Source organism: Phascolarctos cinereus, unplaced genomic scaffold, assembly GCF_003287225.1.
Source record: "Phascolarctos cinereus isolate Bilbo 61053 unplaced genomic scaffold, phaCin_HiC Scaffold_4;HRSCAF=312, whole genome shotgun sequence".
NCBI lineage: Eukaryota > Metazoa > Chordata > Mammalia > Diprotodontia > Phascolarctidae > Phascolarctos > Phascolarctos cinereus.
In genome coordinates, this window is record NW_027555847.1 from 537,623,719 (window position 1) to 537,695,807 (window position 72,089).

Sequence of the window (72,089 nt, forward strand, 5' to 3'; positions counted from 1 at the left end):
CTCTCTGGGTTTTTGAGACACTTCTCTCTCTTGATTCTCCTCTTACTTTTCTGAATGTTCCTTGTCCCTTTTGATAGATTTTCATTTATGTCATGCCCATAATGATGAGGTCCCGCAGAGTTCTTTCTTGGACCTTCTTCTCTTCACCCTCTATACTATTTAGCTTGGTGATCTTTTTAGCCCCCATGGATTCAATTATCATCTCTACACAGAAGATTCTCAGAGTAATTTAGTCTCTCCTGACCTCTAGTCTTTCATCTCCAGCTGCCTGTTGGACATCTTGAACTAGATGTTTTGTAGATACCTTAAGTTCAGCTTGTCCAAAACTCATTATCTTGCCCCTAAACTTCCCTCCCTTCCTTCCAAATTTCCCTTTTATCAAGAGCACCATCATCTTTCCAGTCCCCTAAGCCTACAACCTAAGTGTCATCTTCAACTCCTCTTTCTCTCACCCCATATCCAATCTGTTGCCAAGTCCTATTGATTTTACCTTCATAATATCTCTCTTATATGCCCCTTCTCTCCTCTGACTCTGCTACCACCTGGTTCAGGCCCTTATCATCCCATGGCTAGACTATTACAATAGCCTTTCAATTGGTCTCCTTGCTTCATTTTTCCCCACTGCACTCCATCCTTCACTCAGCTGTCATATTAATCTTCCAAAAATTCAAGTCTTACAATATTATCCTCCTTTCATTCAGTAAACTCCTGTGGCTCCCTCTCATTTCCAGGATCAAATATAAATTATTCTGTTTCATATTCAAAGTCTTTCATAACCCATCCCCTTCTTACCTTTCCAGTCTTCTTACACCTCACTCTCCCTACATACTGTGTGACACTGACCCCCTTGCACAAGATCCTCCATTTCCAGGCTATGAGCATTTTCAGTTGCTATCCCCCATGCTTGGAACTCTCCCCTTTCTCCACTACACCTCCTAGATTCCCTGACTTCCTTTCCAGATTGATGATTATCTTCAATTTATCCTGTGTATATCTAGCTTAGATGTAGTTATTTCCATTGTTGTCGCCCTCATTAGATTATGAGCTCCTTGAGATCAGGAACTGTCCTTTTTCCTTTCTTTGCATCCCCAGTGCTTAGCATAGTGCCTGGCACATGTTGACACAATAAATACTTGTTGACTCACAGACTGACTGAAGTCAACAATGAATTTTTATACCAAATTATTTTTACCATCAAGGACAGTTAAGGCTATCACACTTAAACTCTAATAGCTCAGTTTCAGATGAACTTGTAGAGAAGATAGAAATACATTTTTAAAAAGATAGGAAAAGCAGGTAGATTGCATGTGTGTGTGTGTGTGTGTGTGTGTGTGTGTGTGTGTCGGTGTAGAGGAGATCTGTACAGAAGGTGATTTGCAAAACTGAATAACAGATTTGCAAAACTTTGAGGGAAGGAAAGATATCAAAGGTGTGGGAAAAAATTTCAGATTGTATTAATACCCTCAAAATGGCAACTGAGAGAATGTTGACAAAGGCTGACCTATTTTCCCAACTATATGAAAGTTTTATCAGAATCATCTCCACATACATCAGAGGCATCCTTTTTGAGGTATTAACAGGGAAAAGGCAGGTTTTCATCAGGGATATTGTACAGTAGACTGCAGCTTTACCATTTACCATTTACAGTTGGCTGGAAGATAAGGAAAATATAAGATCCTACTATACTTATTGCTTGTTGGTTATAAAAAAAAGTTTTCAATTCAGTGTAACAAACCCTAACCTTAAAGGCTTTCTCCCAATAAGATGCCTCCCATCAATACATTGAAACCACTCAGTATCCCCTGAAATATATGACAAATATGCTTGTTCAATGATATTCTGATCATGAACATCATGTGAGACATAAAACATGGAGACATTGTTCAAAAAGATGTTCATCCCTTTCGGAGGAGATCCAGTACAGAGTTCAAGTTGTAAAAGCCTTCTCTCCGCATGGTGAAGTTGTCCAAATGAACCTGTCTTCAGAGGACATTGTGCTGGTTTAGTCAAGCCCTGAAATAATGCATGATGTCCTAGAAGAGACTTTTACTTGCTCAGAGCAGGTTTAACTGACTATTCACACAGAAAAAACTTAGTGGATAATTGCCTAGATTGTGACAAGCAGTTAGATGAATAACCCATAGAACTTACCTATCGGTGTATATGTATGTATGTATGTATCTCTCTTTCCATATATACAAATATAAACATATATCAGTGTGTGTATATGTATGGGCACCTATAAATACATTGTATTATATATATATATATATATATATATATATATATGTTATACATATATAGTAGACAGAACAAATAGACAACTAGTTGGGTACAAAATTAAACTAAATGTAGAGAGAGGACTAGAATTCCTTTAGGAAGTTGTGAAGCTCTTTTAATGACCTCAAACTACTCCCAGAAACCCATCCTTTTAATGTCAATATTCTGTAAGTATTTGTAATATAGCTATAAGAAATGAAAAGTAACAATCTCTAAAGAACTGACAATGAACATGACACAGAGGACAATGGAGAGATGTACGGTGGATGTGAGCAGGCTGCAACATGCAACAAATGAGGAACTTCAGAGAAGGTCATGTGTGAAGTGTAAGATAGAAAAAGAAGATGAGTTGGTCACGTAGCAGGATATGGGAGTTGGATAGCTTCAGTATCCCACTGGTATCTTCTCAATGTCAGGAGAAGGTAAGGAAGGCCTCTGGCACCCTGGGTGAACATATGTGGCAAATGTCAGTCAGTGAGTCAATAAACATTTATTAAATACCTTCTACATCCCAGGCACTGTACTAAATACTGGAGATAAACAGAAATATAAAAACAAAGTCCCTGCCCTCAAGGAGCTAAAAACTCTAATATATGAGAGAAATTGTTCAAAAATCATTGGGTTATTAGGGTTTGGATGGGCTACAATCTGCATTGTTAGAAAGAACATCAAACTGGTCAGATCATAGATCTATTTGAGTGAAGTATATAGCACTTGTGATTAAAAACTCAAGTACACAGTTGTGATGTGGCCTTTCTAGTTCTTGAGAAGACTATCTAGGGAGTTTATGGGATTGTAGACTCAGTATGAACTATCAGTGTGATGCAGCAACCGAAAGATGTCTTGTGATCTTGAGCTGCATTAATGGAAATATCATGTCCAGAACAAGGGAGGCGAAAGTCACAGGATCATTGACTTATAAGGTAGAGGAGCTCTCAGAGATCCTCTTGTTCAGTTCCTTCATTTTAGAGGTTGAGGAAACTGAGGCCAGAGAAGTGAATGACCAACCCACAAGGGGTCCTCGGCAGAATTAGGATCTGAGCCCAAAGGTTCTCCAAATCCAGTGCTCCTCTAATCGTGCTTCCTCTTCTGGACTGAAATGAAGCATCTGATTTTGATCCAGGGACCTCTTTCATCTTCAGTAAAGTGTTTTCCCATTGCGGTGGTTGGAATATATCTGAAGTATCGTGTCCAGCTCTATACATATTTTAATGAAGGACACTGACAAGCTGAAACATTTCTGGAGCAAACTGACCAGAATGGTGAGAAGATCGAATACAACATATGAGGATTAATCAGAGAAGATGACATACGGGGAGTAGAGCGAATGTGGCAGGGCCAGCTACATTATGACTATTTCAATTGATTTCATGTGTGGTTTGAAGCTATAATAAGAAATATGAGGAAATATCTGCTTTCAGGATTTTTTAAGCTGTAAGTGCTAGATTTCCTTTGTGAATATATTGAAGTGACATCACTAGCTAGAAAACATACACGTTTGTGATTACCTGTTGGTTCATCTCACATAAGCAAGAGACATATAAAAGTATATACATGTTTGTATGTATATATATATATATATACACACATGTGTGTACATATACATATATACACATATATATGTATGCGTGTGTGTATATCTATATCTATATATCTATATCTATGTATCTACACACACACACACACACACATATATATATATACACATACACACATATGCACATCTGTATAAAGTATTGAGAAAAGGCCCTGAGTGAATGCTAACCTGTTTTCTGTACCTATAACTTGCTTTAGAGCAAAGGTTCTTAACCTGAGGTTTGTGAACTTTAAACAAAATGATAATTATCTTTCAACATAATTTGTTTCCTTTATAATCTTGTTTTTTACTTGATGCATTTATAAACATTATTCTAAGAAGGGACCTGTAGGCTTCAGCAGAGCTATGGGCCCATAATCCAAGAAAAGTTAAGAGCCCTCTTCTTTAAAGTCTAGAGATCAGTTCAGAATAGCTTAATGTTAAATCTGAAATTCAAATCATGAACAAAATTAATGGCACCTTTCTTCTTTATTTTGCCATAAGGCCCCTTATGAGCTAGTGACTACCTGTGCAGAGGCGTGACCCTTTAGGTCCTGGGAAATTTACAGATTAATGTTTCACAGCATCCAGCCAAGGCCATGAGAGCAAGCTCCTATCTCTATGAGAACACTTCCAAAAAATTTACAAAGTTATCCATGGAGTGAGCCAAGCTCTCTCCCCTTGAAACTAGAAATACTTGAACTAGAAATAGCCGTGCTTTTCCATCACATACTGTCTACTTGTTTTTTTCAACTCAAGTGCTAGACTTGACTCAAATTGATCTATCATTTTATTAATTTCAATATTCCTCTCTTCATTAGCCAATTATAATGCTAAAGTACCCAAAGCATAGCTCTGGGAACAAAGATAACATCTTGCTTCCCCACCAATAATGGCTCCAGGAGAAGTGGGGGAAACTGGTGAAGCGTCACTGATGTTAAGTTAGAGATGGGACCTTTTCCACATAAAAAGGGAAATATGACCCACATGTACAAAAATAGTTATAGCAGCTCTTTCTGTGGGGGCAAAGAATCGGAAATTGAGGAGATGCCCATCAATTGGGGAATGGCTGAACAAATTGTGGTATATGAATGTAATGGAATACTATTGTACTGCAATAATTGATGAGCAAGAGGACTTCAGAAAAACATGGAAAGACTTGCATGGACTGATGCTGAGTGAAGTGAGCAGAACCAGGAGAACATTGTACACAGTAACAGCTACTTTGTGTGATGACTAACTTTGATAGAGTTAGCTCTTCTCAGCAATGCAAAGATCTAAGACTTCTCCAAAAGTCTCATGATGGAAAATGCTATCCACATCCAGAGAAAGAATTATGGACTTTGAATGCAGATCAAAGCATACTATTTGCTCTTTTTTTTCCGTTCTGTTGTTTCCTCTTTCTTATGGTTCCTCCTATTCTAATTCTTCCTTACAACATGACTAATGTGAAAATATGTTTAATAGGAATGTATATGTAGAGCCTATATTAGAATACGTGGCGTCTTGGGGAGGGTGGTGGGGAGGGAGAAGAAGGAAAATTTAAAACTTAAAAGCTTATGGAAGTGATTATTGAAAACTAAAAATAAATATTAAAAAAGGGAAATCTGGAAAGTCATCTTTGTCACTACATGCCTTGAAAACATGCAGCAACTTCAATTTCCAGACCTCTTAAGGCCTTAAGCAAGTATTAAAATATCCTTTAATAAGTACTATTTAGATGTATAACATTTGTCTCTAGTTTTCCTTTTAGTAATGTGGGTGTGTATTTACCACAAAAATTATTTGTTTAGAAATGTTTTTGCTACAAAATGTAGCAAATAACATAAGCAGAAGAGAATGATTATCTCCTCTTCCCAATTTAAGAAAAATCCTGTGGCCTTAGAAAATAGCACTTACTCAGGGAGATATCTGCAGATCAATAGCAAAGTAGAAAGATGTAGACAGCTCTAATTAGAAAACTAGATTCTTAGAAAATGGCTTCTAAGTGCTTTTATATGCTTGCATGTAGTGTCTTGTATTTGCTGTATACTAAATAAATTTAGTTTTATTGCTCTTCTCCTCACCCTGACAAGCACACACAGAGACAGAGAAACTGTACAAAGAGCTATCCAGAAATCAGTGGCCAGGTGGAACAAGATAAATTGATCTAATTAGACATTTGGCTTTTCTTTGCATTAGGGCATGGCCAGAATGTGCTAACTACCAATTAAAGATAACTGAAAAGACTGAATTGTCCTATTGGAAAAAAAAAGCCAAGAATCGTGTCTTAAATTCTGGCTCATTTAGGAGTTCTTATCCCCTAATCCCTGAGAGCAATAAACAGTCATCTCAAATAGCAATTCACCCCAGCAAATGGCAACAAGGATTGACCAAAGGAGGCACCAAGAAGAAAACAAAAAGCTATGGATCTTGCTTTCAAATGTATGTGGAGAGAATTTGGCAGTGATTTACACAGAATATGCTGTTTGTGTTTCCACCAATACCAAGTAGCATGTGTACAAAGTACGTATTAGTTTCTGTCCTTTAGGAGGAAATTAAAGGGCTAGTTGGACAACCCTTTAGTAATCTAGTAGGGCAGATTTCTCCTCTCCAGATTAGCCAGGCAAATGAAGTGCTCCTTAAAAGAAAGGGAGAAACATTTCAAGGAGGAAATAAAGAAGAGAAAGAATATGAAAATGCAAATGGAAATACTCACGTGGGAAAATAGGTCATGGACGAGGAAGGAAGCATCAAAGGCTGTTGACCATTTGTAATTAAATAGTAGAAATGAGGGTGTTCTTTTAGCAGGAAACTAGACCACCTTTAGAAAAAACAGCTTTCTCTCTCTCTCTCTCTCTCTCTCTCTCTCTCTCTCTCACACACACACACACACACACACACACACACACACACACACACACACTGTCTCTCTCATAAATGAAGATATAGCTTCATAGGTCCTATCAAGTATCTTATAATCCTGCTCAGAGAAAAAAAGAGACAAGTAGTGGTGGTTGGTAACTCCCTGCTGAGAGGTTCTGAAATAATTATTTGTCAACTTAATATAAATAACAGACAGATCTATTGTCTTCCACAGGCATCTGGCTTGGATGTAGTGGATAAGAGCTATCCAAATTATGAATGATTACTACCAATTTCTGGTGACTGATGTGGAGTCAAGTGATACAGCCAGAAGGAATCTAAAAAGTATTAAAAGTCATGGATTTTTAAAAAATAAAAGCACCTTGAAGACTTCTAGCACACATTTACTACTTTGAACACTATTGCTGCTTGAAAGCAAAAAATTCAAAGGACAATGATGGATTTTGGAAATGAATATCTTGGCTAAAAAGATATTATTTGAGGATAGAATTCGGATTTCAGGATGACCACTTAAAATTTAAGAATGACCGTCTCTTGGCCAGGGATAGCCAAGGGTTTAAGGGTTAAAATTCACACTTTCACACACACACACACACACACACACACACTATTTGGGCTGGAAAGAGGAGAAGAAAACAGTCTAAATTGTTCATACAAGCCTCTTGCCACATAAAGTATAACATAGAACACAGAAGAATAATAGAAGAGAGGATTGGTAATTTGCAAGAAATAATGTCCAAGAAGAAAGTTAGCAATCAAATTCATGGTCTCAGGTATTTATGTACAAATGAACAATGTATAGGTAATAAATAGTGTGAACAAAGAAAAATCTTTGTACTGTATTAAAAAATACAAGGAGCCATATTTGACTTCATAATTATCACTGAAACTTGAGGAAAATAGAAGGGTATAGCTTACTCAAAAAGAACAGTATAAATAAAAAGAATGTTGGTATCACATCACACATTAAAAAGACACATATAGGTGAATAAATTTGGGAACCACAGGGGAAAAATTATATAAATCATTTGAGTAATGTAGAAAGAAGCAGAAGAAATACTGTCATGGGAATCTACTATAGACAATTAGGATAGAAGGAAGAATTAGATAAGGAGTTGGCATCAAAGCATAGTATTATTGGGATGAAAGATTTCAGTTCTCTAGACTTCTGCTGGAACTCTTTCTCTGCCAAAAACTGATAGACTAGGTACTAGATCTGTTTACTAGTATAGGTAAATCCTAGGTAACTGTCTCTGCTGTCTCTGCTCATGCAAGTTGGCCCCTTCTCTGCAACTTACAATCTTAGAAATTTGTTTAGCTCAGTGAGAGAAGTGAACTTCCCAGTGTTCCATAGCCAGTATGTGTCAATGGTAGCTAGCCTATGAACCCAGTTTTTCTTGACTTTGAGGCCAGTTCTTTATCCATTGTGCCACACTACCTCTTATGGCAAACGCAAAGCAGCTGATATGTTTGTGACTTACTTTAATGACAATTTTGTCCTTCAAAAGGTTGAGGAAGGAACAAGAGGAAAGGCTATTTTGAACCCAGTTCTGATCAACCTAAGGATGCTGCTTGTGGCAATAGAAACAATAGGAAATGTAGGAGCAAGACTACATTCCATTATAGAATGTTTGAAAAAGGAAAGAAAAGCTTGTGCCCTGGGCTTTGAAATAGCAGATTTCATAAAGTTCGGAGAAAGCATTGTTAAGATCCAATGGCCTAATGTCTTACAGGAGAAATTTGCCCAAGAGGAAGTTCTCCTGAAAGAAATTCTGAAGATTCAAGAAGAAATGGATTTGATGAGGAGTATAAAAGGCAAGGCTGAGGTGATGCATTTTAAAATTTTAAAATTTAAATTTAATTACTTTAATTTAATTTTTAAAATTGAATTTAATTAAACAAATTTAGATTTAAATAAAATTTAAATTTCCAATTTTTTAAAGGTATGCTCCTTAAGGTCAGGAGCTATTTCATGTTTTAAATATCTCCAGCACCTTGCATAGTGTCTGACACATAGTAAGCATTTAAGTGTTTGTTGAATGGATCTTGAATGTTGTTAGATGGATAGATGAAAACAGAAGCAAAGGAAAGTAACTGCTCTTGGATGAATATAAAGAGTAATATGGTTCCAAAGAAATAGTGTCAGGAATGATAAAACCCCAAGTGAGCCAAAACTAGTGATGAATGCTAATGATAACAATAAGGTTTACCAAAAAAAAATTGTGTTGGAAGCAAGAGAAAGATCAAGGAAAGCATAGGGCTTGTATAAGATGATGATAAATGGCCTATAGCATTAGACTGATGGCCGAATTATTAAATTCCTTTTGCTTTTGCTTCTTCTTCCAAAAAGTATGACCTTTGAACTGGGAATGATAGAACAAAAAATGGTTATCAAGGAGTAGAAATTCAAGATTAGCAAAGAGACAATAAGACAATAAAATGCCTTTTCATTCATTCACTCATGGTAGACTAATTCACAAAATGAAAGACACTGTAGAATGATATGATAGATTATTTCTTCTCCAACACAATCTCAATTGTTTGAAGGTACCACATTTTTTTCCCAAGTTTAGGTAAAACTTTTCACTCCAGCACAAATTTATTCCCTTTGCTGGCTCAGTTGATCACTTAGCAATGAGCACTAAATAAGGTTGGCAAACTCTGCAAATATACCCAACACCTTTTTTTTGTGCTATTGCTTTTTACTATAAATGACCACACAGAGTTAAAGTTCCTCCTTGTGGGGTATCAGAGAAAACCAAAGGGTATCTACCATTCTCTTCAGAGACAGATTTTGGCTGTTTACCAACTGAGTGCCCCCCTCAATTATCTTTGTGTCCACTCTTCCACACTTCCTTTCTGACCCCAGAGCCAGTGTTTATATGTATCACCCTGTTCTTCAAACAGCTTAGGTAAATCAAACCAGGCAAGAGACAGAATGGAGGGAAGTACAAATCAAAAAGGCTAAAGCTGGGACTGAAATAACATAAGGCAATTTCACACTTCAAAGAGCCATGGTAATATCCATAGCATCTTCATGGATGTTTCATTTGCATAGTAAAAAACAAAAACAAAAATCAAAACATACTGCTGGACAACTTGCAACAAAGAAATGCAGTGGAAACAGCACAGAGTCATTGGAAAAAGCTAATCCTCTGATTTCTGAAGTTCCCTTTGAGTAGCTTGAAGCAATCGGTATAGTTCAGAGAAAGAGTCTGGAGACACTCTCTGGTGGTGGGGCGTTTCTGGGATTCCAGGATCTGCACATTCATGCACAGCCTTTTGTAACTGCTCCTGGAGCTGTAAAGTGACAGCAGAGCTTCTGAAATTGGAAGGAAACCAGTGTCGGAATATTTTGTCACAGATCACCTAAGGAAAGAGAGGAGGGAGTTAACTCTATGGGCTGAAAATAATATCTAATTTTTGCAGCACCTTTCTAATGTATGTATCTTTAAGAATCCTGAGATTTTAATGAGGGTCTTTCTGTTTGGAACTCAAAGAACTGTACACACAATAGAATAAGCTATGCCTCAGAGATAGTTCCATATATGTAAAGTAGGAAATTCAGGTTCCCCCCTCCTTATGGATGAGTAAATGGAAATTGGCATTTCATAGAGGAGAGAAAGGAACAAAGAGGTCCTCATTGCATAGGTATAGCTATTGTCCAAACAGCTTAGAGATCCCACGAAAGAAGGTAGGGCTGGGTGGGAAAGGCATTTAGGGAAACCCTGGTCTAAAGAAAGGTTGTTGGAAGAGCCAGAAATGTAATTGATGACACTATCACACAGTGGTCAGAGTCTTTACTGACAGCATAGAGTATTAAATTATCAGTTAGAAAAATGGCCCATGCTTTTCTTTTTATGATTTATTACAAACTTAATATTAAATACTAGTAAAATCAACTGAACTTTCTTATGACAATTTGCAATTGAACAAATGAATTTCAACACAGAACTATTCATAACAAAACATCTGTTCCTCCTTCTGAATTTCCATCAGATTCTTCTTTCCATTCATTCTTATTCACTTTTTCTTTTATCTAATCATAGTGTATATTTTGTTCTTTAAGGTCCTACCTACTCGATTTTTGCAAATTTTATATGCTTCTTTCATATTCCATATCCTTCATGTTTATTAGTCTTTATTGCAAGATGGGATTTCATTGTATTAATGCACCACAATTTATTTAACCATTACTCTGTTGTTGGGCATTTAGGTTATTTCTAATTTTTTGTAATTACAAATAATGTTAAAATAGATCTCTGAAAAATATTTCTTTTAAAAAAACAGAATTTTTAAATAGTTTTTTCATGGTATATTCCCAATGGTAAAATTTTTAGATCAAAATTTTATGATCCTTTATGTAATGTTTGCTTGTGCTATCAGATTGCTTTCCAAAAAGATTCTATCAATTTGTAACTTCACCAGCAAAGAACAGGTGTAACTATTTCCCTACAATCTCACCAGCATTAAATTTCATTGCTTTTTATTATTTTTTAAAATTTGAAACTTCTTCTAATTTCTTCCATTATTAATAAGGTTGAACATTTTTAATAGATTCTTTAATTTTTATGCAAACACATTTCTCTTGTCCTAGATAATTTCTTCTATTTCTTTAACAGATAAAAAGTCACCTTTTCTCCACAACTGAGTAACTACATTGTTCTACTTTCTTCCATCTTTTTATCATTGATTTTTTTGAAAGTTTAACTATGACCCACATGGAATTAACTGTGGCATGAGATGAGGGTTTAAATTTGTTTCCCACCATATTATTAGCCAGCTTTTCCAAATATATTTATTAAATAATGAATCCTTTCTCCAGTTTTCCATAGGTTAATCAAATGTTTATATTTGTATGTGTCTGGCTCCATGTTGGATTATGCTTTTCTTAATTCTTCCTTTTTTTGGGAAAACTAGACAAGGAATTATAAAACCTAATAAATGACTAGGCTTTCTTTCTGTTCACAGATCACTGCTCTTTCAAGGTTTGCCAAGCATTTTACAAGGGGTATTACACTATGTGATAGTAATGCCTTAGATTTGTAGGACATCTTTAATACATAGGACACAAAGAACTTTCACTTCTGTTGTCTCATTTTTTCCATAATAAAATTACAAGTTGACAAATGCCCAAGGGAAGCATCATCTTAGTCCCCAAACTCTGTTCCAGTGTCATTTGGCTCTGGACCAAGGAGGTCAGCCATATAGTATCTTCAAGAGATCCAAAGTCAGCCATTTAAGGTTCCCCTTAAGTGGGAAGCCACTTTCTGGGTTCCTGGGGACAACCCAGAAGCTTGTGTACATTCTAGGGTAGGTTCAGACGTGTCTTCTAGTTCAGAGCCACAAGGTCCCCTCTAGCATCACCCCACAGAGTGGTTAGATTCGGTTCAGGTTCAGCAAATATTTGTTAAGCATATACTTTTTGCATGGCATTGTGTTAGACACTGGAGACACAAAGATTTTTAAAACATAATGATTTCTGCCCTCAAAGATCTTATTCTACCAAGAGAGCTCTAGGATAGCTCCAGACCAAGGATCCTTCAGTGTCAAGCTGATCCTCCATCCTCTATCACCTCTATCATCAGGTCTGAGTCTGAGTAATATTAGCTTCTAAAGGATGGATGGAAGGTTTGAAGTAAGCAAGGGTTGAAAGGTGATAATAGCAGTGCCATTTGCTCTCTCATTGTGAGTTAAACCTTACCTTTCTTTTTCCCTTTTCAATTAACAAACATTATTGTCTCTCCCTTCCCCTCCACTCTCTCTCCCACCCCTCCCTTTATCACAAAAAGAGAGAGAGAGAAAGAGAGAGATAAAATCCTTATAATGAATATGCATAGTCAAGCAAAACAAATGTGTACATTTCTGGCTTATTCTGCATTTGAGTCCATCATCTCTCTCCGGAGGTAAGGAGTGTGGCATCATCAGTCCCCTGGAATCATGATTGGTCATTGCACTGATCAGAATTCTTAAGTTTTTTAAAGTTATTTTGTCATCACAAGTATTATTAGTGTATAATACTTCTCCGTTTTTTTTATTTATCCATAAATAGGATGTACCTGAAGGCCTCCAACATCTTTCTGATCACAATCAACACCCAGAGCTTCCAGAGACCACCTTATATAAAAAGCACAAAAATGGGTCAAAAAAGCAAAAAGTGTCTCCTCTGGGATTAGAAGTCACAACTTTTGCTCATTAGTGCTACTGTTGTCTATCTATTTGCTCCTTCTTTCTCATAGTATCAGCATAGTCCCCTTTTCCTTTGCTAAACTCTAAACACTACCTTCTTACATATGTCTCGGTTAATTCTCTTGTTCTTTCCAATATTAACTGGCTGTATGGCCTTACCTCTTTACCTGCCAAGACCTATAATATTCATTAGAATTCTATGGTTTAGCTAAATATCAGGTCATAGGTCTCCTGGCCTGCTTTGTCCTATTGCCACCTAAGAAAATAGGGTAGGGGAAGGATCGTTGGACTTGGAGTTAGAAAACTTCGATCAGTTCCAAAGAAAATAGCACTAGCTCTGTGGCCCTGAGTAAAGGACTTAACCATTCTGAGTCTCAGAGATTCTGTGATTCTCTGAGAGGGGCCCAGAGAACCTCCCCTATGATGTCATCCAGCCTTTCCTTGAAACCCTCCAATGAAGAACACACTATCTTCTAATGCATGAAATTCTATTTCAATAAGCTTTTCCTCTTATTAAATTTTCCGTTTTGCCACTTCTACCTATTACTCCAAATACTCTCAGAGACAGCTATCATGCCCTCTCTCCAAATTTTCTCTTCTCCAATGTAATTTAAACATCTAAACATCTCTGGTTCCTTCACCTGCTGCTCATATGGCATGATCACGAATCCCTTCATCCATTCTGCTTATCCTTTTCTGGATACTCCTCAACTTTGCAACATCCTTCCTAAAATGTGGTACCCAGAATTGTACAGACTACTTTAGATATGGTCTGCCTTGGGGGTAAGGGGGATAGCAGGACCTTCCAAGTCCTCTTTTAATGTGGCATAAGATTAGATTAGCATTGTCGGCTGTCACATAACACTGCCAACTCACATTGATCTTAAAGTTCACTAAAACCATCAGATCTTTCTCAGATGAACTGCTACCTAGACAACTCTTCCCTACCCCACCCCATGTGGTATCTGTGAAATTGACTTTTTTTAATCCAAATGTAAGATTTTACTTTTATTCCTATTGTGTTTCATCTTATTAGATTTGGCTCAAACGTCTAGCCTGCTAAGATCTTTTTGGATTCTGACTCCAACACCATTGTGTTAGCTATGCTTCCCAGATTTGTGTCTCCTACCAATTTATAAGGGTACCATCTATGCTTTTATCTAAATTAGTCATAAAAATATTTAATAGTACAGAGCCAAGCACAGATCCCCATGGCCTTTCACTTGTGTGCCTTCCAAGTTGACATCAAGTCACTAATGTCTATTCTAGGCTTTCAATAAGTTCTGAAACTAACTGTCAAGCCCACATCCCTCCATCTCTTCCACAATAATAGTAAGAGATTGTCTACTGCTTTGCTAATATCTTTCTAAAAATTAACAGTATATTCTCCTGACCTACTACTAGTATAACAACCTTCAATTTCCTCATCCACAAAATGAAGACAATAATATCGCACCATCTCTCTCAGTGCTGCTATATGGAAAGCCCTTTGCAAATAGTAAAATGCTACAAAAATGTGAGCTAGTAACAGCAGTGGTGGTAGTAATCATTGTCATCATACCAAGCTGGCTACTGTCATTTACACAGCATACATTCATTTTACTATCTGTCCATCATTTAGCAGGTGGAGAAAATGAGACACAAAAAAGAAATTGACTTCCTCATGCCATCTAGATGGATAGTCATTGAGTGAGCTACAATTAGAATCTAGTCTAGCTCACTATCCAATATTCTATTCACCACATCACACTGAGCTTCAACACTCTGAGACAGGTAACAAAGGATGGTGGATCACCCATGTCTACCATCGTTTCTATTTTTATTTAGTATGGAGATCAAGATGGGTGAAAGGAATTACCTTCAATGTGATTTAACTTGTATAGCTGGAAATGGTAAATAAGAGGTAGAAGCTTCCAGGGAAAATCCTGATTTCTCAATTCCCAGAACAGTACATAAGCCAATGGACCACACCTCATTCACGTAAGGGTTGCTGACTACTTACCTGCAGGTTGTTATTGACTCGCTGGGCCCCACATTTATTGACTCTGAGATCACACTTTGAAAAACAGTCAAAAAAGTTGCAGTCTTCATCTCCTGTGCAGTTTTGTTCAAGGATATCCCTCATCTTAGGTTCAAAAAAGGCCATGTCCACATCAATAGCCACCACCTGTAATGAAAACAAGATATCCCGCCCCCCAAAAAAATAACATACATGTAGCCAATACAGAGCAGAACCACTGAAGTTATTCTCCTATTACTGCCTGCCTATAAGCCCCATAGTTCCTAGGAGCATAGATTTAGAGCTAGAAGTGAATTCAGAAGTCATCTGGTCTAATAGCACCTATTTTACAAATAAGAAAACTAAGGCCTGGAGAATTTAGGTTACTTGACTAAAGTCATGAAGAAAGTTAAGTGGCAGAGGTAGACCTTGAACCTGGGTCCTCTAACTCCAAATCAAGGATTCTCTCCAGTGTGTGTTACACTTGTCAGCCAAGTTGTAAATGGTCAGAAAACTAAGAGTCTAAAGAAAATACTTCCTTTTATTCACTAAGGCATAAATTGGTCCAAAAATAGATTGGGGGGAGGGGGAGGAAGGGAGGGAAGGAGCAAGAGAGAGAGAGAGAAAGAGGGAGGGAAGAAGGGCGAGAGGGAGAGGGAAAGAGACTGGGAAAAGAAGAAGAGGAGAAGAGAGGAAAAGAAAGGAGAGAGAACAAAGTTTTTAAGTTTTATTTTTCATTCTTAATATTGTATCATAGATAAAGTTTCAGATCCTTTGTCATTTAAAAAGCAAAAATAAAAAACCTTTTGCAAAGTAAAGTTTTTCATGATTAGGCTTTAGAAGCATTGCTGTGGATATCAATTTTTATCCTGATGGGAAAAAAAAGAACTTAATTTTGAAAGTGAAGACACTGAAATGTCTTATAAATAATTTTCCCTCCATTTGAAAAAAAAAGGATTTATTTCATCAAGTGATGCATCAGAGCTCTGGGCCTCTGCTCTTCACCATCTAGAATTTTTAACTGGGACAAGCTACTGGTAGTTTATCCTTGTAGGTAGGGACATCAGATAGAAAGGCATCTCATTGGGCAGGACTGTGAGAATAATAGTGCAAATGAGGGATGAGTAGGCACAATACTTCTAAGAGTACAGTACCTTGGAATGTTTAAATTTCTGGCCAAAACTGGCACAAATAGAAATGTTAGGGAAAGGGCCAAAGCAAAAATTACTTGTGCCAGAATTGTTGTGGATGGGCAGTTAGGAACTAACGTGCTCCCACGGTAACAAAGACCAAATCCATTGTTTGAGTGACAGCTTGATGACCCCCTGGCATTTCAAATTTATGTTTCTGGCTACAAATCAAAAGGACTTTAAAAACAGAAAAGTACAGCTTCTAAATTATGCAGATTTTTCTCCCACCACCTGGATTAAATAACAGAAGATGAGCTCAAACCTGGGAAATCCTGGAGTCAACCCAAGTACAGCAGGTTTTAAGTCTAAGGTTTTAGAAAGTTATTAGAAAGCTTGATGAAGCTGATGCAGCCCAGAGCAATCCACAAGCCTTTGCAGGCCCATATCAGAAATATTTGCCTTTCTCCATCCCCCTAGTAATGCCTCAAAAAATGTTTGAAAAAGTGTTTATTCTATCCACTCCCATCCTGTCTTAAATACATTCTGATCCTGTGACATAAATTCAGACGCTAACCTCTTTTCTTCTTTTTTGAAGAGAGTAGAGGGTGGGAAGTGGAGTGAGGAGGGAAAGGAGTGGGTGTCAGCAATCAGGTCAGTTTTCCTGAGATTGTCCAGCATAGCATGATTTGCTTAGAGGCATGTGGGGAATAATGAAAATGAAAAACATAGGAAAATTTTTTCAGGCATTTCAAGGCTTTGCTTAATTATACATCCAGTCATAACAAACAGAGCCAGCCTGGCATTAAATAAATCTTTCCTATCTCATTGTGAAGCCAGGCCAAATATGCAATTTCACAATTTACCCTAGTGGTACATTAAAAGTGAACATGATTGAGGCTACACTAATGAAAGCTGTTCTCTGTAGAGAACATTTTCATTGTGGCCCAGTGCCCCTTCTCTTCTTTCCAGGGTTTCTGGCAGCCTTTCCAGGCTCCTACATGAGACCAGAGCTTCCTCTATGTACCTATTTTTACCTTTTCTGTTGTATATGATTCTTTCCTCTACTAGTAACTGTGTCTTTCTGCTTTCCCCAAGAGACCAAGATTTTTTTTTCTTTTTTCCCTCTTGTAATGTAATGACAGAGAATAGCTCACATATATGGCAAACATAACCTGATACTTATGAAGTAAAAACAAAAATATTTATATACCCAGTATTTCTTAATTCTTGAAATGATCACAAATTCTTTTATGCATAAAATTACCTAACCCACATAATTTCCTACAAACCATAATGTCCTGGCATCAGAACAGAAAGACATCTGATGATAATTTTATTCTTCCCCGAAATATGGTCTCATATGCCTTCAGAGCAGAAAAATGTACTATCTGTTTGAAAGTGACCATTGGCATTCAGTGAATAGCAGTTTGGACCAGAAAAGTGATGAAAAAGTTTCTAAATGTGACTTCAAGCCACTGACTCAATATTGGAAAGTATTACAAATTTCTGAACTGGTTCCTGGCTAGAAGGCTGCTGCTGATGCAGGCTTGTGGGACATTGACTAACTGGTAATTGTCAGAACCCAGTCCTTGTCTCACCTAGAAGACCAGCCCTTTGCATTAAACCAGGTCACTACTTGAAAGCTGGCTCAGGGGGGAACACCACTTGCTGGACCATTCCCTTCATTTCCTCAGAATAGTCAGGTTCCCAGCCAAGCAATAGCTAAGGGTCAGGGAACAAAGGGTTATGGGGCTCCTCTGCTTTGGTTGTTTCTCCTCTAGTTATCTTTTTACCCCTCTCCTCTTAAATCATTTTCACCTTTCTCTCTTTTTTTCTCTCCTCCCCATACTCCTCTTCTTTTTCTTCTCCTTTCTTTTTTTTTTGTTTGTTTTTGGCTTTTTGCTAGAAGATGGGGTTAAGTGACTTGCCCGGGGTCACACAGCTAGTAAGTGTCAAGTATCTGAGATCAAATTTGAACTCAGGACCTCCTGACTCCAGGGCCAGTTCTCTATCCACTGTGCCACCTAGCTGCCCCTTTCTTTTTCTTCTCCTTTCCCTTCCCCTGTCTTCTCCTCACCCTTAGCCTCTTTTCTTCTGATCCTTTCCTCTCCTTCCTCTTTCCTTCTCTCTTCTCCTATGCTCTCCTCTCCTCCCACATCTCTCTTCTCCTTTCTACTTTATTCTCTTTTTCTCTTCACCTTTCCTCCCTTCCCAACTTTCCTTACTCTCCAAACTCTTCATGAAGTGACCATGGTGTAGCAGTATAAATAAGAAAGTCCTTATGATTCTGACACCCCCACCTTCCCTTCTCCCTATCCCCATCCTGTGTACTTTAAGGCATGCACTCAAATACACTACTACTCTGCTGGTTCTACTATGACCCAGGACTAGCAAAAATTATACAATCTAATCTGAAGGATGCCACCTGTCCCCAAAATACTGCCCTCACAAACCTGCCATTGCCCTACAATTCTCTCCTATCTTCCCTGAATTTTTCAGGTGATTTAAACTATCCGGAGCATTCCCCATATCATTTCTCACTGTAATTACCAATTTTTTTCTTTCTCTCCTGTCACCCTTAGCTCCTTCTTGCACACTTTCAGCAGGAAACCAGTGAAAAGATAAGGGCACTGGGCATGAGTTCCCCCAGTGACTCTCCTCCATTTCCCAAAACTTCTCAGCATCATTAACTATTTTATTCTCTTTCCATCTGGTGTCAGAAGAGTTGTTAATATAGCTGTTACCAAAACTTAACAGATTCCCACAAGGCTCTAGATGTTGGAGGTGTTACGCCAGATTTTTTAATTCACTAGTTAAGAGACTTCAACAGGGCAAATGATCTGTGAAACAGGAAAGGAAAAAATGTAGGCATGAGACTCCCCCCACCACCCACTGCATCTAGTCCTTGACTGGCCAAAGACATTGTGACCATAGGTAATGACCCAGGATGCTGGATCTCATAAAGCAATTTGTTTTGTTGTATAACTCTTTAATGTAGTGAGAAGCAATGTAATATAGCAGATAAAGAGCTAGCCTTGGAATCAGGATAATCCAGGCTTCCTTTGGGGCTTGAAATCTGAATTTGGGACTCACAATTACTGAATTAATTCCACAGTCCCCTGTCCTCAGCACGGGTTGGGAATAAAAAGATCCATCTCATAATGAGATACCTAACCCGTTTTTGGCTGCTGTCTCTCTTTTTCAATAACCTCCTCCTCCTTTAAGGCCAGGTTGCAGCAGGGTAGGGAATACACATTCATCTGTTTTCTATCAAAGTAGGTCTCAGTGGCAGTCATTCTCACCCAAGGCATGCTTTTCACTTGCTACAAACACTAAAATACTGCTTAACTCCCTGGCAGTCATGAACACAGAATGAAAGCTAACCAAAACAGCTTCTGAATAAAACTGTAGGGAGAAGCAGATTTAAATTAATGTGGAGGAGGAAACAGAAGCAGGATCCCCAGGCAAGAACACACATAAGACACCCTTTATCTCTCAGTCCTTCTACCCTTATCCCCTTGGTAATACCCCATCTCCTGAAGATAGTTGCCTTAGGTCAAAAAATTAAATAGATACCTTCTCCCTCCCCAAGTCGATTACTGCTTTTAAATTAGTGGTAGAAATGCCTTCACTCTTTTTGAGAAATTAATCTTATTAGCCATTAGGAAATATAGACCTTGTTGATATCTAGGGCTCTCTGTTCTGCTGTTTGAAAGCCCTTTTCTACCAACAATCTTAGCTCAAAGGAAATGTGGGATGCACAAACTTAGAGAATCCACCCCAAATGTTCACATGGGCTATTTGCACCCGACCTGTGGTAGAACATACCGAGTTTATATTGGTCTGATCAGCCACAATCAGACACACTGTAACTTGACTCTAACATAGTGATGTCATTTTGGTCCTCTTCAAGAATGAAAGACAACCACCACCACCAATACCCAAACCTCTGGGTAACGGATGAGATTGAAACACTCCTAGAGTGCTGCTGCCTACAGCTGAAGTTTTTCAGTAGACTCAGAAACACAGAAATTCAGACTTAGAAGAAACCTCAACAGCCATGCAGTGCAACACATACCTGAAGAAGAAATCTCATGCTCTATGACCCATCTGACAAGTGGGCCTCCCTCTACTGCCTTCTGAAGCAGTTCATTCCATTTTGGCATCGTTATAATTGTCGGGATGTTTTTCCTGACAAAAAGCCTAAATCTGCCTCTCTGCAACTTCTACTCATAGCTCCTGATTTTGTCACCTGGGTCCAAACATAGCAAATCCAATCCTTCTTCCACAAAACAGCCCTTAAATTACTAGAACACAGTTATCACACACACACACACACACCCCACCTGAGTATTTTCCTCTGTGATTCTGTATAGATGGAGAATATCCAGAGGACAACCAGGATGATGCAGGGCCTTGAGATCATGTCATATGAGGCCATAGGAGATTGTTCAGCCTGGAGAATAGAAAACTGATGTGTGTGTGTGTGGTGGTGGTGGTGGTGGAGGGGTGATGGTTATGACTCTATAGGAGAATCAAAGGTGGAACTCTCACCAGATTAGGGGGAGGGAGGTTCTCATGGGACTTTTACTAAATGAAACCCAGATCTCTAGAACCCAAACAATCAGTTATTAAAGCCCGTGGTCTCTCATGCTATACCTATTCATCCCTCCCTGGAAGCACTTACTGTAAAGTCACTCCTTATGGCAAAGTTTTCTGGCTTGATATCACAGAGGTGAAGGCGATGGGAGAAGTCATTATCAAAATGGTTTACCATGTCCAGGAAACTAAGGGCAATGTTATTAATGGCCTTTGCCTGGCCCTGGTCACTCACAAGGGGGATGCCAGCAGCCTCCTCCAGGGGAAAAAGTGTTCTGTGTTGGGGATGTCCTGCAGCAAGGTATTCTACTGCATAGAAGTGGCCACAGGAGCCCAGCACCTGCAGGACATGGCGGCTGAAGTCTTGTAGAAGGCTGAAGTAGATATACTCCTCCTGCTGAAGCAATGACCACATGCTGGCCACCTGGACCTTCCAGCGAGGCCCCCTTCTCCCTGACCACAGGGGACCCATGGTGCTGTTGGAGATCTCCAAACCCAGGACATTCTTGACCTCTATGGCTACCATTAGGAGGAGCTCTTCCTCAGGGAAGTCCTTGCTACCCTCCACCTCGTCATTCAACAAGTCAAGGGGTTGGAAGCTGGAGAAAGCCTCTTTCTTGGATTTTAGGACAATAGGCTGGCCATGCCAAGTGGCCTGAAGAACCTTCTTGCCCCTCTCATAGTAGAGGCAACGCTGGTACATCAGCTTGCCAGCCATACACAGATCTTCACAAAGGTCTCCCATCAGCATGCCCACTTGGTAGTCATGACACTGAAGTGAAGGAATGGGAGAGTCAGTCACAATAAAGATGATTCTGGAAAACCAGTTCTACTTTGGACTTCAATTACCTATTCTCCTCTACATATTTTTAAAAATGCATTAATCTACTAACCTACTGAACATTTACTATGTGCTCATCACTATGCTAGTGGCTATGGGAGGTACTGAAAGAGAATAAGAGATGGTCCCTGTCCTCAAGGGACATAAATTCCTTGAAGAACTCCCCTTCTAGTGAAGGAGAGAAAACTAACACTTATAAGACAACAATAGGCAATATGGGACAATATATAATCCATGTAATGAGATGAAGGGAGGACTTACCTTTTCATATTTATCTTGTTCTTTAATAAAGACTAGAACCATATATGGGAATGAAAAAAGCTGGGATTATAGGTGGAGCTTTACAATTAGCTAGTTGCATAACCATGAATAAATCACTTAAATTCTCTGGCCTTCAATTTCTTTGTTTATAAAATAAGGGAATTTGCTAGATCCCATTTAGTTCCAAAGTTCCATAAATAAGGTCTTTATAGGCTTTAAAGACTAAGGTATGGTCTAGCTTTTAGATTCTGTGACTCTATAGTCTTAAGCTCTGAATTGTGTAGCATAACCTATAGGGAGACTGTAGGAGTTCAGACAAGAAGAGCAGCAACGTGAGCTGGTTTACTCATAGAGAGGAGCTTTTTTAAGCTGTCTCAAAGACAGGGAAAGATTTGGTTGGAAGAAAGAAGAGTATGAGAAGTAGGATGAGGAGAGACGTGGAAAGGGACCAGAGGAACAATAAAAGGTAGAACGCTGTATGTTCATGGCACAACTATTAGACTGAGGATTCTAGAGATCAGGTATTTCTTCAAAATTCATGTACCCTGGAGGGTGGAGCCAAGATGGAGGCATGAAAGCAGTGACTTGCTGGAGCTCTCCCCCAAACCCCTCCAAATACCTATAAAAAAATGGCTCTAAACAAATTCTAAAGCAGCAGAACCCACAAAAAGACAGAGTAAAACAAATTTCCAGTCCAAGACAGCCTGGATGGTTGATCGGAAAGGCATATCATGCCAGGTGGGGAGAGGAGGGCAGTTCAGCATGGGCACACAGGCCACAACGAACCTAGAGCAGGCCTCAGAGGACTGAATCACGGGCAGATGTGGTGGCTTCCAGACTCCTCAATCCACAAACGCCAAAGACCAAAAGGTCAGTGAGAAAAGTCTGTTTTTGCGGTGAGAGAAGAGCTAGGTCAGGGCCAGTTCCAGAGCCCAGAGCAAGGGTGCCAGGGCAGTGGCTGTGTCCTAAACTTCTGGCTCACAGACTGAGGGGGAATCAAGTGGCTGATCAGAGGGGGACTGCAGGGATCTCTTTGCTAGTGCTGAGGCAGGAATCTCTTTCTTTGCCCGTGCTTGGATCTGGGTCACAGTTCTGGGTGGTGGTGCTGGGGTGAGGAGGAACGCTGGCACAGTGGAGCTTGTAGTGGTGGTGCAGAGAAAACCCTCCTCACAGTTCCAAGAGAGAAAAGACTGCTTGTGGCCAGTCACTCGAAGACCAGAGCTCAGGCCAGGAAAAGAGTAAACACCTCAACCCTTATCATACCACCTTGGAAGAACTGAAAATTTACAGGTCCCTACAAGTATCTCTGAAAACAGCTATACAAACCCCCGAAGCTTGGGACAGTGCATTCTCCACATTGGAAGCAGATGTTTACCTTAACAAAGATTTTAAAACTCAAGTAGTTGTCTGGGATCATGAGCAAACCTCACAAAAAGAGCCAGACTATGTTATCTTACTTTGGTGACAAAGAAGATCAAAACATACAACCAGAAGAAGACAACAAAGTCAAAGCTCCCACATCCAAAGCCTCCAAGAAAAATATGAATCCATCCCAGGCCTTGGAAGAGCTCAAAAGGGATTTGAGAAGCAAGTAAGAGAAGTAGAGGAAAAACTGGGAAGAGAAATGAAAGTGATGCAAGAAAATCATGAAAAACAAGTCAACAGCTTGCTAAAGGAGACCCAAAAATATACTGAAGAAAAATAACACCTTAAAAAATAGCCTAACCCAAATGGCAAAAAGGTCCAAAAAGCCAATGAGGAGAAGAATGCCCTAAAAAGCAAAATTGGCCAAATGGAAAAGGAAGTCCAAAAATTACTGAAGAAAATACTTCCTTAAAAATTAAATAGAGCAATTGGAAGATAGTGACTTTATGAGAAATCAGACACATTAGAACAAATCCAAAAGAATGAAAAATTAAAACAATGTGAAATATCTCATTGGAAAAACAACTGACCTGGAAAATAGATCCAGGAGAGAGAATTTAAAAATTATTGGACTATCTGAAAGCCATGATCAAAAAAAGAGCCTAGACATCATCTTTCAAGAAATTATCAAGGAAAACTGCCCTGATATTTTAGAACCAGAGGGCAAAATAGAAATTGAAAGAAACCACTGATCTCCCCCTAAAAGAGATCCCCAAAGGAAAACTCCTAGGAATATTGTAGCCAAATTCCAGAGTTCCCAGGTCAAGGAGAAAATATTGCAAGCAGCCAGAAAGAAACAATTCAAGTATGGTGGAAACACAATCAGGATAACACAAGATTTAGCAGCTTCTGCATCAAGGACCAGAGGGCATGGAATATCTTATTCCTGAGGGCAAAGGAGATAGGATTACAACCAAGAATCACCTACCCAGCAAAACTGAGTATAATCCTTCAGGGAAAAAAATGGTCATTCAGTGAAATAGAGGACTTTCAAGCATTCTTGATGAAAAGACCAGAGCTGAATAGAAAATTTGACTTTCAAATACAAGACTCAAGTGGAACATGAAGAGTAAACAGGAAGAGAAATCATAAGAGACTTATTAAGGCTGAACTGTTTACATTTCTGCATGGAAAGATGATATTTATAACTCATGAGACCTTTGTCAGTATTAGGGTAATTGGAAGGAAAAAAATATATGTATGTATGGATAGATAGATAGATAGATAGATAGATAGATAGATAGATAGATAGATAGATAGGTGGCACGGGATGAGTTGAAGATGAAGGGGTGATATCTGGAGAATAAAATTAAGGGGTGAGAGAGGATTATACTAAGAGAAGGAGAAAGGGAGAGGTAAAATGGGGTACATTGTCTTGCGCAAAACAGACAAGAAAATGTTCTTACAGTGGAGGGGAAACAGGGGAAGGTGAGAGGAAATGAGGGAATCTTATTCTCATAGGATTTGGCTTAAGGAGGGAATAACATACACACTCAATTGGGTATGGAAATCTGTCTTACCCTACAGGAAAATAGGGGAGGAAGGGGACAAGAGAGCAGGGGGATGATAGAGAGAAGGGCAGATTGGGAAAGGGGTAATCAGAAGGAAGTACTTCTGAGGAGGGACAGGGTCAAAAGAAAGAATAGAATAAATGGGGGGGACAGGATAGGATTAAGGGAAATAGAGTTAGTTTTTCACAACATGTCTACTATGGTAGCGTTTTGCATAACTGCACATGTATGGCCTGTATTGACTTGCTTGCCTTTTCAATGAGGGGGGGGGTGGGAGGAAGGGAGAAAATTTGGAACCCAAAGTTTTAAAAACACATGTTTTAAAAAAAAATGTTTCCACATGGGAATGGGAATAAGAAATACCGGAAATGAGGTACAGAAATCTATCCTGCCCTACAAGAAAATAGAAAGGGAAGGGGATAAGAGAAGGGGGGGAGAGATAGAAGGGAGGGCAGACTAGGGGAAGGGGTATTCAGAATGCATGCCATCTTGGGGTGGGGGAGGGCAAGATGGGGTGAAAATTTGGAATTCAAAATCTTGTGGAAGTAAATGTTGAAAATTAAAATTAATAAATTTATATTAAAAAAAATTCAAGTACCCTTGGGGACTCAGCAATGGAAAGAAGTGATAGTGATCATCCCCAAACAGTCACTGTCTGAGGGGCTATCCTATCCAGTCAGTCAATAAACATAAGCACTGACTATGTGTCAGACACTGTGCTAAGTGTTAGAGATACAAAAAGAGGCAGAATAGTCTCTGCCCTGAAGGAGCATCTGATGTCAAGGAGCTCACAACCTAATGAGATCCAATGAGATCCAGATCCAACCAGGAATCTGAAAGGGGTAAGATGGTCAGGAAGATAAAATTAACAGGAGTGGTGGATAGACTGGAGTGGTGAAAGATGTGTCGGGGAGACCAACCATCAGACTATCACAGTAGTCCAGGCATGATGTGATGAAGGTCTGAACCATGATAGTGGCAGTGTTAGAGGAGAAAAGGAAATACATACAAGATGTTACAAGGGTAAAATCAATAGGACTTAACAACAGATTGAATATGGGGGAAGGAGCATCAAGAGAGAAAATGAGGAGTGAAGTATCACACCTAGCCTGTGAGTCTGGAGACTTGGGAAAATGGTGGTGCCCCAGACTTGAAAAGGTGGGTAAACATTTGGGGGAAAACACAATGCATTCAGTTTTGGACATGCTGAGCTTGAGATGTCTATAAGATACCCAGATCAAGATGTCCAATAGGCAGTTAGAGATATAAGACTAGAGGTCAAGGGAGAGGTTAGGGCTGGACAAATAGCTCTGAGAATTATTTGTCTAGAGATGATAATTGAATCCATAGGAGCTGTTGAGATCACCAAGCAAATAATATAGAAAAAGAGGGGCCAAGAGTGAACACTGGGTTTCCCATCATGGGCATAGAGAAGAGTTTTTCTTGGCAAGAAAGTTTCCCTCTTCATGAGACAGGGAGATAGTGGCAGAATGCTTCTGTATGATGTGGAACAAAGAGAAGGGAGAAGAGAGAGCTCTGAGTGAATTGCCTAAATTTAAAAAATGAAATATGAGTTAAGATTCTCAACTGAGAGGATGGGGAAGTAGTGAGAGCTATGAGAGATTTGAGGAGGTATGAAAAGGTTTGGATAAATGATCATGAAGAGTGGAATAGTGGGGGCAAAAGAGGTATAAGGCAAAGGGGGGTTGGTAATAATAAAATAGGATTCCAGCATGCAGGGAAGTCAGTATAAAGAGAATATAGAAGTGGTGTTGAGGCAAATGGAGACAAGACATCATCAGAGCAAGGAATGGTAGCAGAAGGGAATTTTCACCTTGACAGTGACTGGATGATGGGAATAAGGAGAGGAAAAGGCAGTAGTTTATTAACCATAGGATGGGGAAATACCATCTGTCTAGGGCTTTCCAAGTCATGTGATGATGTAAGTGGTGTCAGTTTTCTCTCACAAATCAGGGAAGAAGGGAGATCTGCTTGGGCTTCTAGGTCAATAACCACTGGAGTGCCTGGATCTTCAGAGGACTGAGAACTCAAATTCAACTCTATGTTTACTCCCTAAGACTATGATCCTATATCTCTTCTATTTTCACAGCCAACCCCCTAAAAAAAGTTATCTACACTCTTTTGCCTCCATTCCCTGAATGCCTGCTCACCTCTTAATTCCTTACAATTTGACTTCTCAATTCATTCTCTATGGAAACTGCTCTCTCCAAAGTTATCAGCACCCTCAAGTGTCCTTTCCTCAGTTTTCATGCAGCTTCAGATAACATAGTAATAATAACAGTTAGTATTATGTAGCACTTACTATACGCTAGGCACCGTGCTAAGTACTTTACAAGTCCTATTTCATTTGATCCTCACAACAACCCTGGAGGGCAGGTGATATTATGATTCTCATTTTATAGTTGAAGAAACTGAAGCAATCAGGTTAAGTGGCTTGCCCAGATTCATACAATTAAGTATCTTAAGCCACATTTGAATTCAGGTCTTCCCAAATCCAGGCCCAGCACTCTATCCAGTGTTGCCAGGTCTTATCAACAACTCCTGCATTTCTCCAGCTCATTCCCTTCTTCCAACTCATGCGGCCATTATTCTAGTTCTAGAGTTTACTATGTATTCCCTAAACTATGGTAACAGACTAGTCTCTCCTCTCTCCAATCAGTCTAACACACAGCTACCAAATTGACATTCCTAAAATAAAGATGACAATGTCATTTCCCTGCTCAAAAAGCTTCATTGGTATGATATTGCCTCCAGGACAAATTACAGACTCCTCAGTCTGGTATCTAAAGTCTTCCATGAGCTGGCTTCCATAGCCCTTTCTAGGCTTGTTTTATATTACTCCCTGCCACTCATTCTCAGTTCCATTCAATCTGGACTAGTAGCTCTATCCTGATTTAGCATTCCATCTCCATGCTAGGCAAAATCCCCATGCCTGAAATGCATTGCCTGGCACTTCTTGCACCTCCTCATCTCCTTTTCTTTAGAATCCTTAGCTTCCTTCAAGATTCAGCTCAGTTACCATCTCCCTACATGAAGCTCTTTACGATTTCCCCAATTGTTAATGTCTCCTCCTCCTAAAATTACCTTGTATTTGATTATCTATATATGCTGTACCTGCCCAAGAGGATTTAACCTCCTTGAGGAAATGGAATAATTTTAATTTTTTTTCTTTGAATATCCCCAGCAGATAGTACAATGTCTTGCACATAGTAGGTTCCTTTGGGGGAGGGGCCTAGGCAATGGGGTTAAGTGACTTGCCCAGGGTCACACAGCTACTAATATGTCTGATGATGGATTTGAACGCAGGTTCTCCCGTATCCAGAACCGGAGCTCTATCACTGTGCCACCCAGCCACTTAGCTGCCCCCCCAAATAGTAGGTTCTTAATGCTCATTGAATTGCTGTTGTATATTAGCCCTCAGTAAATGCTTATTGATTGATTGCAAAACAACCACCCCAAGACATTCAGTTGCACATCTTACAAAGAATTGTAAAATCACATCTTGAAAACAATTCCAGAGTCCCAGTTCTCAAGAAAGAACCCAGGTTTGCAGATCCATCTCACAGAGCACAGTCCAATGACCCAGCAAGAGGCAAGAAATCCTAGAGTGGAAAGATTTGACCTGACTTCTTTGTTCCTTCCTCCCCATTCCCTGCCAAAAAAAATTCTTTAACTCCAACTTTAGTCTCCTTGCCTGTAAAATAAGGTAGTTGGGGGTAACCTGTTGACAAATGCCTACCTAGATAAGGAAGTGGGTATAAAATCATGACACTAATCTTGCAACTGCTAAGTATCATATGCTAAGCAGAGCAAATTTGCCCTCCATTTTGTGCTGGCTCCCCAAAACTACCTCAAATATTTTTGTTGGAGAAAAGTGCATTAGTGTGTTTTTAAAACTATATAAATTCTGCGTATGCCTTGAAATTTAATATGGCTTTGGTAAACTTCCATTCTCTATAATTACCCCTGGCACACCATCTCAAGGATTGGGGGTCATCAAACATACCATCTACAGGAAACAGTACTCTCTTTGTCAATCACCCTCTCAGTCTATAATTGTTTCCATGCCTTTACTTTCAAAAGAATTGCTGCTGATGCTTTAGATTGCTCAGGGATCATTCTGAGCATCCAGAAGTGCAGCTACAAGTTGATCTTTGCAGATGGAGTGACATTTGGAGAGTAAGTGAACATGACCAGTGATTAAGGAGATGGGACAGATAGGGATGCAGGAAATGGCTTGGTAATATCCATTTTCCTTGTTACTTTTTTCTACACTTTTTCTGTTATTTATTTACTGTGATTATCTTCCTATAGAAAGCCTGATGTGAAAATGCAGTAAAAACTTTTCTTTAATTGAAATATGAACTAAAAGGACTGATAATTATTAAAATGGGCTCCCTGTTAAGTTGGAAAATACACACTTTCAAGCTGATAAAAACTAGTCTTTATCTGGAATGCAGAATGGAATTAAAATGGACAGGACATATATGAACAAAAGCAGCATTAGTCACCAGACTTTAGACTGTGGTTTCCAATAGAGCCTAGCCAATAAAAGCATCCTTGTGACTTCAGTCTTTGAGAGCTAGTGCCCAGCAACAAGGCAGGAAATACTTATCTGTTGTTACATACTGAGAAGGCTGAGTCAAGCAATGACACTGACCAGAGGCAGGGCTGATTAGTTCCACACCTGCACAGAAACTCTGCTGGCAAGTGCTACATTTCACCATATTGTCTATCGGCAGGGAAGCAAGGAGTGAACTTTGTGTAGATCCGACTCCCCAAGAACCTGATTATTTTCTTATTTTGCAAAAAAACATAACTGGCTTTCCCTTAGCAAAAATAAATTACCTATGGGGCTTAAGAGGCACAGCTATTCACTTGCACATGCAAATGACCACAAACAGGGATAGTGTACTTTAGCTGTACTTGTAGTCCTTAATACAGATTAATCACAGCATTACTGGATTTTACGCTAGTCCAGTCCCAAAGGCTCAGATTGCAGTGTTTTGAATATGGTTACTCTGTTTCTTTTCCTTTCTTCAGTTATCTAAGATACTCTGCTCCTTTAAAAGCCAGCATGAATGAGGATACAATAATAACAACAATAATAAATAGTGTTTCTTTAGCACCTACACACCATGTGTCAGGCACATAGTGCTAACTGCTTTTCAAATATTATCCCATTTCAAATATTATCACAATAACCCTGGAGGCATATGCTATTATTTTCACCATTTTACATATAAGATAAACTGAGACAAACAGAGGTTAAATGACTTGTCGGGAATCAAGTGTCCAAGGTAGAATTTGAACTCTGTGAAAGATGCGAGGTGGTGCAATGGATAGAGTACAGGAGCTGAAGGCAAGAACACCTAAATTCAAATTCACTCATGCATACACACACATGAGCTAGAATAAAGATTAGCTGCATAACCTGGGCAACTTACTTTACTCTCTCTCTCTCTCTCTCTCTCTCTCTCTCTCTCTCTCTCTCTCTCTCTTTTCTTTCCCTCTCTCTCTCAACTCCCTCTTCTGTAAAATGGAGATAATAATCCTTGCACTACTTACTTCATAGGATAGTTGTTACGAAAGAACTACAGAAACACTACATTATGGGCACAGCCAGATGGCCTAATGGATAGCACACTGGCCCTGGAGTCAGGAGGAACTGAGTTCAAATACAGCCGCAGACACTTCACACTTACTAGCTATGTGACCTGTGTTAACCCCAATTGCCTCAGAAAAAACCACATGGTGTTGTGTGGAATGTAAGCCTACTGAGGTCATGGACTACTTTATTAGGACCTTTTTTTCCCCCAGTGCCTCACAGGTGTCTTGAATATAGTAAGTACTCAGTAAATGTTTATTGAACTGAATTATTATCAAGGCCCATGCCTTTGAATCACTTTAAGGTATGGGAGGGCAGGGGGAGTGGGGCACTTCAGCTATGAAACTGCTTTGAATGGGATCTAAGGTAAGATCACCATCCATTTACAGGGAAGAACGTTATGGTGATGTTTCACAATTTTTGTACCTGTAAAGATTTGAATATGAAGAAAGGTTCTTAAAATTTTAAAACAATTTACAAAACACTTTTTGAATTCTAGAAATGAAATTAATTTAAAGTATTTTCATCATATTAAAAGCAAGTGAGACTTTTATTAATTTTATTCTTAGCTAAACATTGTTTAACTCGGTAATTTTTAGATTAGTTTCATTGTTCCCTAAAGCCCTGGATCAAGATTTTCTTTACACATAAAGAGGTCTCATGTCTCAATCTTGGGTACGAGTCAGTTCTTTCATCAGTTTATTTGTCCGCAAAATCATTTTTCATCTGTACCTTTCCTCTACTCACATGAAAACCACCCTGGTTTGGGCCCTTGCCACCTCTTTCTTGCATTGTTTCCATAGGTTCCTATTAATATTCCTGTATCTAGTCTCTCCTCTCTCCAATCCACACAGCTACCAATGTCATTCTTCTGCTCACGAAGCATCAATGTCTCCCTGTTTCCTCTAGGACCAAATACAAACTCTTCTGTTTGGCATTCAAGGCCCCTCACAACCTGCCTCTAGCCTGTTTTCTTTTTTAGTGAACTACATATTTCATCCCTTTGCACACTGTACCCTTTAGCCAAGTTATATTTGTTTTTCCCCACACCAGACATATATTCCATTTCCTGCTTCTACATATTTGAGCAAAATATCCCTTAGTTTGTAAACTTCTCCATTAGATTTTAACTCCTTGAAGGAAAAGACTGTTTTTGCCTTCTCTTATCCTAGCACTTAGCACAGTGGCTAAGGCACTGTGCTTGGTGCATAGCAAGTACTTAATAAATGCTTGTAGACTTGCCTTGATTGTCTCCTGTTTGAAATGCTCTTCTTCCTCACTTCTATCTCTTGGGACCCCTAATTCTTTCCAGAGTTCAGCTGAAATACCCTTAAGAAGCCCTTTCCTTACAACCTCAGTGTTAGTATCCCTTCTTCCTCCATCATTTAATATTTATTTTACATGTTTACTGATCCAGGAATATGCTATGTCCCTGAAGCAAAAAAATGAGCTCCTGGAGAAGTTCTTTTATTTTTCCCTTTTGATTCTGTACTGCCAAATGCCCAGCATAGTGCCCTGGCCCTTGACTGAATCCAAACTTCACAGAACAAATCCCCTTAATAAAAGGATTTGTTCTGTAAAACTTGGATTCAGTCAAAAGGCCTCACCCAAGAACCTAGAAGGCCACATGTGGCCTCAAGGATGAAGGTTCCCCACCCCAGCACACAGGACTTGCTTAACAGCTGTCAACCAATTGAATTAAAAATTAGGAATTTAAAAATAAATAAATGAATGAATGAGTAAGTTAATGAAAATATTAGCAGGGATTTTTACCTAGAAAGTATCTTTATATTCAATCATTACATGGCTTTAATCCACAACTGACTCAGCAGCTGTCCCTTTATGTATGTGATGGATGATTTACACATGCATCAGGACTATGTCCCAGTTCTAATAGGTTCCCTATAGGTTGATTTCTTATTTCCTCAGCTAGCTTTAAGGGAGAAACAATTTCTGGGAAACTGTTGACAAGGTTAGGCCAAGGAAAGCCATGTTGTCAGGGTCCAACAGCATTGTTGGAGTTTTTAAGTGGCATTGTATTGCTACTTGGATTGACAGGGCCTGCATCTCATCATAGATGACTGTGGCTTCTCACAGTAGCTATATTGTATTTTGTGGTATCTCATAACATTAAATTGCTATAACATGCAACTCTTTTCTCCTCTGTCCCCCACACAACTTAAAGTCCTAGTGTAGTTCTTAAAGCTGAAGACTTCACTAAGACTTTGGGTCTACTCTGTATAACTACAGTCCTGATCAAAGCTTTCAGAGAAATTGAGTCATTCTCACATTCTGGTATGTGATTTGAAGGTTGTTAGTATGGTGGATTTTTAACAGCCTCTAATCCAGCAAGTAGAACCCAGGAAAATCAAGCATTGGTTTAGGTTCTATTATTAAAAATGAATTCCTAACATAAATGACTACACTGGACTGAAGAAAAACCCAGACACACAAAAGGAAAGTTAGGACTTCCTAATTCTGTAGATAGTATGAAAGAAAGCATCTTTTTAAAGTACTTTTTAAAATGCCAGATGAAATGGCATGACGAAATATTCCACATTATTAGCTGGCATTTTTGTTATTGAAGGACCAGAAATGCAGTAGCAAAAGCCATTCTTCCTGTTTTTTTTTATTTCTTTTTTCATCTTAAGCTTTGCTTATTACCATGGCCCAGCAATCTGCCAGCATTATAAATTATCAACCATGGCATAACACTTGTTAACGTGCCATTGCCTCCAGCCACAGTTGACAGAAAAAGCAGGGTCCTGGAAACCTTGTAGGTGGAGGGAGGCGAGTCTAATGTATTTCCTGCTATTATAGACTGAAAAGCAGAGCCGAAAAGAGTGATGTACTGTAACTTGGAAAGCACAGGCTGCAAGAAAGAGAGCCACCCTATTTTCGAACAATTCCATTTGTTCCTAAACATTACAGCCTAGAATCTGAGAACTGGAAGAAATCTTGAGCTCACCTGGTCAAAACTCACTCATTGTTTTACAAATGAGAAAACTGAAGCTCAGGGAGGTTGAGGGACTTATCCCAAGTTACATTAGAGAATTTGTAGCAGAGCATAGGGTTCTAGATTTATAAAAATAACAACAAGCATTGATTAAGTAGCAGCAGCTAAGTGGCCCAATGACTTAGGAAATCAGGAAGGCCCAAGTTCAAATGTGGCCTCAGACACTTACTAGCTGTGTGACCCTTGGCAAGTCATTTCACCTTGTTTGCCTCAGTTTCCTCATCTGTAAAAAGAGCTGGAGAAGGAAATGGCAAACCATTCCAGTATCTTTCACAAAAAAAACCCCTCAAAATGAGGTCATGAGCCCCAACAGCAATGTGCAAAGCACTTCGTGGACATACAAAGACAAAATGAAATGCTCACTGTCCTCTAAGAACTTACATTCCACTGAATTGTCAGCTGGAAGGGACAAAAGAACTCATCTAGTCCAACCCCTTCATTTTACAGAAAAGGAAACTGGTCTAGAGACTCATCCAAGGTCGCGTAGATAATAAGTGGCATCACCAGGATTTGAAGCCAGATTCTTGACTGTAAACGTGCTTCTTTAGGATTTGTTTAGCCCCAGCATCGAAGTATTGTCTCACTTCAGTAGCAATACATCCTGTACAAGACTAAAACTCCAAACAAAAATTTTCTGCCTCACAGGATTGTTGTGAAGATCAAATCAGATCATGTATTTAAAGCTCTATTTAAACCCAAAGGCACTCTTTTAACATCAGCTATTTTTGGTAGCACGTTTCTTATCATCTCCATGTCCCCGTAATCATAACTCTCATCATATATATCCTGTTACATGTGTTATCTCATTTAACCCAAGCATCGTTGTTATTGTTCAATCATGTCTGACTTTTCATGACCCTATTTGGAGTTTTCTTAGCAAAGATACTAGAGTGGTTTGCCATTTCCTTCTCCAGCTCATTTTACAGATGAGAAAACTGAGGTAAACAGGGTGAAGTGACTTGCCCAGAGTCACACAGCTAGGAAGTGTCTGAGGCCAGATTTGAATTCAGGAGGATGAGTCTTCCTGACTACCGGGCTAGGCACTCTAATCACTGTGTCTGGCTGCCCTATAAGTATTATTATTCCTATTTAACAGATGAGGAAATGGAGGCAGCAAGAGATTAGGTGACTTGCTCATCATGGTCACAAAACAGGGTCAGAGCTTGAACTCAAAACCTAGACCTTTGACCCCAAATCCAGCACTCTCTCCACTCTACCAGGCTGACTTCCTATGTGCCTTGTCCATATTAGCTAATTAAATATTTGCTGAATAGAATTGAATGGTGGGTAGGAAGGAGTTTTCTTAGTCCATTTCATTTAACTCTCTAATTTTGCTCTTTGCCTATTGCACTCCTACAGGCCTCTGTTTATCCCACTACTGTTCTTTGTAATCCTACCATCACCCTCTCCTCCACAAGCTCCTCCAAGAAATACCACCTGCAGTGCTTGTTATAGTCAGAATACAAGGAGAGGCTTCCCACTGAGAGACATTTATCGTAATTCTTTGGACTCAGCCAGAAAGAGGTTTCTTTTTGGCTCAGCCGGTAGGGCTGTTGCTTATGCACTGTTGTGTTCAGAGGGAAAGCTAATGAGAATCTGGAGGCAAGTCAGAAAAATAACAACCACTTTTATTATGAAGTGTAAGAGCTAAGCCGAGCTGAATTGAAAACTGCTTGGGGAGCCAAGGAACTGAGAGATTCAATCCAGTCAGGGTCCACAGAAGCTACAACTACTTAGTTCTTCTGGGCTTTTGAATGATCGGAGGGGAGAACATCACATCTTAGAGTAACTTAAAACCATTTAAAAGAAAATCTAATCTATGCGTATCTTGGCTAAAGACACGTGCCTTATTCCCATGAGCTAATGCAGCATGAGAGAGCGGAATAGGTTGTAATAGGAATAAATGATGACTGCTAAGGACCGATGGGCACAGACAGTACTGCCCAACTAACTTGGGCTTAGAAGTCAGTTCAAGGGAGAGTAAGTCTCTCTGTCATCTTTGAATCTGTATCAAATAAATTCTGGGGATGGTAACACTCAGGTTTTATAATTGCCCTATTGACAGTGGGGAATATTTAGCACCTAAGCAGGCAGAGAACTGACCTTTTCAGCTCTATGTCAGACCAGAGCAAAAAAAAAAAATCCAATAGGGTTGCCATTTAAGATAAATTGATAGAGCTCCTGAGCATAATTAGTCTTCATTTATTACATGGAACTCTTGAAAATTAATGATTATCAATTACTTGCTTTCATAATGGATTATTTAGTTTCCATTAGGCTTCATTCCACTTAACCTAAGCTAGGTTTCCATTTAATCTACACACTTAAAAAAATCTTAAACTATTATTTTTCAAAAGCAGCTTCAGACAGATCCTCAGTTTTTGTTTAGTGGTGTAAAGAAACCGACTGGGAGGAAGAATAAGGATGAAGGGATGAGAAAATGATTAAGTCTGTAAAAGTGAGGAGAAAAGTGTGAATGGAATAAGGAAATGACTAAGTATAAAGTTTGGGGAAACTTAAGAGCTCAGGAGCAGAGATCGTGCATTGTACAAATTAATTTACATATCAAAAGAGAGGAACTATGTAAACAATAATGAGCACTTCACCAACATACGGCTTGTTCACCAGATCTAATTCAATTCAGGAATGTTATTTGTTTAATCTGAGCATTTTCATACATAATTTGTTTCCTTCATTTTTTTCCAATTAATTTTATGTATGTATATATTCTTATGAATATTTTATCTCCAAAGCATTGTTTCCCTGTTTCAGTGAGGAAGCAAATACAGTTGCACCCAAGGGCTGAAATTTCAGTTACTTAAAGGTTCATGGAAAAAAGAAAAAAGTGATAGTTCTTAAGGCCAATGCTTACACATTCACTTTTCTGAAGCCAATACTCACTCAAATGCTTAGACAATAGTTGTCACTATCCTCCTCTGTCTTCCTTTTAAAGGGTCTATTCCTTCATTATCACTGTCCTTTTATTTGCTCAATATTCTGAATAAAATGGAACGAGTAAGAAATTACTAACATTTTAGATCAGCCAAAGATGAAATCTTGTTTTATGGCAACTGCAGATTTCTGTGCTGCCAGCAAATGCCAGTTTTAACTAATTGTCTCACCTTTGCTACTATATCTTTTTAATCCATTAGAAGATGCTTTAATTGTTTAGTCTAAGCACTTAAGCTCTCAATCTTACTTAGTTGACAGTAACTGCTGTAAAAAGAGAGAAAAGCAAACAAAAGGAGTTTGGAAAGGAAGAGCTTTCCAGGACCATTCCCTTTATTCTACTCTTTCGCTTTTTTCCCTTGTTACAAAGCAATCAGACTCTTAGACCCTCCTGCTCTGAGACTCACACAGACTCCAATCCTGAGGTTCGGTTTTGAAGTACTTCGTGTGCCCTGTACTTGACTGGAGGAATCATCTGAAGGTCAAATTTAATGGATGAGAAAAATAATAGTTGAAAGAGAGGACAAATGGTGGATGGAGGTTAAATATGGTTAAATTTCTTAACAAAGAAAAAGAAAAAGAAAAAAGAAACGGATTCATTACAAAAATACCACTTACAAGTTATGAACTTCTTTGCTTCTGTTCTGTACTGTTCTAAGTGTCTAAGCACTCCCTGTATACAAATGAAGTTTTCAAGAGACCTGGGCACAAATCTTTGCCTTGGCATTTACTAGATGAGTGACTATGGCCAAGTCAATGCACCTCAGTTTCCTTATTTATAAAATGGGTGCTAACTCTCAAGATTTTTCAAGGAAAGCAATATGCAAACTTTAAAGCATTATTGAAATATGAGTTGTAATTATTAGGGGGAACTGCCCATTCCTAGATATTGCCAAATCTCTTGAATCGGCATATCAGATCCAGGCGTACAATGATGGTAGAAAGCAAGCTTAAAGAAAAAGAGGAATTTGTAACCTCCATTTGTCACACACACACACACACACACACACACACACACACACACACAGAGAACCATACATATTACGTCTGTGTCCAAATACAGACAATTGTGTTCACACGTGCTTTCCAATACGTGTATATGTGGATGGAATGTGTGTCACTTATACACTCTGTGAAATCAGAAACAAAAGCCCTGTTTGAGGAGCGTGGCATCCTATTTTTTCCCCCTTGATGGGACAGAGTTACGTGAACCATAGGCGCTCCTGCAGATGAAAGAGAGAATTGAGTCCAAAGTCAAAAATTCAAAGCACTCATTCCCGGGGTCTCAAGCTCAGTAGATCCCCACCTGGTGGCTATCCATCTCTCCCAGCCATCCCATCCCGAAGCGCTCGCGCTCCCAGGAGAAGGTGGCAAGGTAGTGAGCAAAGTGGATAGGTGCAGAGGGGAAGAGAAATGGAGGATGGGGACAGGACGGGGTCAGGACAGGACATACCAGCCCAGCCAGGATCCTCCGGCTCTTTTCGTCTGTGCAGCGCTCAGAAAAGACGCTCCTGTGGACTTGGAGAAAAAGTGTGGCCACTAGCAACCAGCAAACGGTCCAGAAGAGAACGAAGAGGAGGGTGCAGCGCCTACCGAGCTTCCACCTCAGCCTCCGGATGCCCATAGGGACCTTCATTATGCACCCTCGGGGCCTGCCCTCTTCTCTTTCACTCCTTCCCACTTTAGTGGGTCTGCAGGCACCATGCCCCTGGGGCCAGAGATTCCGGGAGAGCCATTAGGAGCCGGGGATACTAGACCTCGCGCAGCGGCTTCCGCGCTCCAGCCCCCGGGCTCAGCGGAGGGGGGGGGAGCGAGAATGGGATGCAACTGCCAAAATGCTAGCTCCTGAGCTGCCTGATTGGCTTGGTCTGTAGGAAGTGACTGGGGGTACCCACCGTGCACTTGGAGACCCGGCTGCGGCAGCAGCAGAGGAGGCGGCAGCAGCAGCAGCATCTCGCGGACTGGGTCTGGATTCTGCTCTTCACTGGAGCCTCCAGGGTATAGGAGAGTCCTGCAGCCTTTGCACTTCCCAGCCAACTCTCCCTCCCTTGTACAAGGATTGTTTCTCTCTCTCTCTCTCTCTCTCTCTCTCTCTCTCTCTCTCTCTCTCTCTCTCTCTCTCTCTCTCTCTCTCTCTCTCACCTCTTTCCCCACTCTTCCTCCCGCACTCTCTCTTCTTCCATTTCTCTCTTCCTCTTTCCCTCTTTTCCTCCCTTTTCTTCTCCGTCTCTTTTTTCCTCCCTCTTTTAAGGTCTCATCCCTCTCTTCCTACCTCTTTCCTTTCCTCCTCTATTCCATCTCTCTCTCCTTCCCTCTCTTTCCTTTCTCCTCTTTTCCCTTTTTATTCTCTTTTTTTCCTTCCTTACTCCCAATATACACGTTTTCCCTCTCCTCCTTTCATTCCCCACCCCCCCAATCCTCCGAAAAACCGCAATCTCTTTCGGAATAGAAGACACGTCGTTTCTTCTTTCGACTACAGCTTTCAGTATCTTCCTCCTCCACAATAGTTACTAGACAAGTTTTTCTTTTCATAGTCTCCTGCGCACCCTCCGCCACCCCTATGCCCTCTACCTCTTCTTCCTGCTATGCCTTTTCACTAAGATCCCGCTGGAGAGTAGGAGAAAAGGAGAAGCAGGAACTCCTGGATCCTGGGCTCATCCCTCTGCTTTTAACCTTGGTGTATCTTTCGGAAGGTAGCTGCCCTGGTTAGTGTGGAGAAACGTGGCTCCAGGCTTCCCGAGCCTCTAGGAGAAAGCAGAGTTCCTTGGAGATGGAATGATTTACCCGCTTTGAGCAGGGATGGGAAGCTTCGTGGGGAGAAGGACCAGGGCTGTTGGAAAAGAATATTGTAGTCATTCTCACACTGGCATCACTATAGGTTATTTTCTGGAGCCAAAAAGCTGTATGTGCTGTAATATGTATTACACTTAGCTTACCGGGCGACAGGCGGGGTAGCATTTATTTAAAATTATATTCACCTCTGTTCTAGAAACTAGTGCTTCTCCTTTAAAATTCCAACAGTCCTAAGGCAGGCGCGTCAGTGACGGAGAATTGACCCAAACTAACGCACAGTACCCAGTACTTGGAAAGACCTAGGCTCTCCTTAACCCTCCCACCCAAACGTGCCCCTCCCTCTCCCTTAACTATTCTTCCAAAAGTAATGTGATTGGGTTTAAAGGGGCAATCCGCCCTGGGTGGTGCTAGTGAATAATAACGGAAAGATGGAAAAGGTTACAGAAAAAAGCCTGGAGCTAGGGAGTTGAAGAAAACAGTTTCCTTCGAAAGGGGTCTCATGGCTAAAGTATGACTATTCATCACCAGACTGCCTATACTGTACCGAACTTAGCCTTTTGGTCCGAAAAGGTCTGCTAGCACCATCAGCTTCGGTAGAACTGTAAAATTATCCAGATAAGGCAAAGTCCTTTCGGTATTCTGCTGAATTGAGAAAGCCCAGCCTTGAAATTTGTTCTCTGTGGAAATACTTAGAATAATAATGGAATAATGGTATTTGGAAATATTTCCATAATGCCTGGAGAGCCTCACCATGGGTCTGGAGATCTCAAAAGCTATGCTGATGAAATACAAATATTGGAGGGTTCTACCTGTGAAGCCAGAAAGGCTTTAGAGTACCTGATGTGCCTTCCTAAAGGGCCAGCCTCAGCTAAGTTTCTAGAGACAAAACACCAAAGGTTGGAATACCAAGCAATGAATTTGCCCCAAGTCAAGAAAATCAACTGTTTAGTACCATGAAAATCCAGCTGCTGGAGAGTTTAAGGTCTTTATTGACCTACATTGTAATCAAGGATCTTTGTATAGACACTCCTTTAGGATGAGCAATAAGACAACTGTAAAATTTCAAAGGATTGAGATGTCACTTTCACTGCCAAAGCACTCCTTACAGTTTAGTGCTTATCTATATTATCTTTGTCTACCAGAATCTCTGATGTAATTTTATTTCAGCTTTATGTCACAGTTGGAAGAGTCTTCAAAAATATATTTATTGCATTAAAATGAGTAATTTCTAAACAAGGTGAGGGCCTTTAGGGGGATACCATTAAATAAAAGCAAAAGAAACATGCAATGTGTCTATTACTAACTCTCCTAATAGTGGAGCATGGCTACTTGTACAAATGAACAGGATTGAAAACCTGAAGATCAGCCAACTGGAGAATTTCATGCCTAGTGGCTAACTCTCTTCTCCTCACTCCCACACATTAATCTTTTGTGAATTTTTTTTTCTAATGTGATTTAGGCGATAAGTTAAAATAGGTGACTGAAGAACTTTCATTATTCCTGATTTCATTGTTCCAAAATGGTTGCCGTGCAGCCAGGGAGACCATCACAGTACACTGTTTCATTGCACACTAGTTTAAAAATTCCTGCACTCAATGATTTATTTGACTTCCCACAGTGCCTTCTAACCAAGAAAAAATGAAGCAGTAGAAGATTCAGCCTGACTAGACAATGTTCTTTAAAAATAAGAGCTTTCAGGCACAGGTTTTGATACTCTTACATAAATAACAGAGCTTGGCAATTAACATTATTTCACATACTTATGATAAATTATATTTTTGTAAAGTTCTTTACACTTTAAAATCACAATTCTTTCTGTATTGTTTTAGAATATGTCAGAATACTTTACAGTCTACATCACAAAGAAGACTACAAATTCCTAGAATAAAATTAACACCTAATCTCTCTTTGAAATTAAAAAATACATACATTTGAAATTCTGGCTTAAATAATCATGGAAAATGAATTTGGTCTTATCTTCAGTTAATCTCTGCTCATTGCATATCAGTCAAACCAGTGTATGGCTTGGCATAATTCAGAGTGATTGGCAGCCTTTCTTTGGACCTGGAAGAGAAAGCTACTCCAGGTCAGGATTAAGTGTATTGGCAGAGATGCAGGAGGGAGTTTGGCCCAGTGCCTGCCCCTTAGATGGAGTTAATACTATTAGCTCTCCATTCAGGAATAATTTCTTCAGAAATTAAAACCTGAGAACCACTTTCTCTTATGCTCTTACCTGAAACTAATGAAAATTGAAGACATATGATTAAGTGAGGCTGAATACATTGATCTTTACCCATAATGTCCAATTTCATTCGTACAAATTGTAAGACCTGCTCTTGTGGAGAAAATGTAAATTCAGCTTTATTTTTCATGGAGCAGAAGAGTTGCAAGTCACCACTACGTTCTAGTTTCCAATGACTTATTACATGCCGTTGAGCTCACGTCTTCCAAAATAGAGGACAATCAAGCACACTGTTGTGGTGTTTTGTTGTTGTTTTTTAAACAAAATAACTGAACACCCACAAAGAAACATGAATATCAGTTTTTCTATGGAAAGACAAGGAAACTTTCAGCACCCTCAGGAATTTAGCTTTAGAAACTACATTTAACACATAAATATATCTTCATGATTTCCTGAGGCAAAGTTGAGCAATTCAGACACATTATAAAATTTGGAATATGTTTGAACATATCTTTGGGGTTCTAAACTCATCACAAAGAAGCTGAATATCTTGTTTATGTGACATTACAGGAGGGAAATATAATTCTGTAGTTTTTATGGCTGCCACAATATTTGAAAAGTGTTCTTAATTGAATTCTCTGTCCAACTCTGTTCTTTTCTTAGAATAATATTCTGACAAAGCACAATTCATCTCAAAAATAATAACAATAGCTTACCTTCAAATAAGCTTTATACTTTTTGAATTGCTTTCAGAACCCAATGAGGAAGGTTGGACAAATACTATTAACCCTTCTTGAAAGATGAAGAAATGAGAGTCAATGTAGAGTAGTATAGCTAGAGCATTGGTCTGGAAGTCTGGAAGACTCTGATACATACTGGCTACATGACCCTGGTCAACTAATTTAACCTCTCAGGGTCTCAAGCAACTCTCCAAAAGCTATTAGTGAAAAGAGTGTGCTGATGTGGCAAAAGGAGCTCCCTCATCTAGGATTTCCTTATAATTTAACACATCTTTAGGGTTCTAGTACTAACTCTGTGGAGTTGTGCTCCTCTTTCTACTATTCTAGTTCATGAACTCTATTGGTCTATTTCCCATTAACAATCAGCCCATAGATTCAATTTTCATTTACTTAAATGGCACAGCAAGCAAAGTAGTTCTAAAACATTCCACCTATGTGTGTGGTCCATAATGGCTCAACCTATAATAAAAGAAACCAAGGCAGAGCTCTGAGCCAAAGGCACTTAATTAAGGGGTCCATGGGCCCTTCTAATGAAGTGGACCTGGGTTCTTCTTCACAATCTGAGATGCCCCCTTCTCTCCAGGACCTTAGTTTATAGTGCTTGATTCACCTAGATTAGATTCTCTTTACACTTTAATCAGAAATAGGCTCTCCTAGTTTGGTGGGGTCCCTCCTAAAATTGAGGAGAATGTTCCCAGAGGATTAGGCCTATCTCATAGTCCAGTCATTCAGAGGCTGACCTAAAAAGACTGAGCATTGAATGAGGAAGTAAAAAGAGAAAAAACCATAGATCTTGATATTACTAATTGGTTATTAATAATCATTTCTCTCTGTACTCAGTTTGTAATGTCTTTTAGCTCTCAAAAGTACTGAAATTCAAAGTTTAACTATTCAAAAGCTTCCAAAAATGTTTGCTCAGCCAACCAGATGGTTCCCATATTGACTCATAAAGGTTTCACAATTTTTACAAGTTAGTTTAACACCTTATTAATATCTTGTCTAGTTTTCATCCCCTATCCCTACAGATGAAATACTTGAGTAGGATACTTTTAGGCTTTGAGAAAGTATTAGAATCTTTTCCAGAGGACCGGTGAGAAGCCTCCTTCATTTTTCTCCCCTGGACTAATTCTACTTTAAGACCTGTCATCCCTGAAGCAAAAGAATCCCTGCTCCAGGGGCCAAGCTCTAGCTCTTCAAATCCCTCTATCAACTCAGAATGTTGACCTTAAGGAACCAATGCCTTTTGATTCCTCAGCTTCTCAGATTGTGGGTAAATATGCATCTTCTATAACTTCTACTGCCAGGTGCCATTGTGAGAGGCGGGAAGAGAAAGAAAAGGAGAGTAGTCTTTTCCTTTTTTAAGCCTTACCATGTTTATTAAAACAGATCTTCCATTGTGTATTTGAGCTGGACAAAGGCAGTAAGAAGAATCCAAAGTATCATAAGGTAATAGAAATGTAAGGTGGAAGAAAGCAGTTGTATATTAGGATCTCCATTTCCTGGTTAAAGAGTTCTTGGGTGAAGAAAGCCATATCTCTTGTCTTTCCCACAAATTTTCTTAATTGTGAAGTCTGATGGACACCAGCCTCTCCTCTTCTTATTTAGTACATGGCCTGAATTACTTCCCTTGATTTGTCCAATACAAGTATGGAAGAAGAGAAAGGAAGGGTCTATTACCCTGCCTTGGATCTCTGCATCTGCTCACAGGTTTGTGCCAGCTCACTCAGTTTCAATCAAGCATCATCTACCTGTTCCAGTGCCATCTGCCAATCCTTTCTTGATGAGTAGATGGTAACCTCCTGAGGCTGGCCAGTTGCTAGCTGAATCAAGTATTGCATCTGGGCTGAGAGTTCAGCTGCTATATGTTCCACAAAGATGAAGGCTGCAGCCTTCAGGTCTGGCAGAGGTTCATTTGCCTTCTCTTTGGAACAGCTCCTGGATCATGCTTACGGCACTCTTCAATATAGCCCTTATCTCCCATCCAAGGTCCAAAGTCACTCACTCATTCACCAACCTGTAAGTTGCCATGAATGTAACAAGAATCTTTCCTAGAAGACTGCAGTTCTGGGAAACACAAAACTTGCAAACCTTTCTTACATTTGCAGGGTAATGGGTGACTTACCAGTAAGAAGAGTACTCTTAAGAGTTAGGTCCTCTCTCCTTGACTATCAGAGATGATGTACCTAACTGTTTTTTTTATCTAGACCAGGTTGGGGAGTGGGTGGGAAAGTGTGTGTGGGGGAGGCTGATTTTTCTCAGCCAAAAATTAGAAGCTCTCTATGTACAATGAGTTGCTTCATGCAATAGTTGATGCCCTTTAATGCCCTATAATCCTAAGCTGATTGAGAAGATGATTCCGTTTAATTGGGGACTGACAATGACCTACGGTCTATCATGATCGCTAGTCTCCTACGAATATCATCCATATCACACACCCTAACTGAGAATGTTTTCCAAGGCTCTGTCCTGGGCCCCATTCTCTACTCTCTATGTACTCTTTCATTTAGTGGTCTCATCAGCTTCCATAGGTTTCATTATCTTCTCTTTGCAGGTGACTTACAGTCTCTCCTTTGAGTTTCAGTTCCACATGGCCAACCGCCTATTATGTGGTTCAAACTGTACAACCAGGAGACATCTCAAACTGAACATGTCTAAGATAGAAAGATAATGACTCTCTCCCAAACTCTCTCCTATTCTAAATTTGACCTCTCTACAGCTTTTCACACTGTTAATCATTGTCTTCTCTCTGATATTCTCTTTCCTCCAGGATTTCATGACACTCCTCTCTCATGGCTCTCCTCTTACCTGTCTGATAACTCCTTTTCAATCTCCTTTGCTGCTTTCTGGTGACACCCAGTAACTGTGGGTATCCCCCAAAAGTCTATCCTGGGTCTTCTTCCTCTATACTATTTCACTTAGTGATCTCGTCAGGCCCCCTTGAATCAATTATCATCTCTATGAAGACCTACTTATCTAGTTCTAACTTCTCTGTAATTAACCTCTAGACTTGCATTTACAACTGATTATTGGTCATCTCAAACATCTTTAACTCAACCTATCCAGAACTGAACTCATCTTTCCTCCCAAGTCCTCCCTTCTTTCTACCTTTCCTGTTACTGTCAGGGGCACCACTATCTTCCCAGTTTCAGCTCAAAACCCAAATGTCATCCTCTACTATTCACTATCTCTCACCCCCTATAACTGATCTGTTTCCAAGAGCTGTAGAATTTACCTTTGTAAACCTCTCATATGGGCTTCCTTCTCTCCTCTGACACTGCCACCACTTAAGTATAGGTCCTCATGGGTTCCTTCTTATATTACTACTATTATAGTAGTAGTGGGTGAGCCTGCTTCAAGTCTCTTCCCATTCCAATTCATCCTCCATTTAGCCAAAAGTGCAGGTCTGACCATGTCACATCCCTATTAAAAAATTCCAGTGACCTCTATTGCCTCCAGGATCAAATATGAAATCTTCTGTTTGGCATTCAAAGTCCTTCATAACTTGGCCCCTTTCTACCTTTTCAGTTTTCTTATCCCTTACTCCCAATCCAGTGATCCAAAGTGCCTCCTTGCTGTACCTCACACAGGACACTTTATCTCTCAACTCTGGGCATTTTCTCAGCTATCTCCCATGCCTATAACTCTTTCCTTTACCATCTCCATCTCCTGACTCCCTTAAAGTCCCAGCTACAACTGTGCCTTCTGCAAGAAGTCTTTCCTCATCTCTTTTAATGCTGGTACCTTCCATTTGTGATTATCTTCAATTTACTTTTTATATGGCTTGTTTGTACATATGGCTTGTTTGCATGTTGTCTTTTCCACTAGACTGTGAGTTCCTGAAGAGCAGGGACTATTTTTGCCTTTCCTAGTACAGTGCCTAGCACACAGTAGGCACTTCATAAATGCCTGATAAATGACTGCTTTCTTTATGTCCTTCAAAGGCACCACCATTCTTCCAGTTTCCCAACTTTGGAACTTCAGCATTATCTTCAATTTTTCATTCCCTCTCACCCCACATAGTCAGTTAAGAAGAAAAATTTATTCTTTCTATATAACATTTCTCACATCTGACTTCTCCACTACTCAGGCAGCTACCACCTTAGTTTGAGGCCTCATCAACACTCACTTAGACTATAGCCTCCTGATTGGTTTCCTTGCCTTGTGTCTCTCCTATACACCTTCTACACAGATGCCCTTTGGCCATCTCACTCCCCTATCCAATAAGCCCCAGTTCTTTCTTATTGCCCCTAAAATAAAATATAGACTCTTCTGTTTAGTTTTTAAAACTCTTTGTCCCCATCTTTTCTTTTCCAGGTTCATTATATATAACTCCCTTTCTTGAACTCTATGGTCCAGGCAAAGTGGGTTTCTCTCTGTTCCTCACACATACCACTCCATTTTCCATCTTGATGTCTTTGTCTTGCCTATTGCATAGGCCTAGAACATACTCCCTTCTCACCTCTGCCTCTCTCAATCCTGAAGGGCTTCGATTAACCTAGTAGCAAAGTCTATCTTCATACCTCTAATTATAGATGCTCTCTCCCTCCTCAATTTATTTCACATTTACTGATCTTTGCATGTGTTATAGTTCTCCTTTTCTGCTGCCCTTCCTCCCCAAACCCTGAGTAAAGAGTCATGCCCGTGTATACAAGCAGAAGAAGAGATCTAGTGCCCAAATTGGGCAGGAGTGACAGAAATGTGGCAACAGAGAATACAGGTTTTGGGTTTTGAAGGAAAAAAAAAGCAAAAGGGAAAAGGAATGAGCATTTATATATTGCCTACTATGTGCCAGGCATTGTGCTAAGCATGTATTATATTGATATTCTGTTATACTATTATATTAATATGATATGTTGTATTATTATATAAATGTTGTATTGATCATATTTATGAATTATTGATCATTCTATTCATAATTAGTAAGTGTTATAGTAGTATAATATCATCATGTAGAAATACTATGTCATTTGACCCTAATAACAACCCTGCTGTTGTTATCCCCATTTTACAGTTGAGGAAACTGAGACACACAGAGGTTAAAGTGATTTGCCCAAGGTCACATAGCTAGTAAGTGTCTGAGGCTAGATAGGAACTCAGGTCTTTAGGACTCTAGGCCCAGTGCTCTATCAAGCACGCCACCTAGGCAGCACCTGGCAGATGGAAAGGTTTCTCTCTATACCTGAACTTTCCTTGATTACACTCTACTGCCCTACTAGTTAAGAACCAGCTATAAAGAGATATCACAGTCCTACAGAGTCACTTTAGGAAGCAGTTGGAGGGCAGAAACAGAGGTTGGTATCTGCAATAGAACTGTGAGTGGGCAAGTTATGGCATCCAGAATTGACCCTGGCTCCCAAGTCCTCCTTCAAAATGGAAATCCATACTACTACTCTAGGTGAGTAAAATCACATGGTGGGGGGGGTGGGGAGAAGAGAAGACTGCTCACTCCTCCTGGGAATCAGAGATGGGAGATGTGGGTCTAGACATCTGATGTCTGTCTTTTCTTAAGTTCTAGGTTTGAGATATACCTAGAGACTACACAGGACTGCCCTAGATCTGTAAGGAGTTATACATGTGCAGCTAGATGGCACAGTGGATAAAGTACCCAGAATCAGGAAGACTCATCTCCTTGAGTTTAAATCTGGCCTCAGACATTTATCAGCTGTCTGATCCTGGGACAAGTCACGTAACCCTGTTGCCTCAGTTTCCTCTTCTGTAAAATGGGCTGGAGGAGAAAATGGCAAGTATCTTTGCCAAGAAAATTCTAATGGGTCACAAAGAGTCAGACATAACTGAACAATACATAAACCTACACAATATTACATATGTATGTATTTAGTTTTATTCCTTTTGCTGTTTCTGTGTAAAATATATGTGTGTGGTACCTGTCTAAAGATAAAGATAGCTCAGTTGTCTATGGAATCAATAGATATTCTATCTGAGATCTAGCCCATACCTGTCCAAGGTAGCCTGTGGTCTTTGTTGGGGAACAGGAGGTGGGCTGCAGCTGGGCACTTGCTCCCTTCATCACCCCTCTCCAAAAAGAATGGTGGGCTAAAATTCTACCTATCTAAAATATTTTTAACATGGGAATTCTAAAAAAAAAATACTTGTGGGTCCAGGATACATTCCCTTTCACCTTCTCCAACTCCTTTGTAAGTGGGGGTGAAGGGTGGGGAATATTTAGGTTGTTAACGACACCTTACCTTCATGATAGACCATCACAAACAGCCAATAAGCCTCAAAATAAGCACAAAGCAGAGATTGGGAAAATTACACCGATCAGCACAGACCAAAGAATACACAAGAGTAAAGAGCCCTTTGGCTGGGAATTAAAACACTTCAACTCAACCAAGGAGAGAGGGAAAGATCAGAACTTGGGGAACCTGCTTTTAGCAGTAGGGTGGCAAGCACAGGAGGTCATGGGACATGGCTGAAGCCAATTCTCCATATGGCTGAAGCCAATTCTCCATATGTCTGCAGCCCTGAGGGCTCCTTGCAACCCTTGTCTGAACTTGTCTCTCTTGACCACCTCTCTTGAAGTCTTCCAACAATTTAAAGAAGTCCCTTCTCCTAACACATGATTCACAGTGTTGTTACTCTCCCAATCAAGAATCATATCTACCACATACAGTGCAGCATACAGGTCACAGGGATACACATTTTATTATGTTAGTATTGCAAGTGAAGGTTTACCCACCCACCTTAATTAATGTAACCCTAGAAGGTCCAGACAGCATGCCTGAATAAATCATTAAGGTACTTTGATCATTAGATAAAGATATGTGTTCACACAGGAAATATCTTGTGACCGGATGAAAATAAATCACAGATCTCTGGATCTAAATATAAAACAGCAAGCCAGTTTGAAGTCATGCAGACCAGTCTACTTTCAGCATTCAGTATTTGAAAATTTGGCCAAGATTTTTTTTTTACAGCTAAGTTGTGCAGGGCCTCAAGTCAGGAAGTTTTGTTGTTCAGTCATTTTTCAATTATATTTGACTCTTCATGACTCCCTTTTATGGGTTTTCTTGGCAAAGATACTGGAGTGGTTTGGCATTCTCCAGCTCATTTTGACAGATGAGGAAACTGAGACAAACAGGGTTAAGTGACTTGCCCAGGGTCATACAACTAATAAGTGTCTGAGGTCCAATTTGAACTCAGGAAGATGAGACTTCCTGACTCCAAGCCCAGCACTCCATCCATTGTGACACCTAGCTGCCCAGAGTCAGGAAGACCTGATTTCAAAAACTACTGAACAAACCTAGACAAGTGACTTAATTTCTGTTTGCCTCAATTTCCTCATCTGTAAAATGAGGATAATAATAATGTCTACCTCCCAGGGTTGTTTGAGGATCAAATGAGATGATAATTGTAAAACACTTAGCATAGTGCCTACTGAATAGTACTACATAAATTTTAGCTATTATGTAAAAATGGTTTTTTACATTTTAAAATAAATGTTCATTGTAGTTTGCTAACCCCTAATCAAGTGGTAGAGAAGCTTCAGTTAAGCCCCTGAAAGGAAATCACTTTGGGAGGGAGAAGAGAGTTTCTTTTTTTCTCCTTCCCCTACCAGGCAACCCTGTGAATTTAGGACATCTGGACCTTCCTTCAGACATCCCATCAACAACAGGAGTCCACCAGAGCCCATAGAAGTAGCCACAGGAATCAGGAGGTGACTGAGCAGCAACTTTGAGATGAATATGCCTCAATAGCAAAAGCGTTGCAAAGTCAAGGGTGATGTCAGGGCGGCAGCTGAGCAGCCTGGAACAATCTAGCAGCAGATCCACCTGTCCAGCAGAGATCCTGTACCCTGCGAGGAGCTAGCTCATGTGGAAAGACTCATTTGTCGCTGATGCCAAGATACACAGCAAACTTCATAAACATTCCACAAAGGGATAAAAGGACCTCAAAGACTAGCAGTCAGGAAGTACCACCTTTCTGCCTTACACATTCTTTACGTGTGTACCTTAATACCCTATAATTCTTTAAATTGAGGTCACTGTGTCAGGGACCATCCTTATGTGTACCAGGGGAGTCTAAGTCTGGAGGGAATTTTTTTTTTAATCAAATGTTCTCGCCTTACCTTTTCAGCAAATCCCTATCCCAAAAGGTAATTGATGGGGGAGCTAGGTGGTTGCAGTGGTTACAGCACTGGAATCAGGAGGACCTGAGTTCAAATCTAGACTCAGTCAGACACTTGACACTTACTAGCTGTGTGACACTAGGCAAATCACTTAACCCCAATTGCCTCACAAAAAAAAAAGCCAATTGATGTCTACTGTCTATTGTTAACAGGGAGCACACCAACAGGAGCTCATAAGTAACAGTACTAAGAAACTCCAGTCCCTCAGGGTTAGTTATCTTGATAACTAATGATAACTAGTTAGTATCCTCTGCCTTCTGAGTGTAATGCAAATGCAAATTGAGGAAACAGCCTAGGAGGGGAATGCCATAATGTGGTTATGATTTGTTGAGACACAGGACTAAGAAAAAAAAAGGCAATATCCTAGTGGGTGGAAGCTAGGGTTAAGATTCTAGTTGAATAGATCAGTAGTAATCTTACTCAGGGCAACTAGGTGGCATAGTAAATAGAGTGCTGAGCCTGGAGTCAGGAAGACTCATTTTCCCGGTTCAAATCTGGCCTCAGACATTTACTAGCTATGAACCCAGGCAAGTCATTTAACCCTCTTTGCTTCAGTTTCCTCATCTGTAAAATGAACTGGAGAAGGAAATGTCGAACTGATGGGGTAATGAGACCTGGACCCTGAATTTCCTACACATTTCAGCAGCCCAGATCACTGGCCAAAGAGGCATCTGGCCCAGCCCAGCCCAACTAGATACTCAACAGTGTCTTCACAGTGGCTTTTCACCCACCCATAGACCACTTATACTCCTTTCATAGTCCACTGGACCACCCCACACGACTTGATAGTCTTTCCACTATGGCTCTCAAACTCTTTTCACTATTTACCGTTCCTTAATCCCACCCAAATCTTCTCACTGTCTTTTTGTATATAAGTATATAAGCCTATCAAGGCTCAGATTCACTAGGAATCTCAGCCAGCTCTATTGGCTTTACAAATAAACCTTGCTAATTTGACTGAAAGAAGGCTTGACTGCTTGAATTCTTTCCAGGCAGACTCTATTGTTCCCTTACATTGCAGGGTTCCTAGCACCCCAAACCACATCAAAACCACTCAATATCTTTGCCAAGAAAACTCCAAATGGGGTCATGAAGAGTCAGACACAACTGAAAATGACTGAACAACAACAATCATACTCAAGATGAACGAGAAGAACAGTTAAGATCCACACAAGTGTGGGGAATAGGGGTAGTGGCTCTCTGAGAACAACAGAGAGTTTGGCAGCTTCTTCCCTACTCTGGTTCATCTGGTGATGTATGGAATACATGCAATGGCCAAATTAAGTTCAAAGGCAAAATAATCTGTCCATAAACCTCCTGATGAACTCTCCCACAAATACCCAGAAGTGTCTGGGAAATGGCAGTGAGGCACACACATAAGGTAGACTTCTTGATGTTAGTCACCACCTCTCTGTGCCTGTCTCTGTCCAGGGTGTGTGCTTTGTTGCTACCTGATAAATGTGGTTGTTTTCTATCAGTAAAGCATCACTGCTTGAAAGCACTATGAAGGAAAGGGAGGAGGAGAAGAGAGAATCCCTTCTTACTTATATAAGATGAAAACTGATTTTCTCTCAAGGACTGGGATTCTTGTTCAATTACTAGCTCCTATTTAGACTGGCTGAGAAGCTGGTGAGCTCAGCCTTTTACAAGCCATCAAGGGCATGGCTAGTCATGGTCTAGCCAGTGGTGTTCCCCTTTCCAGTTTAATCAAGGAGAAACCTTTTCCCATCTTTTGTAAGGAGACATAGAGAGAGATGCATTTTACAGTTAGCTTAACCTCTCCTTATTTGTCTTTTACTTTCTGTAATTACGTTTTAGGTTTCCTGAACTAGGAAGAATTCCCCCTCCCTCACCCATTACATAATATCAAAGAAAAAAAAATATTAGTGCTGAACTCTGCATTTTAGGCAGAACTGTTAGAAACAATTTTAAGATTACATTAATTTAAATCCAAGCATTTCTATTTTAAGAGAAAGAAAAATTACGGACTTGCATAGTCCCCTCATACTCTTGGGCATCTCTCTAACACAAGACATTTTGAAGTAACATGTATAGGATTCTTGAATATAGAGAATTTTTCACAAAGATGAAATATAGTTGCACAACTCAGGATTAACATTTTACTTAATAGAAAAAGGCTTCTCCCCAAGCTGGTCTTGGGAGACCTGAAGTAATTAAAGGGACCTCCTCCCTCTGATCAATGCTCAAATCACTTCAGGAAATGGGGAAAGAAGGTACTGCTCTTAGCTGGATCATTATTCTAATCCCTTCAGGGGAAAAGAAAGGCAATGATCTTAACTAGCTGTGAGGTAGGGAGGTAGGGGGAGGAGGGCAAAATTGGGGATTTAGCTTTCATTCTTGACCTTGTAGAGCAGAAAGCAGGAAAAAGATTTTAATAGAGGGCATTGTTTCCTGAGAAGCTTGATTAAGTACTGACAAAGTTTCCTTCCTTCTGGTTAGTCTACAAAGGAAAGGACTTTAGACAGGAGAAAGACATATATACATACACACACATATACATATATACATATACATATATGTACATACATATATGTACATATACATATATGTACACATACATATACACACATACATACATATATTTATTTTTTTTCTAAATATTTTCATTGAATTAAAAAAAGGTTTTTATATGCTTCAATAATATGTATAGATACATATATACACATAGAGACATAAGATGGAGATCTGGTGTATGTGAAGAACCTATCAGCTTGCTAACATTTTAGAAATAAGGCCTTAGAGAAATAAAGCCTTCTAGTTAAAAACGAAACTAAGCTCTCAGTGAGTGAAGACTCATTTATTATGTTTCTTTCAAGAGAACCGGGGCAAATCTCTCCTAAGAGATTGCCCTGATTACGAAGCAAACGTTTTATATTGTTAGAATGTCAAGACTCCTCCCTTCCAGGCCCGGATTGGTCCGTTCCTTTCCAGGTTACAATCTTATACATCTACCCATCTCATGTCCCCTTGACATGCCCCCCACATTCCTCATCTTCCAAAAGCCTTTGTCCTACTTAGGGCTAGTTAAAACCGGCTCTGCCCTCTAGAACTTTTTCTCACTGGCTTGCCCTTTCAAGGTTTCGCAAGCTTGTTAAAGCAATGTAACTTGTTATTACCAAATTCTTTGCTGATGTTGTAAGATGTCAAAGGTTATCTTAGATTGTGGGAGCATGATACCTTGTCCCTTACACATGCTAGAAGTAGCTCCTCTACCATGGAGGAGAATGTGACAAAATGTGAGGAAAGGCCTTGGAGAGGAAGACTGTGGAGCAAATATAGGCATCTCATTACTGGCCCCAGTCAGCTTACCACGAGTTGAAAAGGAGACTTTTTGATTGGCTCCAGTGGCTTTCAAAAAGACATTGGCTCAACTATCGTCCCTTTCTCTCATTCATTTCTGGGAGATTTTAGTGACTACTTAGTTTAGGGCAATTTGGTGAGAGACTATGTTGACTTTAAAAATTTCAGAAAGTAGGATAAGCAAGCCACAGAAATCTGGGAGTTAGGGTTCAGGTCAGGTTTCAAGCTGTTAAAGCATCAGTGCTCCAAGAAGCAATAAGAGACCTATGGGGCTGACCTGTAGGGCCCCAGCCCATGAGCCCCCAGTGGCTAAGGTAGTCTTATCTAGCAGTAGTGCTGCATGTGGACAAGCTATGTGAACCAATGCTATGTAGGAACTGAGCTAAGTTTCAAGCTGAATTTCCAATTCCTCCCCCTCTCTGAAGTGGTATAGAGAGGATTATGCCTCAAGAAGTGTTGTGGTTAATGTTCACATGATTGTTCTTATATCTTTGAAGTAAATATTCTCTTGTAAAAGTTAACATAATGTTATGCAGTTAAATGGAGCTGGAAATGCTAGTCACTTGCTACTTGACAAATGGAGAAGTTCAACCTTTATAGGTTTGAGAGGAAGTAAAGAAAAGCAACCCCAACCCCCTCAGGGTACCCTTGAACTTTCAGGAAAGAAAATGAGGCTGTCTCACACAAAATAAATACTAGGTAAATCATTTAGGGAGAGAACACTAGCAGCTGCGAAAAGGGCTCAAGAAAGGGAACTCCATGTAGAAGATTTCCTTTGAATAGACTTTTGAAGAAAACAAGGGATTCTAAGAGATAGAACTGAGAAGGAAGTGTGTTCTAGGCATGAGAGAAAACCCAACAAGGTCAGGAGATGGGTTATCATGTATAAGGAACATCAAGAAGGCCAGTTTGACCGAACTATAGAGGATGGAAAGAAAAATAATGTAATAACATTGGAAAAGTAAGTCGGAGCCAAGTTATAAAGGACTTTACAGGCTGAAAACAGAGGAGCTTTTCTTTGAAGTCTTTTAAAGCTGTCTTTCTTTACAATGTTTGTTGTCTTTGCATAAATTGTTTTCTTGGTTCTGCTCATTTCACTCTGCATCAATTCCTACAACCCTTGAAACCATCTATTTCTTCAGACCTTACAGTGCAATAACAGTCTATTGAATTCTATATATTCAAATGTGTTCAAACAACCCCCAGTTACTTACTGTCTCAGAGACAATTTAAGGTACTCCCTTAGTTTATAGTGCTTTTCTTTTTTTCCCTCCCCTTTAGTATCAGGAAATTTATTTTTCGTATGACTATCCCTTCCCTGCTAAAATCTTCACTCTTAACAAAACCCGAATCCCCATTATTTTCTTGTTAAGTTTGACGTATTTCAAAACCAAACTGTGCATGTGTTCAATCTTCTTGTCTGTTTCACATAAAAATGAGGTTCATCTGATGCCCCCTCCTCCATCTCTTCTTCCATCTTTCTATATTTTTTCTCTGTACCCCAGTTAGGAGAAATAACAAGTCTATTCCCTTCTTCTTCCTTTCTACACCAGTATATTCCTCTTTCACCCTCCCTTCTCTTGCCCTTCTTGAAATGTTTAGAACAGAACCAATACATCCCTAGGACCACTTATTTTATTATTTAGCTCCCTCAATATCCTCTGTTGTTTTTATTTTTAAATAACAAATTTATTTAGTGAGTGTTGAGGTTCAGGGTCACCCCAAAATAATGAAGTGAAAGTATGTGTGGTGTGGTCATCTGGAAAGAATTCACTCAGGCTGTCTCCAAATCAAGTAAAGACATTTATTCCTAATACCACACCAAGCAGGCCTCTCCTTAAGGGAGGTCACTGCCCCTTAAGGGATGCTGCGGCTTAAGAGAGACCCCAGCTTAAGGTGGAGGGGGCAGCTCCTTAAGGGAGACACCCACTCTCCAGAAGCTAGGGATTCTTATAGAGGAAAATCTGCTGTGGTCTGGGAAATGAGGTAATCAGAGACAGAAAGGTGAGGTAACCAGGGACACATAGGCAAGGGGGCAGAGTTCATTCAGAGTTTAGCACATATCTAGGCACATCATTATCCCACTGTTCAGCCCATTTGCCTGAGGTGGAGGGGCCCCAGTTAGTTTCATATTTCATGGACTAGCCTATTTGAATCTCACTATTTAGTGGCTCTAAGTGGTACTTAAAGAGATGGTGGGGTCCTCAATGACCAGCCTATTTGAATCTCACTGTTTCAAGCTGTGTGAGACAGCGACCCCAACCCAAATTAAACTCAGAGATTTCTCAAGGTGGAAAGCAAAGGTTACCTTTATTACAGTCTCGAGAGATGACTGCCTGCTCCTTCAATACACGTGGAGGTAGAGTGAGACCAAGTAAAAGGGGCCGCCTTATGAAAGCAAATCTCCACTCACCTCACAAACAAGTTTCCACCCACCATTATCCCTTACCCCCTTAACCGGGGATGGGCTTACATTCTAAGCTCAAAAGTTTCTTCCTATCCTCTTAACTGGGACGTGAGGCTTACATTCCAGGAGAGAAATTCAAAGACAAGGAAAGAGGACGGAAGCCAAGGGCAAATGGCTCAGGTTGGGGGTGGGGCGGGGCTTATTCTTTCTGTTAAGTGCTTAAAAAAAGGGTCTGAGTGGGGGAGGATTTTGAAAGTAGTAATCAAGAATTATTTGATCCTTTGAGGAGCCTTCACTTCTAAGAGTTCATTTCTCACACTACCTTCTGATCTCATTACCTTAATTACACTGAGAAGTCTTCACTGGGACATCCCATTCACCCCCCTCAAGAAGCAGACACCCAAATTCATTTGGGGAAAAGGGCAAGTGTCATGCATTCTTCATCTGTGAGCACCAACTATGTAAAGAACAGTAAGACTTTGTCCTTGTCTCATCGAACTTTACATTCTAATATAAGGGTAATGAGACATTTAATTCAATTCTCCTAAATTAAACCACTATTTATTAATTAGCTACTATTTATAGAGTGTTGTACTTTGTACTGAGATACACATTTGGTTCTTTAAAAAACTATTATTCATTCATTTTATAAGTATCCCTCTCTCCTACTCCTCATTGGAAAAAACAAACAGATAAATTGGATGAATGGACAGATAGATAAATATGCCTAGTCCGGCAAAATAAAATCATGGCCATTGGCCATGTTAAAAAAAATGTATATCTTGTTCAACATTTTAGTCTATCATCAATCTGGCAAGAGACCTCAATACACTTTGAAGACTTAAAAATTCTGAAGGGACATTTTATTGGTTCTCCCTTATTAAAAATTGGGTTATCCTACAGATCTTTCCATAGGCTCAAATGAATTTACCTTTCTAGGTTTTTTTAGCTTGTGTTTCTATCCCAGAGTTCTGACACTGCTCTAGTCTTTTCATCAGGAATGCTTGAAAATGCTCTATTTGCTTTAAGATCCATTATTTTTTGTAGGTTTATACTCAACTTTGCAGAGTTAAGTTAGGGGTGTAAATCTTTATCTTTCATCTTTTAGATTATTTCATTCCAAGGTATCTCCTGATCTTTAGTAGAAGCTGCCAGATCCTCTTTTCCTTGGTAATCTAATCTCCCTCTAATTTCCTTCTTTCTCTCCTTCCCTCCTATTTATCCATTGAGTGAAATGGATTTCTGTACCCACCTATGTATGTGTAAGTGTTTATTCTTTTCTCCTTTGAACAGTTCAGATGAGAGTGAGGTTCAAGTGTCAGTCACTTTGCACTACCCCTTCCACATTGTTTGTATACATTTTTATTTGTACAACTTGGTTACATGAGATAATTTTCCTTAACTTTCCTCTCCCTTTCTCCCACCTAGTATATTGTTCTTCCCCTACTTTTCCCTTCTTTTTTTAAGATCAAAGGCTCATCAGAACCACTCCCAGCTCTCTGTCTAATTATACTTCTCCTATAAATTCTAATGATAATTGGGTTCAAAGGTGACAGATATATCATCATTCCATATTAGAATTTAAAAAGTTTATCTTTGTTTACTTCTTTGTTGTTGTTAAGTCATTTCAGTCATGTCCAGCTCTCTGTGACCCCATTTGGGATTTTCTTGGCAAAGATACTAGAGTGGTTTGCATTTCCTTCTCCAGCTCATTTAACACATGAGGAACTAATGTAAACAGGGTTAAGTGACTTGCCCACAGTCACACAGTCAAAAAGTGACTGAGGTTAGATTTGAACTCAGGTCCTCCTGACTCCAGGTCCAGTGCTCTATCTGCTGTTACATCTACTGCCTCTGCTTTCCTTATTATCTTTCATTCATGTTTACCTTTTTACATTTCTCTTGACTTCTGTGTTCGTACTTCAAAGTTTCTATGTAGTTCTGGTCCTTCACCAGGAATGCTTATTAAGTTCTTTATTTCATTAAATGACTAGTTTTTCTCTATAGGATTATACTTAGATTTCTTGGGAATAGATTCAAGAAACCTGGGAACACTTGTATGAGTGATGCAAGATAGTAAGAAAAAATTTGTGTCAGTGAAACACTAAAAAAATATACAGGAGACCAGCAAAGAAAATTCAGAAGAGGGCAAAAACCAGCAGGACATTGCTGATACTACTGTGTTAAATTTAAGAATATTAAAAAACAACAATAAGCTGTCCTTAATAGATTCATAGTTTCATTTACAATTTTCCTTTTTTATTCTTTGTTATTTATTTTATTTGTTGCTGTTTACAATGTGGTTTGTGGTGCTGGAAACTCCAAAAAACAAGGGTACAGGGCAAGAGTCTCCCTCGAAAGAATTCAACCACTCAAGGCTTCTTTCAGTCCAAGTAACGACACCAATAGAAGTGGGCCAGACTCCTAGTGAGGAGATTTTAAGAAACTGTGTAATTTAATGGGGGCAAGAGTGATATTTTATACAGAAAGACTGTGGAAAGATCTGGCTGGGATTAAGGAGTGGCAAAGTAGCCTGGGGTAGACAAGGTGCAGACAATGGAGGGAATTAAGTGGCCAGAGAGCCACAATAAAAGAGCAGTTAAAAGGATTATTGATGGGAATTGGCAAGTGAAGGCCAGGGATCTGGGTTCAGGGGCTGGGTTCTGGAAATTTGTGGGAAAATTCAAGCCTTTTAGGGGATCCATCATTAGTGCCCCATCATTTAACAAATTCTTAATAAAAAGCTTTTTTTTTAAAGAAGGGAAAGTTAAGAGAATAACAGTAATAGCTAGTGAGAGAAATTAATATATCCTATTATATTAATAACTAATCATTAGTTTGTGATCTACCTTGTCATCCTATTTCTGTTAAAACCCAACTCCTGAAAAGGTCAGTCTATCTCTGAAAGGCATGGCTGACTCATTGCTCCTAGCCCTCCAGACAGTTGCCTTAACTAGGTTGGGCAGAACCCCACCCAACTCGGGGACCTAATTTCTCTTTAGAGTTTAAATAGAATCCAGTCTGGGAAAGCCTTTGCCTGGTAGAAGAAGCCCAAGTCTCTGATCCCCTCCATTAGAGTTTAGGGCAACTGAGCTTGTGAAGGAGAAAGCTAGGTAGAGAGGTCGGGATGGAAATGTCTTCCTGGCCTAAGCAGATACCTTGAGGTTGCTGAGTGCCATGATCAAGCCAAAGACTTTTAGTCCACCTTCTCATTAAATGTCTACCAATCAGGGTTTATTTTCACTTGTCAGGGGAGTTCTCTTTCAGAAGAGATTTAACGTGTTTCAGGGTCTCACTTCACATTTTTTAGTTACTAAGAGAGAAACCACTAATTTGTTGATTACCTGCTGGCCTAATTAATAAATTGATTACTAATTACCCAGAAACTCTGCCTTTCTGGGGTTTTCTTTTGTCATACTAGTATTATGAGGTGCTTTATGGCTTGAAAAGTGCTTTGCTATTATCTCACTCTCACAACAACCCTAGAAGGTAAGTGCTAGTATTATTCCCACTGAGGCTAAGAAAGATTAAGTGACTTGACCTGGGTCATACAGCTAATTAGGAAGGATTTGAACTTAAGTCTTCCTTCTTTGGGCAGCTAGGTGGCATAGATCATGGGACCTAGAGTCAGAAAGACCTAACTTCAAATCCAGCCTCAGACACTTATCTGCTGTGTGACCTTGGACAAGTCATTTAACCTCTATTTGCCTCAGTTACCTCATCTGTAAAATGGGAATAATAGCAGCACCTATATTGCAGAGTTGTTGTAAGCATCAAATGAGATAATAATTGTACAGCACTTAATACAGTGCCTGGCCAGTAGTAAGTGCTAACTATTATCATAATTATTATTATTTTTGACTCCAAGTACAGCACTCTATCCACTACAACGCCTCAGAGACGAAGGCACATTAAGGCACAAAACTGACGAAGCAGGGAAAAGCACAGACTAGCTACTTTCATGACACAACATCCTTATCTTCCAGCCTTAAAGATATTGTGGCTAAAGATTTTTAGAAGGCCTGGTATTTTTCCAACCATGAGCAAAAAAGGCAGGGATATCATGCCTTACTTTGATGGCCATATGAAAGGAAGGTAATGGATGGATCTTTTCCATAGAGTGGAAGCTTCCAGATTCCATTTTGGAGGTTTGATCCTACAGCATTGATTTGGAATCACAGATTTTTGGAGATGGAAATCACTCTTGAGGATTGTCTTAGTCATCCAACCCTTTAGAGACAACAGAATTAAAGCAAATAGGCTGGTTTAGTGACTTACCTTAAAGGGCACAGTTAACACCAAAGCTGGGCTTTGTGATTGCCAGCCCAGCGCTCCTTCTCCTCCAGTATCTTCCCTATTGGAGGCAGTGGTTTGGTCTAGAAAATAGAAACTAAGGGAAATGAAGGTGACATCTCTTCCTTGTGTGAGCTATACAGAATTAGACTCAGTGTCACAAAGTTGTGCTTATTTTGGGGAGATACCTCTATCAACAATGACAAATAATGTGAAGATGGAACCTTTTTAAAAAATTTTATTAGCTTATTTTGATTTATCAACAATCACTTTCATATGCTTTTGAGTTTAAAATTTTTCTCCCCCTTCCTCCCCACCACCCTCCCCAAGAAGGCACACAATCTGATATAGGCTATACATTTACATTCCTATTAAATATATTTTCACATTAGTGAAGTTGTAAGTAAAAATTAAAACCAATAGGAGGAGCCATCAGAAAGAAGAAACAAAACTCAACAGAAGAGAAAAAAAAATGATAGCGATTGAACTTCCATAATTCTTTCTTTGGATGTGGATAGCATTTTCCATCATGAGGCCTCTGGAGATGCCTTAGATCCTTGCAATGCTGAGAAGGGTTCAGTTTATCAATATTAGTCATCACACAACGTGACTGTTATTGTGTACAAAGTTCTCTTGGTTCTGCTCACTTAGCTCAGCAGCAGACCATACAAGTCTTTCCAGGTTTATCTGAAGTCAACCTGTTCAAGATGGAACTTTTTTATGGGTGATATTTGTCCTTTGATTAGTATGTGCATCTAAGATCTGCCAAAGATTCTCTGTTTGGGGCTCTGCCTTGAGATTGGATACAAAAAATATGCATTGATGCAAACTGTCTCTGATTAGTGATATATCACAGCTAGAAGCCGTTTTGGTTTGCAGCTACTGAGTATTAAGAACTTATGAGATCCCAATAATGCTGTGAACATCTTATTTTATTTGGTTGCCAAGAGAGGGGATTATTCAAGAAAGAAATCTCATAAACACCAAGGGGAGTAAGCCTTCAGCTTGGCAATTATTTGGCCCAAGCAATACAATAAGCTGAGCTTTAGCCTAAGGTAAATCCCAAGCATATTTATTCAATGCCGTCTCATCATCTTGCTATAACTGTTTTTTCTTTTGAACCACTTCCTTTCTTTGGAATACTCTCTCAATCCAGTTTAAATTCCTTCCATTCTATCATATAATATATATACTTTTATTTTCATTGGCTATCCCTATCAAATGTACTAACCCCTATGCATTTGCATAATACAAGTATTTTAATAGGTGCATTTATTTCATTATCTATTTGCTGTAAATGTCTGTTCATGAAACTCTGCTGTCCATCTGTTGTTGAAAAATTCCAGAGGCCACAGAGAGCATCCACTTAAATTTACTCTTTATCTGGAAAACTGCCTCAATTTTCTACCTCACTTGGCATGTGTAGACACAGATATCATGTGACTAGCTTGGAATAATATAAACAGCAATGGAATAATATAAGGAGAAGGAAAAACCTTATCTTGCTGTGATAATTGCTCTGCAGGAAACTTTCCAGAGAAAATGTGTTTCTTTAGAAGCTCAAATATTTTGTGTTAATATGAGCCATATAAGAAAGAAACAAATGATTTGTTCTTGGAGCAAAACTTTGCCAGCATAGGAACAAGAGACCTCCACGTGGTTTTTTTGGAAATTGCAAAACAGATTTTCTGTGAACTTTCTGTGTCTTTCTTTCCAAGACCTTCTCTGATTTTATTCATTCACATGAGTATGTCTTAAATAACACATCACTTATTTGACTGAAGGAATTTGTATTCTCTTGACACTCTGTTTTCACAGAACATAATATGCAGCTATGATATTCTGCATATGCAGGTGCAAAATGCAAATAGGATTTTATCCTCCCAATAAATATCATGCAGACTCAAAGGGAAAACTGGAACACTTTCAGCATTATGCTGAAATCTCAATGTGGACCAATTTAAAGATGAGTTTCTTACATCCATAAAACCAAGTTCCAATGACTTTTCTCGGAATAGCAGCAAATAAGGACACAAACTAAAGCAGCAACTGTACACAGCCCACTAATCCAGGAACAAATTTCAACTCTGAATTCATCCAGCCTAAATCTACATGATGGGAAACAAATGTCTAGTAGAAAAATAAAACTCTGTACAATTTCCAGGATCGTTCTCAGTAACTTACCCACATCTGCCTGACAAAATCTTTGATTCCACCGTATTGTGGAAACAGTTGTCTTCCATTGTTGTGACAGGACTTTTCTTCAACATCCAGACTAAAAGATTAAATGCTTGTCTAGAAAGCTGAAAGGGTCTTCCCATGTGGTGTCTCGCCTCCACTCACTATATTTCTATAGCCCTTAGGACAAGAATCTAATTCCACCATCTTTATGCTGTTTCCTGCTAATAGAAATAATCCCAGACAATACAGTGAAGTAGACCTTTCTTTTTTTTTAAAGTATTTTCCATGATCCTTTAAGCCAATTATGGACTCTTTGGCCATCTGACAAAACCTATGGACCCCTTCTAAGAATACTGGTTTGTTGCCCACATTCATAATTGAAGGAAATACTAAATTTTAGTTAGAGGTTAATGAAAGTAAATATATATATGTATACACACACACACACACACACACACACACACACACACATGCACACACACATAAACACTCACACATTCCCCATCTAAGTTCATAGATCTCCTGAAACTTTATCCACAGACCCCTTGGGGTCATTGAACCCCCAGTTAAAAACGTTTGCTATAAGCAGTCTTTTTTCCCTTTTTTGATAGCCACTCCCCAAGTATCTAGTTCTCCAGTGCCCACATGATGCCCACTTGCTACCAAAGGCCCCCAGAATTGATAGGCCCCAATCAGTGCTTTTTCTTCTCTGGGCAGAGCCCAAAGTTCTGAAATTCCCTTTTCCTTGTTTCCCCAAGTTCACTTGGCCAATGTACCATTTTTCTCAGGCCTCTAATTTCTGCTTGTCAACCCCATAAACAAATGCAAAAAAAAATGCTAAAGATTTAATGAATTATGCTTATTTATTGATTTTTTTTAAGCTGGTAGCAGAATGTTTCAGCACCTCACCAATCTCACCATTCAATTCAGCAATTCAATTTAGCAATCTCACCATTGAAGTTCATCAATTCTACCTATTTAGAGCACCAAATCCTCTTACCGCTCCATGGAAATGAAACCTATATAGACAAACAATACAAAAATTCCAGTGAACAAGTGTTGCTGCTGCTCTCTACCACTAATAGCCTATTGGTAGCCTGCTGCTTTTTCTGCTCAACCATCTCTAATAGCTCCCTATTACCTATAAGATCAAATTTAAAATCTCTATTACCTCTAAGATCAAATTAAAATTCCTCTATTTGACATTTTACATTTTACAAACTGGTTCCAAACAATTCCAGGCTTATAATATGTTATTCTCTTTAATTATTCAGTCTGTGGTACAATCAAATTGGTCTTCTTGCTGTTTCTCACACCTGACATTCGATCTTTCATATCCATCCTTTTATACAAGTTGCCCCAGTGCCTAGGATGTATGGACTCCTTCCTCACAGATGCCTCATGGAATCCCTTGTTTCCTTCAAAACTCATTTATAGACTACTTTCTATAAGGCTTTGCCTGAACCTTCTAGCTGATGGCAGTCCCTGCCCCACTTTCCCCACAAAAAACTTCTACTGTTCAGTCGTATCCAACTCTTCATGACTCCTTTTGGGGTTTTCTTGGCAAGATACTTGAGTGGCTTGTCATTTCCTTTTCCAGCTCATTTTACAGATGATGAAACTGAGGCAAACAGGGTTAAGTGACTTGCCCAGGGTCACACAGTGTCTGAGGCAGGATTTAAACTCAGGTCTTCCTGACTCCAGGCCTGGCACTCTATCCACGGCACCATCTAGCTGCCTACAAATTTGCCTTGTATTTATTTTGTGTATTCCAATGTGTTTATTCATGTTGTCTCCCCCAAGAAAATGTAAGCTTCTTGAGGGCAGGGACTGTTTTACTTTTGTCTAGGTGAGTATTAAATGTTTGATTGGTTTATTGTTTCACTTTAGCTAGGTTCTTGGTCATTTACCTGTACCTGAGGAGATAAAAAACCCTTTACTCTTCTTCCCAACATGCATTCTTAATTTCTCCACCACACCTAATAAATCAAAAACTTAAACCAGACCCAGCTAATGTCCTCGAACATTAACTAAAAAACCCAAATGAAAGAACCAAAACTCATACTATAGGTTGTGAAAAATGATATCTCTTGATAATCTGGGTCTTGGAGACTCAGAGCATTCCCCCCCCCCCCCCGCCCAGTTTTCTGCAGAAGGACATCATTGATAATGAGATTGCATTGAATCTTCTTATCCTGGTCAAACCCAACCCAAACCTGAATTGCCTTTATTCTACTCAGTTTTTGTTTTTGGTTTTTTTTTTTGTAAGGCAATTGGGGTTAAGTGACTTGCCCAGGGTCACATAGCTAGTAAGTGTCAAGTGTTTGGTCCGAGGCTGGATTTGAACTCAGGTCCTTCTGACCCATACTCTATCCACTGCACCACCTAGCTGCCCCTATCCTTGAGTGGAGACTGATACTGCTGCCCAGATAGATGGAGGCTGGGAGTGGTCTGGTGGAATGAGGGCAGGTTGATATGAGCCCCGGTTGAAAGAATATATAACACCATACCTCAAAATCCCTTTCGAAGCAGTTCTGAACTGGCCCCCTTAGGGGAGCCCACTTTTGTACTGAACTCCCATGCAATGCATGTCAAGCCAGCTTGAGAGAAATTAAACCATGGACACACACCCAATTTTGTTTGTTTTTTTCTTAGAATAAAAAAATTGGGGTTCACAAGGTAAAAAACAGTTGCTTCTACGTTTGATTTTTGAAAAAACTGACTACCATGAAAAGAAAGGAATGATACAGTTTATACCACAAGGGGATAGATAGCAAAAGCTTTTAGGATGAAGTCCACATGTTCCTCTCAAAGGAAACTCCAGTTTACAGCTATATCCCAGGGCTGTCTTTTACACATTACACTGGCTTAAATAATTAACTGTCTGTATCATCTGGGTTTTTTTGCCTACATTTCTAAGTGATTCATGACTCAAAGTGCTTCTTCTGAGGTTTTGGGGCTGACTGTATCTGCCTATGAAAGAGTGAGCAAGGTAGCTGAGCAGGAAGAGGAGAAACGACTTTGTCTTCTGTCTTCCAATTGTGTCCAGGCTTTCTCTCTCTCTCTCTCTCTCTATATATATATATATAGAACAAAAGAATTTAGCACCTACAAACTGGGATATCCTGAACTCCAGAGCTGTTTGGTATTCATTGGGTAAGTAACCAGCACTTGACTTATAGTCTAGCCTTAAGATAATGAAATTTGGATTCACTATAAGGTAGGAAGTGGTCTATGGCAGAGGACCTCAAGTGCAGGAACGAAACTAGTAATTCAAAGAAAAGACTAATTTCTGAACATAGACTAATAAATAGAAGGCATTAAGAGGGAGGACACTGACCTGCATTCTAAAGATCTTTTTCACCTGGGGCTGAGAATCAACCTAAAACCTGAGTGTCCCACTCAAGAGAAGAAAGAAAGAAAGAAAGAAAGAAAGGAAGGAAGGAAGGAAGGAAGGAAGGAAGGAAGGAAGGAAGAGAAGGAAGGAAGGAAGGAAGAAAGGAAGGAAGAAAGGAAGGAAGGAAGGAAGAGAGAGAGAGACAGAGAGAAAAGGAAGGAACGAAGGAAGGAAGGAAAGAAAGAAAGAAAGAAAGAAAGAAAGAAAGAAAGAAAGAAAGAAAGAAAGAAAGAAAGAAAGAAAGAAAGAAAGAAAAAAGGTGATAGAAAAAGCCTATGAGCTCGGGAATATGGTAATACCTACTCTTGCCTGAAGAGATAGCCAAGAGTTGTAGCAGAGCCAAAAGCTGGAAACTATAGTGGACCAGCATCTGGCAGAAACTAGGCCCAGGGGGCAGTTAGGTGGTACAATGGATAGAGCACAGGCCCTGGACTCAGGAGGACCTGAGTCCAATATGGCCTCAGACACATAACAGTCACTAGCTGTGTGACTCTGGGCAAGTCACTTAACCCCAATTGCCTCACCAAAAAACACAAAAGAAAAAAAACTAGGCCAAGGACCCAAAGTAATGCAATGACATCACTATAATACAGCAGCAGCTGCGTCCAGTGCTTAGCCCAGAGCCTGACACAGAGTAGATGCTTAATAAATGTTTATTGGTTGTTTGTGTCACTGGAAGTGTGTATTTTCTATATGTGGCCACTCTTCTCACTGTATTTAGGGAGAGTAAGCCCCAAGTTTCTGGGGGAATTGTTTGTTCCCACACAGTATATTGAACCTGGGATAGCCATTCTCTTGGGGACCTAACTGTGATTTTGGAGTTCCTCAGGTTCTACACATTCTTTATTTTTTAAGCTTTACAATTGTGTTTTTATACTACTTCTCTTAACCTTTCTGGTAAAAACAATTTAGCAAAACCAACCAACACAGAAGGCTTATATAATAGAATTATATGTGTATGTTTATATTTATATATGTATGTATGTATATATCTATATATGTGTGTGTATGGTTGTGTGTATTTTGCCACAGGGGTGTTGTGAAGCTCAAATGAGATAATAGGTATAAAACACTTTGCAAGCCTTAAAGAGACTTATAATTGCCATTTATTATTATTTTATTTTTATTATTATTATTATTATTATTATTATTATTATTATTAGCCTCCTGTCACCAGGTCTCTAGTCTGGTAATGACTTCATTTTCTGAGCCTTCTGTTGCACTTCTATTGAGCTCAAGCAATGTTGTGTGCTGGTAAATGTTTAACAACCAGGCTATCCAAAGGGGAAAAAAGTACAGTACAACACATTTTTAAGTTTAATTTTTATTATTAATACCTTCTTAATTCTCAACAATCAACAAAACAATAAATCAAGTTCTGATTTGTAGGGGCTGTTGATTTCCGAAGTATAAATGCTCACACTGAAAATTTAACAACTGTCTCACAAGCATATTAGAGCTGGCTACAGTGCATCCCCATGTATAGTATTATACATCCAAATCTCCACTCAGAGTTGTGTTTCCTTAACACTTTTCTAGGCTTGAGATTTTCTTTATAAATGATCATATTTTGACTGATTTTTAGTGTCATTATCAATACATTTCTGTAGTCACTGTGTAGCTTTTTCTCATGGTTCTGCTTTCTTCATTCTGTATCACTTCATACAACTGTTTCTATGTTTCTCTAAATTCCTTATATGACTTTCTTATATAATTATAATTCCATTACACCTATATACTGTAATTTTTTATTCTTACCAATGAACACCCATTTTGTTTCTAGTTTTTCACTATTAAAAAGAGTGTTTCCATAAATATTTTGTTTTTACTGGCTTGTGTCAGAGAAAGGACTTGAACCCAAGTCTTCCTTACTCTGAGGATGGCTTTCTATCCTCTATGTCATGCCATCTTGTATGTCATGTCATGACTTTTGTCCTTCCACTGGACTCTGATTTCTCTGGAAGAGAGAGCAAGGCTAATGACTTTGCCCAACTCTGCCTCACTTAAATCTAATACATGTGCAAGTCAAGAAACATCATTGGTCCTCTTTGAAAATGAAGGATAAACAACAATAACAAACATTTTGTTTTATATTTTATATGTATGTATATACATATGTACATGTATGATTACATGTATATGTAGATAAACATACACACTTATGTGTGTGTGAGAGTGTGTGTGTGTGTGTGTGTGTGTGTGTGTGTTTCTTGTCACTCACCCCTTTGGATAGATGCCTACTAGTGGAATTCCTGTGGCAAAGAGTATGAAAATTTAGTGACTTTTCCAAGTGACTTCCAGAATAATTGGACCAATTTACAGCCCCATCCACAGTGTGTTAGTATACTTGCCTTCCTGCAGTCCTTATAATATTTGACAGCCAATTTAATTGCTGTGAGGTGAGACCCCAGAGTTGTTTTCATTCACATGAGTGGTTTGTAGCAATTTTTCACATACTATTGATCATTTGTTTTTCTTCTGAATATCCTTTGACCTACATTCATTATTTAGACTTAGGACACTTTATAAGCTAATGTTTTATGACACCAAATATCCAAATAAATGATGAAAAATGTAGTCAATCATCCAAATGCTTCTAAATTTAAACATATTTGACATTAAGTGGAAAACATATCTGGATGATTGACTAAATCCTATAATATTTCTCTGTATGCTTAGCAACATGTAGATATAGCTTTAATCAAAGACAATGAGAAATAAATTGTCACAAATGCTAAATAAATACTGAAAAATGTAGTCAGGCATCCAATGCTTCCACATTTGAGCATATTTGATATTAAACAGACAAAATCTGGGTGAGTGACAGAATTCTATAATATTTCTCCGGATGCTTGGCAATATGAAGACATAGTCATAATTAAGGATAATGACAAGAACCAATGGAAACAGATACTACATTTTTCCTTGAAGTTCTATAAGACTTCACTACCATTGGATGCCTCATGGTGCACATCTTTACCGCTCTAGATTTGGTGATATGAACCTGATTCTCTTTTAACAAGCATTCCAGGATTCTTTCCCTTCACAACAGGACAGCATTCTCTCCAAGGTTCCCACTGACTTCTTCAGGATCAATTGAATAGGACACTTCCACTCTGACGTCTTATCGTGGCTTTGAGGTCAACTTGGGCTCCTAAGATTACAATACAGAAACATTAGCTATGGATAGTCTTACCAAACTCAAAAGGCCATTAGTAACAGGATTAGTGAAGGAGTGTTGTTCAAGGACCAACCTGGCTAAGTTCAGAGAAGTTGATCATCAGAAGTTTGACAATAAGCTGATTAAATGATATGGCCACAGTATCTCATGAAACCACCTCCTAAAAAATTGAAGGAGCTGTGATTTTTTTGTCAGTGGAGGGACTGCTCACAACAATGAAAGCTCAGATCTTTTGAAGTACTGAAGAAATGTTATAAGACTGATGCTCTACAGAAAGCCATACATGTGAAAACATTGCCTATATATTTGAGGGATAGTGGTAGACTGCCCAAGATTCTGAACTGCCGTTGTCAGGATAATGGTCACCATATGTGCAGGTTGTGTCATTATATCATGACTCAATGAGTGTAACACTGGATTGCCAATCAGTCAACAACCAGTAGCATTCTAACAGAAAGATGTTTAAAGTTCTTTCCTTTTTCTCTTTAAAAAAACAAACAAACCACAATCTAAGGAAAGGAAATTAGATGGGGGAAATGAAGGTATTTCATTTTATTCCCAACTCCAAGGTCCATGCTGTACCAATCTGTTTGAAGAGATACATCCCCTGGAAAGTTTGCCACTTAGAGTGACCTCATTTTCTTCCCTCACCAATGACCCACACTCATCATATCCTTTCTAGTTCTCTTTTATCCTCAACATCTTGTAGAATCAGGACCACAAGGTCTACCTTATTTTGTTGCACTTCTGAAAACAGATATCATTGCTCCACTACCTTTGTTTCCCCAAATCTTCCCTAGGAAATTGTCAAGGATGTTGCTATCTTTCAAAATCAGGTCTGAGAAATTGAAAAAACTACTTGGAGACTGACATGGAATCTTTTATACCCTGTACATGAGTGCACAGACACAAACCTAAAGTTTTACCCTCATACTTTAGTCATCTGCACCAAGGCATGGTGTACATGTTCAAAAAGAGGATAATTAAAACAGCAGAATTGGTTTGCTCCAAATTTTCCCTTATGGCTCAACAGTAATCTATGAACTGCTTTATTTGTCAAGTCATAATGTTGGAAAACGTGAAAGAGTAGAAAGAACAGCTCACCATCATCACCATGGGAACATTTTATATAGAAAGTGATTTATTCAAGTGTCTAAACATTATTATTCGGAAATAAAGTTGGATGGATGGATGGATGGTAGCCCATCCCTACATGAAAGCAGAGTTCTGTAACAATTATGAAAAACTTTTGGAGATTCATTCCTAGATTTGTATCTCTCAGTATATCAACAGCAACAGAAGTACATGCCTACTCCTCAGGACAAACTATAAAGGAAATTTACAAGACAATGAAAACCCAGTGAAATTTCACCCCAACCTAGCAGGAACTGTAGAATGACATAAAATAAACGTTCTTTAAAAAATATGTGAATAAGATAGCTAAAATTTGTGCTGAAATTGAGCTGAAACAGCCAAATGTTTTATCCACAGCCCTTGTGAGTTTATGGTTTACTATCAACAGGAAAGCTAGATTTATTCTACACAAAATGTGCAGGGCATCTAATTCTCTGACCTACAAGCAGTTGGTGACATCATCTTGAATTATCATAAGTCACTAATAAAATACATCAATATCTTCTATGCATGGACACAAACTTTCTTACTTAAAGAACCAAAGGAATCCTGCCATCCTCTGCAACCCAGTGATTGGGTCTAAGTGAAAACCCATCAGCATAAAACATCCCTAGAACCATACTGTTAAGTCTCATACCAGATTTTCCTCACCATCAATACCATTACTAAAATCTTTTCATATGAATTCAGGCTTCATTGCAACCCTGAGGAGCCCCATTTGTGAGCAATCATCAGCCCTAGCAACGCCTTTACCAGAGTTTTTGAACCCTCTGGTACAGAAGACTGAAGGACAAGTCAAGCAGATCACTTGCTGATGAAGGAGAATTGTCACGTCACAGCAAAGATGATGTACAAGGTAGCCTCCTAGCCACAATTGAGCTTTAGGACCTTGGACTGAAAAAACATTGTCACTTTCATTCACTAAATCTTCAAAGACCTAAACTTGTCTAACAAATCTATACATAGAGATGGGGGAATACCAATTTGTTCCATTCCTCTGCATGTCACACAGATTATGTCCTAATTAGCAAGGGAGGTCTGAATTATGATAGGTCAGTATGGTTTTCCTATATCCCTGACTTCCCTAGCAGTCTTCCAGATGGTATTAGCTACATACAAGCACATATAGTAAACTGCATGAAAACCCCTTTTTTAAGAAGAGGATCTGCCTAGGTGGATGGGTAACTGGCCAGGCTTTGGTAACCTTGTTGGTTATGCTTTGGGAGGCATTTCTATGTCTCTTACCTGTGTCCTTGGGGTTATCCTTGGTTGTAACTACCTGTACCAAATCTTCCACTAAGCAATCACCCTCTTTTCCCTCTACAGCAAAAGGACATCTGCCTCATCGTCTGTGATCTCTATAAGGATTACGTGTCAATAGCTGAGGTCCCATATTCATAGATTGTGAGGAAGGCCATATAATATACTGAGTGATTTCTCTTGTGCTCTAAAAGCACACAAAAAAATGAGGAATGTGGAATCAGTACCCTAGGTCTGTCTTATTTTGTTATGTTTCCAGAAAGACTGACATCATTGTAAAGGTTTATGGATGGAGTAGATATTTTAACATAAAGAATTTTGAGGGAAATGTAGTACAATGCGAAAAGATTCTGGCCTTAGGCAGGGCAATGGAAGGCACGTATATTCCATTCATATTTGGTCCCTATTCCCTGTTAACCGAACCTTCATCTATCTCCTAATTTTGTACTTTCCTCTCCCAGCATTGTATTACCCTGCCCTATTCATTGTGCAACTCTGTTTATAACACCCCATATTTGTTCTTTGTCTTCTCAGTGCTGCTTACTACCTGTGGGGCCTTGGATGAGTCACAACCTCACTAAGACTTCTTCTGTTCCTCTTCAAAATAAAGGAGTTGGATTTGATATTAAATGAAGGTCCTTTCCAGCTCTAGATCCATAATCCAAAGAGTCTTTCTCTCTACTTTACTCCCACTACCAATATACTAATCCAGGCCCTCATTACAATTGCTTAGCCTGTTATCATAACCTAGTAACATATCTTCCTACCACTTTCTCCCCAG

The 72,089-nt window shown here is 39.4% G+C and overlaps 1 protein-coding gene and 1 pseudogene across 1 annotated transcript; both read right to left on the reverse strand.

Annotated features, from left to right (window-relative positions):
* Nucleotides 1–9,215: 9,215 nt before the first annotated feature.
* Nucleotides 9,216–38,330, reverse strand: DIPK1C (divergent protein kinase domain 1C). The gene is made up of 4 exons (XM_020994025.2): nt 37,724–38,330; nt 20,727–21,410; nt 14,913–15,077; nt 9,216–10,090 (listed from the first exon to the last, which is right to left on the reverse strand). Exons 1-4 carry the CDS (start codon nt 37,904–37,906, stop codon nt 9,869–9,871), a joined length of 1,254 nt encoding a protein of 417 aa, XP_020849684.1. The 5' UTR covers nt 37,907–38,330; the 3' UTR covers nt 9,216–9,868.
* A 5,328-nt stretch (nt 38,331–43,658) lies between these two features.
* On the reverse strand, nt 43,659–44,013 carry LOC110216241 (mediator of RNA polymerase II transcription subunit 11 pseudogene; annotated as a pseudogene).
* Nucleotides 44,014–72,089: the final 28,076 nt, after the last annotated feature.

What these genes read in the sequence shown, in the direction of transcription:
- DIPK1C (XM_020994025.2), bottom strand. Translation starts at nt 37,906, where the DNA reads ATGAAGGTCCCTATGGGCATCCGGAGGCTGAGGTGGAAGCTCGGTAGG. An exon ending in CCATAAGGAGTGACTTTACA is followed by an intron (nt 15,078 to 20,726) that starts GTAAGTGCTTCC and finishes TTTTCATTACAG; the next exon opens with GTGGTGGCTATTGATGTGGA. An exon ending in GAGTCAATAACAACCTGCAG is followed by an intron (nt 10,091 to 14,912) that starts GTAAGTAGTCAG and finishes CTCTTTCCTTAG; the next exon opens with GTGATCTGTGACAAAATATT.